The following is a 72,089-nucleotide window of genomic DNA, read 5'->3' as shown; positions in this document are numbered from 1 at the left end:
GGAGGAGCAGTACTGAGGGAGTGCTGCACTGTTGGAGGAGCAGTACTGAGGGAGTGCTGCACTCTCAGAGGTGCAGTACTGAGGGAGTGCTGCACTGTTGGAGGAGCAGTACTGAGGGAGTGCTGCACTGTCGGAGGGGCAGTACTGAGGGAGTGCTGCACTCTCGGAGGTGCAATACTGAGGGAGTGCTGCACTGTCGGAGGAGCAGTACTGAGGGAGTGCTGCACTGTCGGCGGAGCAGTACTGAGGGAGTGCTGCACTGTCGGAGGAGCATTACTGAGGGAGTGCTGCACTGTCGGAGGGGCAGTACTGAGGGAGTGCTGCACTGTCGGAGGAGCAGTACTGAGGGAGCGCTGCACTGTCGGAGGAGCAGTACTGAGGGAGTGCCGCACTGTCGGAAGAGCAGTACTGAGGGAGCGCTGCACTGTCGGAGGAGCAGTACTGAGGGAGCGCTGCACTGTCGGAGGAGCAGTACTGAGGGAGTGCTGCACTGTCGGAGGAGCAGTACTGAGGGAGTGCTGCACTATCGGAGGAGCAGTACTGAGGGAGTGCTGCACTGTCGGAGGGGCAGTACTGAGGGAGTGCTGCACTGTCGGAGGAGCATTACTGAGGGAGTGCTGCACTGTCGGAGGGGCAGTACTGAGGGAGTGCTGCACTATCGGAGGAGCAGTACTGAGGGAGTGCTGCACTGTCGGAGGGGCAGTACTGAGGGAGTGCTGCACTGTTGGAGGAGCAGTACTGAGGGAGTGCTGCACCGTTGGAGGTGCCATCTTTCAGATGAGACCTTAATAAACCAAGAGCAACAATAGGAAATGCTGGAAACACTCAGCAGGTCGGGCAGCATCGTGGAGTGAGAAACAGAGTTAACATTGTAGGTTGATGACCCTTTGTCAGAATTGGAGAAGTAACAGATTTTTAAGCAAGTGTGGGGGCAGGGAAAGGGAAAAGGGGAGGAAAGAACAAAAGGTGGAAGGCAGGAGAGATTAAAAAACAAAAGGGATGATGGTGCAAGGCAAAAGGAGATGGTAATGGGACAAGTTAAGAAACAAAAAGATGACTTTAGATGAGGTGTAAATGGCAATGGTAGAATGATCGAAAGCTGCCATGTGAGAGAAAAAAGATCGGGGCCGAGGTTATGGTCTGAAATTGTTGAACTCGATGTTGAGTCCGGAAGGCTGTAAAGTGCCTAATCGAAAGATGAGGTGCTGTTCCTCGACCTTAAACCGAGGCCCCGTCTGCTCTCTCAGGTGGACGTAAAAGATCCCTTGGCACTATTTCGAAGAAAGGCGGGGGAATTTCCACAGTGTCCTGGGGCCACTGTTTATCCCTCAACCAACATCACTAAAACAGATGGTCTGGTCATTATCACATTGCTGTTTGTGGGAGCTTTCTGTGCGTAAATTGGCTGCTGTGTTTCCCACATTACAACAGTGACCACACTTCAAAAAGTACTTCGTTGGCTGTAAAGTGCTTTGGGATGTTGTGAAAGGCGCTATAGAAATGCAAGACTTTCCCTTTTTTTTAATGTTCCCACGGTTCTATCCTGGGCTGTCGTCACCTGTGCAGCCTCCAGGAGGGAAGGGAAGAAAACGGGGAATAAAATCAATCTTGGCCCTCAGCACAAAATGGTGGAGTCTGCATATTCTTTGCAAATCGCACAGACGCCACCAGTAATCCCACAGGAACCCTATTATTGTGTGACTCCAAATAGGGAACTTTCTGTTTGACTATTTTTCTTTGGGGCTGAGGAAGTTGTTGCGATGACAAAGCAATAAATGTTGAAAGCTCTGGCCGCTGCTGCCGGTGGTGTAACGGCCCCCGGCAGCCGGCCCTCCCTCCAGGTGGCTTGGGCTCCGAGGGTTAGAGCAAGCCTCGTCAGTTTAACATTCGCCGTACTCTGCTCAAGGTTTAACCTCTTCAGCTGGCTGCTGGCTCGAATGGAGAAGGCGTCTCCAGAGTAGGGGGTGGGGAGAGGGGGGAGGGGGAGGCCCCGAGAATGGGGCGGGGGATAAACATAGAAACATAGAAGATAGGAGCAAGAGTAGGCCATTCGGCCCCTCGAGCCTGCTCTGCCATTTCATGAGATCGTGGCTGATCATTCAAATTCAGTACCCTGTCCCTGCTTTCTCCCCATATCCCTTGATCCCTTTAGCCTTAAGAAATATATCTAACTCCGTCTTGAATATATTTAAGGAATTGGCCTCCACTGCCTTCTGTGGTAGAGAATTCCACAGGTTCACCACTCTCTGGGTGAAGAAATTCCTCCTCATCTCTGTCCTAAATGGCTTGCCCCTTATCCTTCGACTGTGACCCCTGGTTCTGGACTCCCCCGCCATCGGGAACATCCTTCCTGCATCTAGTCTATCTAGTCCTGTTAGAATTTTATAAGTTTCAATGAGATCCCCCCTCATTCTTCTGAACTCCAGCGAGTATAAGCCCAATTGACCCAATCTCTCCTCATACGTCATTCCTGCCATCCCAGGTATCAGTCTGGTGAATCTTCGCTGCACTCCCTCCATGACAAGAACATCCTTCCTCAGATAAGGCGACCAAAACTGCACACAATACTCAAGGTCTGGTCTCACCAAGGCCCTGTACAACTGCAGTAAGACATCCTTGTTCCTGTACTCAAACCCTCTCGATGGGGGGGGGGGCGGGGGGCGGGGGGGGAGACCCAGAGTAGGGGGTGGGGGGGCTAGGGGGGAGGCCCCGAGCAGGGGGTGGGGTCCCCAGGAGGAGCTGGCTGCGCGAAGCCGCGAGCTCCGAGAAGCCTTTCGGAATGAAAGCCGGAGCCATGTCACGGCCAAGCCGATTGTAGAGTCACACAAAGAGGTGTAACCAGTCCCGCAGCTGAATCTCTCTTTAAGACTCTCCTTAAAACCAACCTCTTTTGACCAGGCTTTTGGTCACCCGTCCGAATATCTCCTCATGTGGCTCGGTGTCAAATTTTGACTGTTAACGCTCCTGCAAAGGGCCTCGGGAGGTTTTACTATTGTTGAAGGCACAATATAAATGTTCATTGTCGTTCACATGAGTATGTTCCTGATATTGTCTCCTGTTCTGTACTTGCAATGAAATCATAAGCCCGAGAATTATGGAGAGAGCACCGAGGGACAACACACATTGATGATGTTGGTACACAAAGGACTCTCACTCCGTAATGGTTTATTCTGGGAGGTTTCGCCCTCCGTGGGGTGAAGGATTGAGGAGATGGTGGGGGGGTGAGAGGGGTCTTCCAAGATCTACGTTGGATAGACAAACATGAGATTTTTTAAATATGTCCATTTTCACCACTTGCTGTCTTGTGCTAGTTATCAAAGATTTTTTTTAGTTCAGTTTGATTGGCCAAGCCGGCATTAAACCTTTCACATGCCGCCTTGCCCCACCCATTGTTCAATTTTTGAAGTTGAAAGTCCGTAAGGGGGGAAAGCTCAAGGTGGGGAGGGGGGAGCAATCCGCGGTCTTGGCTGCAGTGGGTGCCGGGGGTAGCGGCGGCGTACCGTGGGATTTTGGAGCTGGGAGTGGCAGAGGAGGGATCTCGGGATCGGGAGTCGGGGCCAGGGGAGGGGAAGATTTGGGGACGGGGAAGGGAGATCGGGAATATTGGGATCTCTGGGTGGGGTGGGGGTGGGAAGGGAGATTCGGGGCCTGGGGGAGGGAGATTCGGGGCCTGGGTGGGAGCGAGATTCGGGGCCTGGGGGTGAGAGAGAGGGAGATTCGGGGCCTGGGGGTGAGAGAGAGGGAGATTCGGGGCCTGGGGGTGAGAGAGAGGGAGATTCGGGGCCTGGGGAGGAGGGTGATTCGGGGCCTGGGGGTGAGAGAGAGGGAGATTCGGGGCCTGGGGAGGAGGGTGATTCGGGGCCTGGGGGTGAGAGAGAGGGAGATTCGGGGCCTGGGGGTGAGAGAGAGGGAGATTCGGGGCCTGGGGGTGAGAGAGAGGGAGATTCGGGGCCTGGGGAGGAGGGTGATTCGGGGCCTGGGGGTGAGAGAGAGGGAGATTCGGGGCCTGGGGAGGAGGGTGATTCGGGGCCTGGGGGTGAGAGAGAGGGTGATTCGGGGCCTGGGGGTGAGAGAGAGGGAGATTCGGGGCCTGGGGGGGTGAGAAAGAGAGATTCAGGGCCTGGGGGTGAGAGAAAGGGAGATTCGGGGCCTGGGGGTGAGAGAGAGGGTGATTCGGGGCCTGGGGATGAGGGAGATTCGGAGCCTGGGGGTGAGAAAGAGGGAGATTCGGGGCCTGGTGATGAGGGAGATTCGGGGCCTAGGGGTGAGGGAGAGGGAGATTCAGGGCCTGGGGGTGAGGGAGAGGGAGATTCGGGCCCTGGGGAGGAGGGAGATTCGGAGCCTGGGGGTGAGGGAGAGGGAGATTCGGGGCCGGGGGTGGGGAGGGAGATCGGGGATCTCTGGGCCATTGAGGCAGGGGCTGGGAGTGGTGGCGATCGGGAGGTTGGCTAACTGTGTGGTGGGGAGCAGCTCTCGCGCTCCTCCTGGCTCCACGTTCAGGTAAGCAACTTACCTTCATTATAGCTGGTAATCCCGCGGCCTAGTTACCCGGAGTGTAGCTCACACTGGCGCTGGCTGCTTCAGGGCAAACCAATATTGGAGCAGGGATCTCAAGCAGGCATTTGATCACACACGACCATGACTCCAGTGGAGTGGGGGCGCAGGAGGGTGGGGTAGGGAAAGGGGATGGGGCGGTGTGGTGGGAATACTCCTGTTCTACTTGGCTCCAGAGGGTGGGTTTTCTTAACCGAAAAACTATTTGTTCAACTTACCTGGCAATGCCTGACTGGGTAGGCCCGATGCCTGACTGGGTAGGCCCGATGCCTGACTGGATAGGCCCGATGCCTGACTGGGTAGGCCCAATGACTGACTGGGTAGGCCCGATGCCTGACTGGGTAGGCCCAATGCCTGACTGGGTAGGCCCGATGCCTGACAGGATAGGCCCGATGCCTGACTGGGTAGGCCCAATGCCTGACTGGGTAGGCCCAATGCCTGACTGGGTAGGCCCGATGCCTGTCCCCGCTCATTGCTGACTGATTTCTTGATGGGGACGCTTCAACAGGTGTTGGGCTGCTAATTTACATATTTAAGGGAACTATCGCCTGATTTAAACATCTGCCGGGAGGCCTAAAAAAACAGACCACTGGTAAACTGAACTTGTTTACTCTCAAAATGGGCGCAATGCAAAACCAATTTCTCCCCCTATACTTCGGAAGCTGAAAGCCTTGTCTGACCTTCTCAGCCAGGAGAAGAAACTATCGCCAACTAAGTCCAGCTGACGCATCAACACATTCAGCAATAAATTATCCAGCCCGTATAAATAAGGTGAGTGATAAATAAACATAATCCTCTTAATAATTTACAAGGTTGGTGCCAGAACGCAAAGGTCATAACTCTCAGGAAAGACATGAACAGGCTGGGGCTCTTTCCTCTAGAAAAGAGAAGGCCGAGGGGAGACCTGATAGAGGGTCTTGAAGATTATGGAAAGGGTTTTCGATAGGGTAGACGTAGAGAAGATTTTTCCACTTGCGAGCAAAAACAGAACTAGGGGCCCTAAATATAAGATAGTTGACATGAATCTTGTCATTCACATGTGGAAATTACTTATGAAATCACAGAACTTGTGATATCCTTTAAGGACGAGCCCAGCAGCGAGGTCGAGGCCCAGGAGTGGCGCAGCGTGGACCAGCAGCGGGTTCAGGAGGACCACACTGCAGCCTATCAAACCCAGGCAGAGAGGACCTGCAGGAAGGAGGGAGGAGGACAGTAGGAGTATGTTTGTGTGTGTGTGTGCTAGGCCAATGTAGCAGAGCCTGGTCTCCAATCGTCTTGGATCTCCTTGCCATTGGACCAGGACCTTGCTCTGTCAAGCCCGTGTGGTAGCTGGTGTGCAACGGCCACCCCACGTTAAAAGAATTCACGCACGGGCATCTTCCACCCTTAAAAATGAAGTTCGAGACCTGGAACATCAGGAACCTCATGGACAACCCCAACAGCGACAGATGGAACGCCGTACTGCTCACCATCTGTCCCACCTGTGACAGAGTCTGTAGGTCCCGCATTGGACTCATCAGTCACCTGAGAACTAATTTTTAGTGTGGAAGCAAGTCATCCTCGGTTCCGAGGGACTGCCGAAGACTTATGAAATGATACTGGGCGGCCTGCTGGTGGCGCAGTCCAGGGAGAGTATAAATACTTGGTCATGGGCCCAGCTTGTTCAGGACATTCTTTAACAGGAACTAGTGAAGGGCACAACTAGACCTCCATGTTGAAAAACAGTTGATTAAAGCCTTGTTTAATACTCAGACCAAGTGATCTAGTAGTTTTCTTACGTCAATAGTCACTAATAAATCCAATAGGGAATTCAGGAGAAACTTCTTTACCCAGAGAGTGGTGAGAATGTGGGGCTCGCTACCACAGGGAGTGGTTGAGGTGAATAGCACAGACGCATTTAAGGGGAAGCTAGATAAGCGCATGAGGGAGAAAGGAATAGAAGGATATGTCGATGGGGTGAGATGAGGAGGGGGTGGGAGGAGGTTGGTGTGGGGCATAAACACCGGCACGGAGCAGTTGGGCCGAATGGCCGGTTTCGGTGCTGTAAATACTATGTAAAGCTATGCACCTGAATATGAAATATGAGCCAATCAGGTGCAAGATATTTACATATATAAATGTGTGACACCCAAATTGTTGGTGTGGGGCATAAACACCGGCAGGGAGCAGTTGGGCCGATCGGCCTGTTTCTGTGCTGTACATTCTGTGTCACTGATACTTCCAACACTGCACACAAGCACGGATGGGTAACCTTCTGTGACCGTTCATCCGACTTCTGCATTCTGGTATTCTTGGCCATTTCGCTGCATCTAAGTTTAAACTTGGGGAGGGAGGGAGGGAGGGTGGGGGGAAGCAAGAGTGCATTTAACAGAATCCTTTATTTTTATTGAGTAAAAGGAAGTGCTCAGCAGAATCATCCTGACCAGCGGCAGCTGGGCAAGATGTAAAACCCGGAGCTTGGAGTAGGCTGTGGATCGGCACCAGGTCTCTTCGCTTTAGTTTCTGTGCAGTCTGGGCCATTTCAAATCAATCCCACGTTGACAGTAAAGCTCTTGTATCCCCCCCCCCCCCCCCCCACGCTCCCTCCATCCAATTTTCTCCCCTCCTCTCACCCCTATTGGGGTACAGGACCTCCCCCCCGGGACCAGCAGCCCTCCAACCTAGACAGCAAATTTTGGCAGGCTGTTCGACCATGGGAGGAATAGAAAGACTTGCATTTGGATAGCCCCTTTCACGACCACCGGACGTCCCAAAATGCTTTACAGCCAATGAAGTACTTTTTGAAGTGTAGTCACTGTTGTAATGTAGGAAACGCGGCAGACAATTTGCGCACAGCAAGCTCCCACTAACAGCAATCTGATAATGGTCAGATAATGTGTTTTAGTGATCGAGGGATAAATATTGAATAACTCTCCTGCTCTTCTTCAAAATAGTGCAATCTTTTACATCTACCTGAGACGGCAGACGGGGCCTTGGTTTAATGTCTCGTCCGAAAGATGGCACCCCCGACAGTGCAGTGCTCCCTCAGCATTGCACTAGAGTGTCAGCCTAGATGTTTGTGTTCAAGGCTCTGCACTGGGACTTAAACCCACAACCTTCTGACTCCGAGGCGAGGGTGCTGCCCACTGAGCCACGGCTGACACAGCAAAGCCTGCACCTTTTTTTTCATTCACCTGACTAGCACTTTCCAGCAAGGGTCACTGGACTGTGACCAGCAGTAGGAACCCTGCCTTGTTTTTTTTTCTCTTTCCCCTTCCTATAACTAGGAGCACTGAGGCAAATTCTACCATTTCCCCCCCGCTGCAGCTGGCCCAGTCAGCACAGGCCAGGAATCAGATGTAGAACATACCTGTTGTGCATGGCTCCGCACCTCCCAAACCCACGACCTCTTCCACCTAGAAGGACAAGGGCAGCAGGTGCAAGGGGAACGCCACCACCTCCAAGTTCCCCGCCAAGTCACACACCATCCTGACTTGGAAATATATCGGCCGTTCCTTCATCGTCGCTGGGTCAAAATCCTGGAACTCCCTCCCTAACAGCGCTGTGGGAGCACCTTCACCACACGGGACTGCAGCGGTTCAAGAAGGCGGCTCACCACCACCTTCTCAAGGGCAATTCGGGATGGGCAATAAATGCCGGCCTCGCCAGTGACGCCCATATCCTGTGAATGAATTTTTAAAAAACTGTCCTTATATTGCAGCACTTTGATTCACAAGTTAGAACAACAAATGAGAACCACCAGCATTATGAATAGCTTGTTTCTTTATTTTTGAAACACTTCACACATATAATAAATAGAACAGTAGGTGATGGCAAGTGTGATATTGATTAAAACATATATTATATACATCCGCGGACAGAGGAAGGTTGTAGGATTCACTTGTACTTCGGCAGATGCAAGACTGTAGACAGTCGGATACACAGTATGAGATGCCATTTTTATGAATATTTTTTCTATTTCAAGGAAATTATATCAAATTGGGACTTTTTAATTCTCCATAGAAAGTTTTGGTTTGGCGTGAATGTATTGTAACATGCCTCACAAGAATACTCAGCACTGCCGCTTCGCTATAAGTTCCACCACCTCCAAGTTCCCCTCCAAGTCACACACACCATCCTGACTTGGAAATATAACGGCCGTTCCTTCATCGTCGCTGGGTCAAAATCCTAGAACTTCCTCCCTAACAGCACTGTGGGAGCACCTTCACCACACGGACTGCAGCGGTTCAAGAAGGCGGCTCACCACCACCTTCTCAAGGGCAACTAGGGACGGGCAATAAATGCCGGGCTTCGCCAGCAACGCCCACATCCCAGGAAAAAATTAAAAACTATATACAGGAAACTTTCGTTTAAACTGAGGTTAAATATCCGGAATGTTCTATCCACCGGCAAAATTCAGGAGTCGTTCATATAATTTTTTTAACTTTTCGTTGCTTTTTTTCGCCATTTGTGGCTCTGCAAGCGTTGAGCTGAAGCTGTTGCTTAGCTACAGAGACGCTTGCAAGCTGCGCCGACTGTTTTGAAGCTGTTGCTAAGCAACAGGGTTTGTTGCTTCAGACGGAGCTCTGAGCTCCGTATGTTTTAACATTAGCGCTCGTTTCTCTGGCAGTGTTGATCGACCGGCACCAGCTCGGTCCCGTCAGTGCCGGATACCAGAAAGTTTCCTGTAACCAAGTCATGATGAAATGTAGCACACCAATAAAGCCAGCTCGTTTGCCTCTTTCCTTACTTAATTTTACTTCCTACTCAAGTCATTTTATTAATTCATTCACAAGAAGTGGGCATCGCCGGCATTTATTGCCCACCCCTAATTGCCCCCGAAGGTGGTGGTGAGCTGCCTTTTTGAATAAGTGGCTTGCTGGGCCATCTCAGGGGGCCGTTAAGAGTCAATCACATTGCTGTGGGTCTGGGGTCACATATCGGCCAGACCGGGTAAGGGCAGCAGATTTCCTTCCCCTAAAGGACATTAGTGAACCAGTTGGGTTTTTATGACAATCCGGTAGTTTCATGGTCACCATTACTGAGACTAGCTTTTTATTCCAGTCAACGTTGGTAATGTCTTTCACTATAATTATGGCCCTTCACCTTAGTGAATGTTTATTAGGACATTTTGTTAAGCAAGTGGCACGGTGGCATAGTGGTTAGCACTGTTGCCTCACAGCGCCAGGGACCCGGGTTCAAATCCGGCCTCGGGTGACTGTCTGTGTGGAGTTTGCACATTCTCCCCGTGTTTGCATGGGTTTTCTTCAGGTGCTCCGGTTTCCTCCCACAGTCCAAAGATGTGCGGGTTAGGTTGATTGGCCATGATAAAAATTGACCCTTAGTGTTAGGGGGGATTAAATACGTGGGGTTACAGGGATAGGGCTTGGGTGGGATGGCTGTTGGTGTAGGGACCGGGTGCTAGGGTTTGGATGATCAGCCATGATCTCGTTGAATGGCGGAGCAGGCTCGAAGGGCCGAATGGCCTACTCCATCTTCTATGTTTCTATGTAAGTGCTAGAAACTGAATACAAAGACCACTGAGGTATGATTTACGGCCATGCCCATAACTTTGTGTGCTGACTTCACCACTCACTCGTGAACTGCCCTCCCTAAGTCTTCTTCTGTCCTCTTAAACGAGGAAAACCTTGTAACTGACAATTCACTCGTTCAATAAGGCTTAACCCTATAAGGCCTTACACACAAATACTGTGGATTTTTTTTGATGTTGCGGATAATCCTAGGTAATGGGCCTGGCCTTATAGTTGAAGACCCTCAAACAAAGAAGAGGTGAACCAAGACTTTGTAACTAGGTGATACCAAAGTCTTAAAAGCATAGAGGGTAGGAAGAGTGAGGGGAAAATGGAGTTTTCTATCCTAGAAAAGAATGAGGTAGAATGGGAGGCACTGAATTACTCTTCACTTCAGTCCAGCAAGGATGTAGAGAGGAGGAAGAGAATTTTGGATGGTATATCTGAATCTTGGGAAGGAAGAGACAATAATGGTAAAAATAAAGATCAGAAAGATTGTGATGCAGAAAGAGGTTGAAGGCTAGAGCTGAGAGAAGAATTGGTCATCAGATGACAAGATTTTCCTTGGATCTTTAAAAGGAGTGAGTGAGTTGTAATGTTCTTCAGGAATGTGATATCCATCTTATTCGACAACCTCATACTCAAATGTTATTTACACGTGACCTACTTTTGTGTGGTATAGTTAAACTTTAAAAGAAACAATTGTGGTTATCAAGGTGAGGAATGTTTTCGTTAGAAAAATGGAACACTTTCCCATTTCAGGTACCCAGTGTTGGCACCAATCACTCCCTAGTGAGGTATAGAACATCTAGATGAAGAGTGAAACTCTTTCTAATCTATGCAAGAATGACCCTAACCGCAGAAAAGCACCAAATACTCCACCAGTGTACCCTTTCTGTTTCTACACCTATGCTCTTTCAGAGATGATGGCCAACTTAGTCCTGTGGGCCAATGGCCAGTAAGAACTGGGTTGAGACTGCCCAGACAGATGTTATGTAGGAACCCTTATAGCCAACAGACAAAGGAGACTCATCATCATCGTTCTGGGCAGTATGTCATCTCACAGTTCAGAGGTAAAAGGTCGGAGTGAAAGACCAGTGCGCTAGCTCACCTATCTCCTCAGATCCCCAGCAGAAAATAAAATGAGCAAAGAGAAGATAAACTCCTAGGAGGGAGGCTTTCCTGTTGTGTTATGAACTGGTGTGTAACCAGCACCTAGCGTTTGCAGTTGTGTTGTCATCCTGACACTGTCGAAGAGCATGCAATGTGTGTACGGGCGCCAGGTTGTAAGATGTGGCTTCAGTAAGGAGGGCTCTATGGTTCAGCTGACGCAAATCTGAATGTTTTATGGGGCAGCGGTGAGGTGCTAATGAGTCACGTTTGAACTGTAGATGCTCCCGAATGGAGGGGGCTACCGTGCCGTCTCGAGCGCTGGACGCCGATTCGCTAAATTCCTTCAAGCGAAAGCTGGACCAGTTTCTGGCTGGGGTGGAGATCACCTCGTTCGAAAGGTAGGTACTGCATGACATTTAATCAGGGCCAGAGCGATGAGCTGGACCAACTTCAATCGCCCAAGAGGGTTGGAGAGGAATTTCCCAGATTTCTTTTCCCAAATTGGCCTGGGTTTGTTTTTTTTTTCAAATCTGTTTTTCCGCCTCTCCCAGGAAATCACACGTCTTTCAGGTGTGGTGCGGAGTGTATATATAGTGATGCGCAGGGCATCCCATTGGTGGAACAGGCTGGATGGACCAGCGGGTCTTTTCCTGTCTGCCCATTGTCCATATGACACACTTAGAATAAGCAACCAACAGTTTAGTTACATGCGATGGCTTGTGGGGAAAGTGCTTTAAATTCTTCATTCACTGGATGGGAGGCAAGTCCTATCCCATTTCTAATGTCTGCTTCACAAGTAAAGGCTTCTTACTTTCTTTGTTACGTATTAAAATGGTTTGTATTTGAATTGAAACACTGTCTCGCTGCTTCAGAGTGCGCGTGGAGGTGCGTCTAATGGATTTCCAGCCTTGCCTGAACTGTTGCAATAAAAGTTGTTACCCTATTGGTTCCTGCAATGTTCTGTTTATAATATTTGTGTTTTTTTGGGGGGCAGTTCTGGTGGGCTTCAGTAAGCCTGGATTACAGAGGTGACAAACGGCCTGGGGTCTCAGCCCTGCTTCTAAGCAAAACCCTGTTGCAGAGTATGGGCTGGATTTTGTCAATGGGGACGTGATGGAGGCGGGACTCCCACTTTTTGGGTTGTAGTCCCGCCTCCATTGATTTGTGGCCAACCCACGCGATTGTCCCTTGATTGACCTTGTTGAGCCCGCCCAGCGGGCTCAGCAGGCCACTTAAGGGACACCTGGTTACAGGTGACGTCAGGGATTGACATTTCATCTGTCAAGAGCTTTTGACAGATGAAATATCAGCGTTTGACAGCTCTGTGAAGCTGTCAAACACTGACAATCTGTCTTCTAACTTGAGTCCTTCTCCACAGACTCAGTTAGAAATCTCTCCAGAACAGAAAGCAGAATGCTGCAACTTTTGACAGCTCGCGGCCATTCTGCTTTCTGTGCCGGTGAGATGAGGGACTCCCGAGACCTGAAGGAAGGAAGCCTGCATTAGTAAGTAAAGGTAAGTAAAACTTATTAAAACACTTTACACACACCAAACACACTTACCTCTGCACTCATCAATCACTTGAACACCGGACATCTCGAACCCTCCAAGCCCTTCAGCACGACGGTCCGCCTCGCTAACTTGGCATGGTTCGGAGCTGTCGGGCAGCCCACACTTCAGGGCTAAAAATAGGGATTAGGCCAAAAACTGCCTGTTAACTACCTGTTAACAGGCAGTTAATTGGCACTAATCCCCCTTCCTGCCTTGGGGAGGCGGCTCCCAGCACAGGTCGGGTACCCCCCTCCTGGGAAACGGGCATGGGGGGCGGGAAGGGTTCGTGGCCCCCCCAATTCTGCAATTTCCCCCCCCACTCCCGCCTCCAAACCCACCTCCACGGGACTTGGAAATTCGAGCCCTATGTGTGTGTGTGTGTATATACATGGACATCAGGTGAGATAGCGGTCAACCAGCCTGCTGACCCTCCCTGCCCAGGCTCACACGTGAACTGTAGCCAGTCACATGAGGTGTCAGTGGGTGACGGGAGGCAGAGCAACCGGAGGGATGATTTTCTCAGTGCACATTGCGTCGTGAAATCCTAAACCCATTTATGAACGAGTGCATGATTTTGTACTCGTGGTGCGCAGAAAAATTCTCCCCCCAATGACTTCAGGGGAGATGGGCAGAGGGGAGGCAAATTAGGTCCAAGCCAGTCCACAAGTTTGCCAACAGCAAATCTTTAAGCAAGACTCCTCACACACCATCGTACAATTATGGCTTGTAATACGATATCACACTTGCGTTGACCTACTATCCTCTTCGGGTTACTAATAACAGGGCTGTTGCTACAACACCAAATGCCTCTTTGTTTAGACGCACTGGAACATCAAAACTATTTGGTCAAGTTATCCCCACAATGGTTTCACCTTCACAGAAGAGACTCAAGAGTCGACAAAACACACAGCGTATTCTAGAATTGGTCGCCTTGAAACATCTTCCCGCCCACCACCCCCCCCCAACCCGGTAAGTGTCAGCTGTGGCTCAGTGGGTGGCACCCTCGCCTCTGAGTCAGAAGGTTGTGGGTTCAAGTCTCACTCCAGGGACTTGAGCACATAAAGCTAGGCTGACACTCCCAGTGCAGTGCTGAGGGAGCGCTGCACTGTCGGAGGAGCCGTCTTTCAGATCTTATTGAATGGCGGAGCAGGCTCGAGGGGCCAAATGGCCTATATCTTATGTTCTTTCGGATGAGACGTTAAACCGAGGCCCCGTCTGCCCCCTTGGGTGGACATAAAAGATCCCACGGCCACTATTTTGGAGAAGAGTAGGGGGAGTTCTCCCCGGTGTCCTGGCCAATATTTATCCCTCAACCAACATAACAAAAACAGATTATCTGGTCGTTATCACATTGCTGTTTGTGGGAGCTTGCTGTGCGCAAATTGGCTGCCTCGTGTCCCACATTACAACAGTGACTACACTTTTAAAAAAAAAGTACTGTACTTCATTGGCTGTAAAGCGCTTTGAGGCGTCCGGTGGTCGTGAAAGGCGCTATAGAAATGCAAGTCTTTCTTTCTTTCTGTGTAACGCGTGGGGCTACCTGTACAAATTCACTTCACCCACTCTAAAAGAACGGGGCACTGGATTTACAAGGATAGGTTCCGCACAGGCTGATGCACAGACCTGTTCCGTAAGGGCAGGAATTAAAGCTATCCTCGAGTTCGCCGGCTTGACGCTATTCGTTCAATTGTGAATGCTCTGTGAATCCAGTACAAGTAAGAGTGGAGCAAAGGCGTGAATCCTGGCCTCCTGAGACTCTGCTGGCATTCTCTGGCTCACCCTAACTGTTCGTCATCGGTGAGCTGCAGCCGCTGTGGAGACCAAGGACGGTTCCCGTGTCTCTGGCTCTGTTTTGATTAAGAGCTCCTGCTCCTCCTCTTCAGTGTTTGGGCTTCCTCCGTCGCCATAGCAGCTGGACGACGGCGATGTTGTTGTGGTGACGGACGAGAGTTGCCTTCTCACGGCCATTGCTGGCATGTCCATTAACCCCAGCTTCTGCGGAAGGGTTAGCGGCGCGGCCTCTGTCCCAGTGTCCCGTGTTGGCGCGTCCGGGGCGACGGAACTGCACACCCCGTTTTTCTTGACGGCCGGGCACGGTTTCTCGTCCGGCTCCTGCTGCACCGCTGACTGGTCGTTGAGGAGCTTCACTAAGAAGTTGATGTACTTCATGGCCAGGCGCAGGATCTCGTTCTTGCTGAGCTTTTTGTCCGGAGGGTGGGTCGGGATGAGTTTGCGCAGATCCGAGAAGGCCCCGTTGACGTTTTGCTGCCTCCAGCGCTCCCGGCTGTTGGTGAACATTCGCCGCACGATCTTCTGAGGAGGGCCTGGTAAACACAGACAAGCGTTTCAGTCAGAAAACAAAACGGCATTCGAGACCGATGGGCCTCCGCAACTACCAGTACATAGAATCCTAGAATTATAGACTAGCGCAGCATGGAAGGGCATTCATAAGAACATAATAAATAGGAGCAGGAGTAGGCCATTCGGCCCCTCGAACCTGATCCTTATCTTCAATAAAATCATGGCGGATCTCCTACCTCAACTCCACTTTCCCACCCGATCCCCGTATCCCCCGACTCCCTCAGTGCCCAAAAATCTATCGATCTCCATCTTGAATATACTCAACGACTGAGCCTCCACAGCCCTCTGGGGTAGAGAATTCCAAAGATTCACCACCCTCTGAGTGAAGAAATTTCTCCTCGTCTCAATGCTAAATGGCTGACCCCTTATCCGGAGACTGTGACCCCTGAGTTCTCGACTCTCCAGCCAGGGGAAACATCCTCCCTGCATCTACCCTGCCAAGCCCTCTCACAATTTTATATGTTTCAATTCGGCCCATCGAGTCTGCGCCGGCTCTTTCGAAGAGCAATCCAGTTAGTCCCACTCCCCCGCTCTTTCCCCAAATCCCTGCAGTTTTTTCTCCTTCAAGTATTTATCAAATTCCCTTTTGAAGGCTGCTACTGAATCTGTATCCACCCCCCTGTCAGACAGCGCGTTCCAAATCCTAACCACTCGTTGCGTTAAAAAAGTTTTACCTCGGGTCGTCTCTGGTTCTTTTGCCAATCACCTTAAATCTGTGCCCTCTGGTTATCGACCCTTCAGCCATTGGAAACAGTTTCTCTTTATTTACGCTATCTAAACCCTTCATGATTTTAAACACCTCCATCAAATCTCCTCTTAGTCTTCACCCCAAACCCCAGCTCGAAGGCCGTAGATCCAAATCGGAGAAGAACACTTATGTGCTTCTGGCGGGCAAAGCTACAATCAGGGAGTTCACATTCATAAAATTCCTCTCCTCCGCCCCCCACCCCCACCCCCTTATGACACAGGTAATCGGGACTCCCTGACTGTGAAATTGGACAGCCTGTGAACTGGGCCTGAAGAGGTAGGCCCAAGGAACACTCGATATCTGGTCTCGGGCCTCTTTTAAATTGAGCTGTGGACCCTTGCTGTGTGTTCTCGGGCAACTCATCGCTGATGCGGATTTAAATATCGAGCCACTGTGGGGGGAGGGGCGGCGGGGAGACGATCGGGAGGGGGCCAAGCAGAGGCTGCCTACGGCCTTCAGGGCTGCTGTGGAGCCAGGAGGAGAGTTCCTCATTCAGGTATTTAAAAAAAAAATTTTTTTTTTTAAAGTGTACCTTTTCAGCGGCAGCCTCTAGGGGTCCTTTTTTAAGGATCGCTGCCTGGGCGCCAGCTAGGCTTGGTTATCCTGAACGCAGCCCATTTTGGGAAGGGGTCCTGGACCAGGCTTATTTGCCTACGTAAAGGGCCGAACGCCTGTATCGTGGGCGGGGCCTGTGGGCTTATACTTCAGCCTTTACCAATATGGCGGGCTGCCAACTTCCAGCGCGGAATGTGAGCACACCGCCTGCCGCATCGGACACTTGGGCGTCCGTCTTGTGCCTGTAAAACGGGCGTGGCGTCAACACTGTTTCTTGGCTGTTCCTTTTTAGTCACATCAGGCAGAACCTGAAGGAGAGTTAAAACACCTTGGTGGAATTGCTACGTATGAACATATCTGTGATAGGCAAGCTTCACCTACCCTCGTGCACCTCCATTTCGTAATGGCTTGAAGGCCTTCGCTTGATCCTGTTACCTGGGAACATGCTGAATGTACTTGTTGCTCCAATATATGCACTAGAATAGGAACAGAATAGGTTAAGAGTCTTTGCTAACCATGAACGCATAGGTCTTCAAACTGGCCAAGTTGTTCTGACCTCTTTTAAGAGCCAATTGTTTGAATGGGCTCCATTGAGGAGGAATGTCTTCACCCAGAGAGTGGTGAACCTGTGGAATTCTCTACCACACAAGGCAGTGGAGGCCAATTCATTAAATATATTCAAGAAGGAGTTAGATATATTTCTTAAGGCTAAAAGGATCAAGGGATATGGGGAGAAGGCAGGGACAGGGTACTGAATTTGGATGATCAGCCATGATCTCATTGAATGGCGGAGCAGGCTCGAGGGGCCAAATGGCCTACTCCTGATCCTATCTTCTATGTTTCTATGTTTCTCCCAGAGTCCTAAAAAAGAACTAGCATTTGTATGTCCTCAAGACCTCCTAAAATGCTTCACAGCCATTGAATTACTTTTGAAGTGCAGTCACCGCTGTTACGCAGGCAAGCACAGCAGCCAATTTATACAACGAGGTCCCACGGAAAGCCAAATGGTCAGGTAATCTCGTTATATTGGGATTGGTCGCGGGAGCAGTGTTTGGCCAGGACCGCCAGGAGAGCTTCCTGCTCTTCTTTGAATAGTGTCATCAGATCCCTAACGTTCACCTGAGCAGGAAGTTGGGGCCTCGGCTTAACGTCTCGTCCGGCAGCACTCCCTCAGCCCTGCTTTGAAATTTCAGCCAGGATTGCATGCTCAAGCCCTGGAATGGTCTTGAAACCCTCAACCTTCTGACTGGGAGGTGTGCTCCAAATCACTGGGTTACCATCTTGACCCTGAAAACACGTCATCTGATCTAATGGGACCCGTGGTCAAGAAGATCATGTGACATTTTATGCAAAACTACTCGAAGAATGTTTGAAATATAGAAAGGGCATAAAGGAACATCAAAGAACAATGGAAAACACAGTCATTTTCAAACTTTTCTCCATTCCTGGCCTCCTGAGAATATTGGTGGATTCCAGTTCCTATGTCCTAACTTCTGAAATATAGGGGGTGATTTTGCCAATACGTGATGGAGGCGGGACTGAAGCTTGTCGGGTTTTAGTCCCACCTCCATCGACGTCCGGCCAACCCACACTATTTTCCAATTAAGGGAAAGCCGGCTACTGCAAGTGACGTTTCATCTGTCAAGAGCTTTTGACAGCTGAAATGTCATCGTTTGACGGCTCTGTGAAGCTGTCAAACACTGACAATCTGTCTGCTAAGTTGAGTCTTTACTCAAGTCTTAATTAGAAAGCCTTCCTGAGCAGAAAGCAGAAGGCTGATGCATTTGAGAATGCAGCGGCCAATCTGCTTTCTCTGCCGGTGAGCTGAGGGGCTCCCGAGACCTGAAGGGATGAAGCCTAGGAGGAAGAAGCAAAGGTAAGTAAAGCTTTTAAAACACTCAACACTCACCTCACACACTTACCTCTGCACACTTGCACCCATCACTCACCTGCACACCGGACATCTCGGCCCCTCTGACCCCCGCAGACCCAGGGCTCGCCTCGCTGACCCTGACGAGGTTCGGAGACATCGGGAAGCCCACACTTTAGGTGGCAAAATAGGGATTATCCAAAAAACTGCCTGTTAACTACTTGTTAACAGGCAGTTAATTAGCACTAATCCCCTTCCCGCCTCGGGGAGGCGGCTCCCAGCGCGGGTCGGGTACCCGCCTCCTGGGAAGATGGCCCGGAGGCGGGTTGGGGGGCGGGATGGGTACCCGCCCCCAGACTCTGTCATTTTCCCAGCAGTCCCGCCTCCCCAGGGCTGGCAAAATCAGCCCCATAGTGCCAGCTAACCAAAGGAAAACAGTACAATCATTGCATAAAATGTTTTAGTAGACAGCAACAGAAATACTGGCTCTTAAGATACTTGTTATGGGGAGAATGCAGGGCAGTGGGATTATTTTTTTGGATTGTTCCAGGAGCGAGCCAGTATAGACATGGTGGGCTGAATGGCCTCCCTCTCAGCTGTGAACTCCTGCTGCTTTTGGATCTCGGGCTCGAGCAGGTTGATGGAGTCACAACCATTTGGTTAACTAAATAGTTAAATAAATGCAACAAGTTTCCGTGATGTTATTTCAGCAACTAAAGGGAAGTGTATTTTTCCCTCTTCTTCTCAAATTGGGGTTATTTTCAGACAGACGTAATTAAAGAAATCTGTAGATCTTCCCACACCACGCCCCATGTGTTAAATAGACTCCACCCCGGGGAACAGAACTCCACTCCTGACATCCGCGCTCTGGTTGTGGTTCAGTACGACAGCAGCAACGTCCCAAGACGCTTCACAGGAACGTAATCAGACATAAACTGACACTGAGCCATAGGAAGAGACGTTGGCACAGGTGAACAAGAGCTTGGTCAAAGAGGTAGGTTTGGAGGAGAGCGAGGTGGAGAGGTTTTGGGATAGGAACATGGGAACAAGAAACACAGGAACAGGATTAGGCCATTTAGCCCCTCGAGCCTGTTCCGTCATTCAATGAGATCAATTCAATTCCATTTTTATTTGTCATATATGCAGCAGACATGTGTACTGCACAATGAAATGTTGATTTTTACGAGTCCTCCCAACATTGGAATAAATATGGCATAACAATGATAAAAATACTAATAGAAATACAGTAATAATAAATAAAACAACAGTAATAAATAATAATAAATTATACATTCATGAGTCTTATGGCCTGGGGGTAGAAGCTGTTTCGAAACCTGCTGGTACGAGACCGTATGCTTCGGTATCTCTTACCGGACGGGAGCAGGGCGAAGAGGTTGTGGCTGGGGTGGCTCGCGTCTTTGATGATTCTCAGGGCCTTCCCCCCGGCACCTCTCGGGGTAGATATCCTGCACAGCAGGTAGTTTAATTCCTATAGTATGTTGTGCAGCTTTCCCCACCATCTGTAGAGCCTTGCGGTCTGTGGCGGTGCAGTTGCCATACCAGGCTTAGAATCACTTAGATGGTAAGGAGACTTACATCAGAATGCTGTTCATAGACTACAGCTCAGCATTCAACACTATCATCCCCAACAAGCTGGCCACCAAACTCCAAACTCTTGGCCTGAACACTTCCCTCTGCAACTGGACCCTGGACTTCCTAACAAACAGACCCCAGTCTGTCAAATTAGGTAACCACACCTCACCCCCCTGACCCTGAACATGGGGGCCCCACAAGGATGTGTGCTGAGCCCCCTCCTCTACTCCCTCTTCACCCATGACTGTGTGGCTGTTCATGGTTCCAACACCATCATCAAGTTTGCAGATGATACCACGGTAGTAGGCCAGATCACCAACAACGATGAGTCAGCCTACAGGGAGGAGGTCCAGCATCTCGTGAAGTGGTGCGCCGATAACAACCTGGCCCTTAACATCAAGAAAACCAAAGAAATCATTGTGGACTTCAGGAAGTCTAAAGGCGGAAGTCACACCCCCATCCACATCAATGGGGCTGTGGTGGAAAGGGTGGACAGCTTTAAGTTCCTCGGAGTCCACATCACGGAAGACCTCTCCTGGTCCCTCAATACCTCCTCTCTGGTGAAGAAGGCCCAGCAGCGCCTATATTTCCTAAGGAGGCTGAAGGGATGTAACCTGTCACCCCTGATCCTCTCTAACTTTTACCGCTGCACAATAGAGAGCATCCTGACAAACTGTATCACAGTATGGTATGGCAGCTGTAGCTACTATGACCGGAAAGCCCTGCAGCGGGTAGTCAAAACTGCCCAACGCATTACCGGCACCCGGCTACCGACCATAGAGCACATATACCAGAAACGCTGTTTACGGAGGTCACGGTCCATCATCAAAGACCCTACCCACCCCAGCCACAGTCTGTTCGCCCTCCTGCCATCTGGGAGACGCTACAGATGCATTCGCACCCGTACGACCAGATTTAGGAACAGCTTCTTTCCCAGGGCTGTCATCCTACTGAACTCCACAAATAAACTCTAAAGCATGCACATCTGCCAATGCACTTTATTATGGTTATGTTTATGTTAATGTATTACAAGCCAAATGTATGTTGAATGTTTAAATGTCTTAATCTAAATGTACACTCTCGGGAGCCGCAAGCCTACATTTCGTTGTACTGCACTTGTGCACTAACAATGACAATAAAAGTTGATTTGATTTGAGGTAGTGATGCAGCTGGACAGGATACTCTCGATGGTGCACCAGTAGAAGTTGGTGAGAATCTGGGGGGCCATTCCAAATTTCTTCCGTCTCCTGAGGAAGAACAGGCGTTGGCATGCCTTCTTGGTTACGACGTCGATGTGATGGGACCATGAGATCATGGCTGATCTGCGACCTAACTCCCTGTACCCGCTTTTGGCCCATATCCCTTAATACTTTTTGGTTAACAAAAATCTATCAATCTCAGATTTAAAATTAATAATTGGCCTAGCATCAATTACCATTTGCGGAAGAGAGTTCCAAACTTCTACCACCCTTTGTGTGTAGAAGTGTTTCCTAATTTCACTTCTGGAAGGTCTGGCTCTAATTTTTAGACTGTGCCCCCTAGTCCTAGACTCCCCAACCAGCGGAAATAGTTTCTCTCTATCTACCCTATCTGTTCCCCTTAATACCTTGAAAACTTCGATCAGATCACCCCTTAACCTTCTAAATTCCAGGGAATACAACCCTAGTTTGCGTAATCTCTCCTCATAACTTAACATTCCAGAGCTTAGGATCTAGAGGGTTACGATGGCACCTACTCCAAATCGCACTGCATAGCAATGCAAATTCACCATGTAGCCCTTCATGACCGAGCATGCAGTCCCACCCATAGGGGGAGAAATTGGGTGAGTAGCGCCACTTATTAGCGCCTAAAGAGGCAGGCAGTGGCTGTAGCGCCACTGGCTGCGCCTCCCGCGATCTTGAGTTGGGGCGATAATGGTGGCGTTAGCCTTTTGCGCTGCGCCGCCACCGATGACGTCATCGGTGTGCACAGCGCCCCATTCACGATATTTGGTTGCGAACGCTGCAGTTGTGCCGTTCGCTACCCGCGCCCGGTTCACGGGGCCTTACTGTGCCGGCAGCGGCGCAAGTTAAGGTGGAGGTGCGGGGCAGCCGCCTGCCAGCACCTCTGTCCCTGGCCTCCTGACCACCACCCCCCCCGACGGCATTGCCAGCTGTTTCCCGAGAGCCCGGCACTTCTCCTTGGTGCCGGGCTCGTTTGCCGGCATTCGCGATCGGGGATCGCGCTGTTGCAGGCCCCGCCCCCTTAACAATGGGAGGAAGGCCTGCAGTACCGCAGCGTGCCGTGCCGCAGCGTGTGGTGCTGCAGCACGTTGCGCTGTGATATTCAGTTTCAGCGCCCTAAGAGGGACGCGGAGCGCCTCGAGCCTCGCCCCGTCTCCCTCTAGGGGCAATGAAACTAAATATCGGACGATCGCTGAAGACTCGAACGCTGCGCTAAATCCTGCGCTCAGGCGAACTTGGCGCCAGTTTGGCGCCTCAACCCAATTTCTAGGCCATAGAGTCATAACGGCACAGAAGGAGGTCATTCGGCCCATCGAGTCCGTGCCGGCTCTCTGTAGAGCAATCCAGTCAGTCCCATTCCCCCGCTCTATCCCCGTAGCCCTGCAGGATTATTTCCCTCAAGTGCCTATCCAGTCTCCCCTTGAAAACACTGAGGGCTAGATTTTCAGTATAGACAGTTTTGGGGCGCTAACCTTAGCGCCCGCCCGAAGTTAGCGCCTGTTTCATTTCCTGCTTTTTTCTCAGTTCTGAAGAAGGGTTTCGACCTGAAACATTGACTCTGTTTCTCTCTCCACGGATGTTGCCTGGCTTGCTGAGTTTTTCCAGCGTTTTCTGTTGTTATTTAGCAAATAAAACGGTGTGGTCATCTAACTGGAATTGGAGTTCATTCCTCTCATTTGCTTTTTTGACGGGACAATCCCTTTAAAGGTAGTGCCACTTTGTTATTTGTCCCTCTTCCACTCCATGTTTTCCCTTATGTCCCTGAAGTGTGCTTCAACTCTGGCCAAAATGGTCAGTGGGCTGCCTCTCCCTGGTGCCCCCCGCCTCTCCCCGGTGACCCTTGCTACTCCCCCGGTGCTGCCCCTGCCAGGGTGGCTGTGCTGTTTTTTTTCATTTCAAAGCCAACACCTTGGAAAATGAGTGTCGAAATGGGGTAGAGGAGCAGAGGGATTTGCGGGTACAGAGACACAAGTTGCTAAAAAGTAGCAGGCTATTAGGGCCAGAAAAAAGAAAACAAAGCACTGGGTTCATTTCTAGAGAGATAGGGGGAGAAATTCAGTGGAGCCGCAAACGGGGCGCCCAGCTCGCCTGGGCGCCGGAATTACCGCTGCGATCGGAGCAGTTGCGCCCGCCGGAAATTCATCTTGTATGCCCCAAGAGGGACTCGGGGCGCTGCTCGAGGCGCCCTGCGTCCCTCTTAGGTCGCTGAAACTGAATATTGCAGCGCAAAGTGCCGCAGCGCCACACGCTGCGGCACGGCGCGCTGCGGTACTGCAGGCCTTCCTGCCCTTCTTAAGGGGGAGGGGCCTGCACCAGCACGATGAGTGATCGCGAGTGCCGGCAAAAGAGCCCGACACCGAGGAGAAGTGCCGGGCTCTCGGGACACAGCCGGCACTGCCCGGGGGGGGGAGATCAGGAGGCCGGGGCCAGGGACAGAGGTGCTGGCAGGCGGCAACCGAAAAAAATGGCCGCCCCGCACCTCCACCTTAATTTGCGCCACTGCCGCCACAGGTAGGCCCCGTGAACCGGGCGCGATTTGCGACCGGCGTTACAGTGGCGGGCGCTAACAAATATCGCGGTCGGGGCGGTAGCGGGGCGCTGCGCACACCGATGACGTCATCGGTGGCAGCGCAGCGCAACAGGCTAACGCCGCCATTAGCGCCCCGCTAAATATCACGGGAGGCGTGGCCAGTGGCGCTAAAGCCACTGAGTGCCCTCTTTAGGCGCTAACTGGTGGCGCAGCCCACTGAATTTCTAGGCCATAGAGTTGAAAAGCAGAGATGTGATGTTAAACTTGTATAGAACCTTGGTTAGACCGCACTTGGAGTACTGCACACAGTTCTGGCCTCCATATTATAAAAAGGATATAGAGACACTGGAGAAGGTGCAAAAAAGATTTACTAGGATGATACCAGAACTGAGAGGTTATAGCTATCAGGAAAGATTGAACAGGCTGGGGCTCTTTTCTCTAGAAAAGAAAAGACTGAGGGGTGACCCGATAGAGGTCTTTAAGACAATGAAAGGGTTTGATAGGGTAGACGTAGAGAAGATGATTTCACTTGCAGGGGAGACCAGAACTAGGGGCCATAAATATAAGATAGTCACGGATAAATCCAACAGGGAATTCAGGAGAAACTTCTTTACCCAGAGAGTGGGGAGAATGTGGAACTCAATACCACAGGGAGTAGTTGAGGCGAACAGCATAGATACATTTAAGGGGAAACTAGATAAACACATGAGGGAGAAAGGAATAGAAGGATATGCTGATGGGGTGAGATGAAGAGGGGTGGGAGGAAGCTCGTGTGGAGCATAAACACCGGCATGAACCTGTTGGGCCGAATGGCCTGTTTCTGTGCTGTAAATACTATGTAATTATTTGCATCAGATTAACTGGTGCCTTCGAGGGTGAAGTTGCTCCAAGTATGAGTCCTATTGATAGGAACTTCTACAAACGTTCTATCCCAGTTCTACGATTGGAGGCTTACAACTGACCTCAGCCTTGGTTAGGGAGGGGGGAAAAAATCAGCTGTGGTTTCTGCCCGTGTACCAAACTGGAACATGCGTGTGTGGATGTCATAGAATCACACAGCACAGAAGGAGGCTATTCGGCCCATCGTGCCTGTGCCGGCTCTTTGCTAGAGCTGTCCAATTAGTCCCACTCGCCCTGCTCTTTCCCCACAGCCCTGCAAATATTTCCTTCAAGTATTTATCCAATTCCCTTTTGAAAGTTACTATTGAATCTGCTTCCACCGCCCTTTCAGGCAGCGCATTCCCGATCATAACGACTCGCTGCGTAAAAAAATTTCTTCTCATCTCCCTCCTGGTTCTTTGGCTAGGTGTTGGGTGAGAACAGGGTTAGTCTCAGATGCGAAGGTCCCAACACAGTCAGATAGCTTGTCAACACTCACGGCTTAGGTCTGCCTGTGAGGAATAACCACTTGGACAAGGTAACTGATGGTACAAGTGCTCAGAAGCAGTACCCCAGCATGAGTCAGTGTCAGCCGTGGCTCAGTGGGCAGCACTCTTGCCTCTGAGTCAGAAGGTTGTGGGTTTAAGTCCCACTCCAGAGACTTGCGTACACTCCAGTGCAGTAATGGGGGAGAACCGCACTGTCGTAGGTGCCGTTTATCAGATGAGACGCTAAACCGAGGCCCCGTCTGCCCTCTCAGGTGGATGTAAAAGATCCCATGGCACTATTTCGAAGAAGAGCAGGGGGAGTTATCCCCAGTGTCCTGTTATCCCTCAATTAACATCTCAAAAACAGATTATCTGGTCATTATCACATTGCTGTTTGTGGGAGCTTGCTGTGCGCAAATTGGCTGCCACATTTCCTACATTACAACAGTGACTCCACTTCAAAAAGTACTTCATTGGCTGTAAAGCGCTTTAGAATGTTCTGAAGTTGCGAAAGGCGCCATAGAAATGCAAGTCTTTCTTTTAGGAGTGGTGCAGAGAAACCTCGCAGAAAGAGGTAGCGTGTCTTGAGTAGTATTTTTGCTCTAAGTTGCATGTGCAGCCTGTCAGTGAATATACGATACTGATTCTCACCAAGTCTAGATTGACGCTAAATTCAATTTGCCTTGCTCCCTGCTGTTAATATAATAGACCATGCCACACCATGTGTTTGAACCAATTAATAGCATCAAAAAATATCTACTCGGTCCTCTTAATACCACGTTTAATTCAAATCCAAGTGACATCTATTACCCTACCAGGAAAAGGCACAGTATGATTCTTCTGAATTTACATTGGGGCTCAATTTAAAACAGTAATATTTTTAGTTTAGATTAAATATTCCTTCCTTCACCGTACCTGCTTATGTTCTTTTTTTCTTCATTGTTCTGTTCTTTTCTCCCTCTGTTTCTATGTCTTTATCTTCTACCCTTCACTCTTTCATCTCTCTCCCGTTTATCTTCTTCTCTTCAACTAGCTCTTATCTGTCTTTCTCCCCCACCTGTCTTCTCCTCAGTCCTTCTTTATTTCCTGTTGTCTCCTTCATCTCTTCCCCTTTCTCTTAGCTCCCTGATTTTCTCTACAATGTCTCCATCCCTCATGCTTTTCTCTTTCTTCTCTCTCTCATCTCTTTTTCTCACCGTCTCTCGCTTGCTCACATTTATTTCCTCCTTGTTGCTCTCATCTACTCTCACCCTTTTCGACCTCTCTCCTTTGTCTCTTCCCTTACCTCTAGCTATCTAGCTCTACATAGAAACATAGAAGATAGGAGCAGGAGTAGGCCATTCGGCCCCTCGAGCCTGCTCTGCCATTCAATGAGATCATGGCTGATCATCCAAACTCAGTACCCTGTCCCTGCTTTCTCCCCATATCCTTTGATCCCTTTAGCCTTAAGACAGCACCTCTGACAGTGCAGCACTCCCTCAGCACTGTACTGCAGTGTCAGTCTAGACTTTTGTGCTCAAGTCTCTAGAGGGGCAGTGGCTGAGAATGCCACCTTTAACCAAGAGGGATCGGAGGAAGGACAGGGTGAGGTCACGGCTTGACCTCTGCCTTTACTGGTGCCGAAAATTCATCGACAAACTCAAAAAACAATAACGCCTCACACCATCAGATACAGACAGAAGCGGAGGAAAATGGACTTGTACTGACAAATGCTATTTTTCTAGTGCCATTTAACAAATTAAATGGAGGACCAAATGGCAAACCAGATACTGGCTGCCCTGCTTGTGGTTAGGTAAGAGAACATAGGAACAGGAGTAGGCCGTTCAGCCCCTTGAGTCTGCTCCGCCATTCAATGAGATCATGGCTGATCATCCAAACTCAGTACCCTGTCCCTGCTTTCTTCCCATATCCCTTGATCCCCTTTAGCCTTAAGGAATATATCCAACTCCTTCTCTGACCTCCCTCACTCCTGCATCGCTCTCTGACCACTCTCACTCCTCTGACTCTCTCTCTCTCTCTCTCTCTCTTTTTCCTGATCTATACTTCTGCCAGTAGTCTCCTCCATTTCGCTGCAGTCTGTTGCCATCAGCACTTCTCCCTTTCGCTTCCCTCCAGCCTGCTTCTGTTCTGCGTCCTGGCTCGCGTCTCCTCATCTATCATTCCACCCCCCCCCCCACATCGCCCCGCTCTCCTCAGCTGTCCGCCGTCCTCGCCAACAGACAGCTGAAAAACAAAATTAAAAAAAAAAAAAACCAACAAAAAAAAACACAGGAGTTTGTGCTGAGCAGATGCGTTCTGTGTATCGATTCCAGCCTGGCATCTTGCAATCCTGTGCCTAACAGATGTCCTCAGCTCGCTGCGGCACCATCAGCGCCTCTCTGCCATCTTCTGATGAGAAAGGAAACAACAAGAGCTGCTGCTCGCTGCTCTTGGCTGCAGGTCGAGCAGCTTGTTTACTCAGTAGACGGAAGGCTGCCCGATGTCCACTGAGGTCTTCCAGCAAACAGCATTCGCCCCCCCACTCCCCCCCCGCCCCAACCGAATGAACGAGTAGCGCCAGCCCTGCTTTATTAAAAATTTCAAGCCACATAAACGTGGGCAGAAGAGATTTTCAAACTCTTCCGCAGCTTTCAGTCTGAGCAGCGATCAGTTTTTACCCTCACTTCCTCGCCTCTGTTGTAGTTTCTACATTACTGACGACCATCTGCCCACCTCAGTGTGGCAGCTGAGGTGCCCGGGCAATTGCCTGAAAAAAATATGGTTTCTATATTTGTGGTTGAAAATATAATGGGCTGTCCACATCATGGAAGGATATTGCACTCAATCCAAGAAAGACTACTAATTAAAGCAGGTGATTCAATTATGGTTGAGAAAAGTACCTCAGCGAGGGTCTTTGTAAATGATAATTTATGTTGCCATGGTAACTGTGCATCTCCATTAGTCCAGGGCACAGAATAGACTTCCAATACATGCCCCTCATTAAATCCCTCCGTGAACGCAAACTTTTATGAAGAGCTGAACAAAATACTAACGGAATTCTCAGTGTTCCTGTGATTTTTTTTTATTTTGAGGGAGGGCTCAGTGCAGCTTTGGGTAAATTCCGCGCTCCCACCGGGACCTGCGCTCATCAAGGGATGAGTCGGAGGTGGGGCTGCAGTGCTGTGCCCTGTTGCCCTCCTCCCCCCCCCCCCCCACCCCCATCATCTTCAACCCATGCTTCCTTCAAGTGTGGCTTTCCCTTCTGGGACTGTCTGAACTTGCCCTCCTACTCCGTCCCCGACTGGGTCGACAGGCCATGCCTTCCAAACTTCGCCCTCATTTTAGAGCGGTCACCTGCGTTATTATTTTAAAGGTGATTGGCAAAAGAACCAGAGGCGACGTGAGGTAAAGCTTTTTACGCAGCGAGTGGTTAGGATTTGGAACGCGCTGCCTGATTGGGCGGTGGATACAGATTCAATAGCAGCATTCAAAAGGGAATTGGATAAATACTTGAAGTAGAAAAAAATTGCAGGGATATGGGGAAAGAGCGGGGGAGTGGGACTAACTGGATTGCTCTTCGAAAGAGCCGGCGCAAACTCGATGGGCCGAATGGCTTCCTTCTATGCTGTATGATTCTATGATTCTATATGTATATATGGCTAAATATTGTCTCAGCCAGAATAGAGATGATTGGGTAATTCCCCTGTCAATCATATCTGAAGCCCACACTGCTGCAAATGACTGGGATCGATTTTACCCACCTAACCATGTAACTATCCTCCACTCAATGTATTTTGCTGGAGAAATAATCCTGCTTTTATCACCGGGAGACTTTTCTGTAGTCTGGTGCAGGTTTTAGAGATTCTTTTTAAATAGACTGTTTGTTGTGAGTCCTGCCCTCAGTCCCGCCCCGCCTCCCCAACGCGTTGACTGGCACAGTAGTGTCAATACGCACATACATTTACCTCATCCCTTCGTTTACTGGTATGTTTTCTATCTAACAGAATAAATGTGAAGGGTTTGTGGCAACACAAATATCCTGGGGTCCTAAAGCATAGAAACATAGAAGATAGGAGCAGGAGTCGGCCATTCGGCCTCTCGAGCCTGCTCCGCCATTCAATGAGATCATGGCTGATCATCCAAATTCAGTACCCTGTCCCTGCCTTCTCCCCATATCCCTTGATCCCTTTAGCCTTAAGAAATATATCCAACTCCTTCTTGAATATATTTAATGAACTGGCCTCCACCGCCCTCTGTGGCAGAGAATTCCACAGGTTCGCCACTCTCTGGGTGAAGAAATTCCTCCTCATTTCAGTCCTAAATGGCTTACCCCTCATCCTTAGACTGTGACCCCTGGTTCTGGACTCCCCCGCCATCGGGAACATCCTTCCTGCATCTAGTCTGTCCAGTCCTGTTAGAATTTTATAGGTTTCGATGTGATCCCCTCTCAATCTTCTAAACTCCAGCGAGTATAAGCCCAATCGACACAATCTCTCCTCATAAGTCATTCCTGCCATCCCAGGTATCAGCCTGGTGAATCTTCGCTGCACTCTCTCCATGGCAAGAACATCCTTCCTCAGATAAGGTCCCTGAATAATCCGTTACAATGCAGCCTGAGATACTTGGCTGAGTTTCCACCCTCATAAATCTCTCGCGTTGGAAGATCTGCCTGCAGGCTGCACCACACAGTAGGCCTCTGTTGTCACCCTTGCGATTTTTGTTGGGTTTCAAGGGATAGGGGTCAAATGCGGGAAAATGGAATTGAGGCGCGGAACGGCCATGATCTCACTGAAAGGCGGAGCAGGCCCGAATGGCCTCCTTCTGTTCCTTTTTATGTTCCTGTGAAACCAGCAGCAAAGGAGCTGATTGAGAGTGGCCTGGAGTGTGACTGTCCCTTCCTCCTTCCATGGAATCCCTATGCCTCCTTTTGAGAGTGGCCCAGAGTGACTCTGTCCCTTCCTTCTTCCATGGAATCCCTATGCCTCCTTTTTGTCATCTCCCTAGAATGACACAGCTCAGATGAGGAACTTGGCTTGAGGTCAATCTTGGGTACAGACTCCAAAACACAGGCACAATGTCGATCAGGTAAGCTTCCAGAGGGTTCTCTACCTTCTATTGCCTTGGAAAGTCTGAACCTGTGCACATACATAAGCACCAATGCTTTAATCCACTCGCCTACAATTGAACAGCTTATGCTCAGTCGAGGCCTCCGATCGTATCATTTTGTTTCAATAAAGTTATGAACTTAGCAGAGAAACCACTTCCCTAAAATCTGAATTAGACAGGATCCCGCCACATGTACTGCGCCCGAGCAACTTTCTCTGTTACCATTGAAGGAAGTTAATACTTTGTTGGAAACAAACGAGCAGAGCGTTTATCACAGAAACAGTACATAAGTATGGGATTTTAAAAGGCCATTCAGCCCATCAGGCCCGTTCTTTCCACAGACAGTGTGCCACTTCACAGGATGAAGCTTCACTGCCACTTTCCCACCGGCAAAGTGTTTTCAGGTGACGTGAAGATTAGCAGTAAATTTTGCCATCTTCGCGAGCTGGCCACAACAGCTCACGCTTGTCGATGTTGCACAGCTTCCGGCTGCTCTTCAATAGGACCAGCCCCCAACTCACAGCTGACCCAGAGGATCCGATTTTAACACTGTTTCACCCCCCACCCACCTCACCGTCCCCATCCCCTCCCCCCCACTGCCTGGTGGAAACCAGACCGGCAGGGAACCAACACTTAAAAATGAGGTCAGTCATTTACCTCCTCTGATCCCGCTGCCTTCCCGCCATGTCCCCCCAATCTTAACCTGCTCCTTTGTGCAGGCGAGCGGGACACCCGCAACAAGGCTGTGGGATCCTTCTTTAAAGTCGAGATGATGTCCCGATGATATTAGTCGGAGACCTGAGCGGGGGAGGGGAGCAGTAACAGGCCTTCCCCGCCAGGCCAGACTGCGAGGGGAGATCGTGGACCAGGAGGAGCAAGAATGCACCTTCAAGCCTCACAAATTAGCCTTGGGCCTCCCTTTGCCCCGGGTCTCCCCCCACCAACCTCCTCCCTCCCTCCAATCACGGCCAGAACACTCCTCCCCTCAACTGATATCTCCTTTGCTGCTCATCCTTATCCCTTCTCCAAGTTACAGGCAACGGTAATATAGTGGTTATGTTACTGGACTAATGATCCAGAGACGTGAGTTCAAATCCCACCACAGCAGCCAGGGGAATTTCAATTCAGTTAATTAAATAAATCTGGAATCAAAAGCTAGCATCAGTAATGGTGACCAGTATCGGCTTGTCGTAAAAACCCATCTGGTTCACTAATGTCCTTTAGGGAAGGAAATCTACCGTCCTTACCCGGTCTGGCCGATATGTGACTCCAGACCCACGGCAATGTGGTTGACCCTTAACTGCCCCTTTGACATGACCTAGCAGGCAACTAGGGATGGGCAATAAATGCTGGCCTTGCCAGTGATGCCCACATCCCATGAATGAATAAAAAAAAAAGTCAGGTTTCCAAGTTAGTGCCAATTAGCGTTGTGCTATGGTCCGTGCTCACTTGGAGCAACATTGAGATTGCCCCAAGCTCAGGCAGTAGAGAGAAGAGACTGTCAACCCAACAGTCTGAGTTGAATTTGAACCCAGGTTCACAGAGGTCAAAGGGCAATGTTATAAAATCACTGCACCTTCCAACCCATTGACATTGCCGCTCGGTAATAAATCATCTCTATTTGTGGGGCTATAATGACAAACCCTAAGCTTCAGCCGGTGAACAAGATCGTCTTGTGGTTTATATCTTCCCCGAAACTTCCAATTGCACCATTCTCTTGCGGCCACTTGTACCTTCAATCTAATTCACTGTGGTACATCCAGCATGGTTTGCCTTCTATACATTACAATGGAGGATAGTGAATAGCAGCAGTTATTACAAAGCAACAATGCAATACTCTCTTTGTGCCAAATGCTTCAATCTCCCTTATCATATGTTAGGTCTCAGCCGCGGCTCAGTGGGTGAGAACCTCTCGCCTCTCAGTCAGAAGGTTGTGGGTTCAAGTCCCATTCCAGAGCACAAAAATTTAGGCTGACACTCCAGTGCAGTGCTGAGGGAGCGCTATTTTGAAGAAGAGATGGGGAGTTCTCATAAGAACATAAGAAATAGGAGCAGGAGTAGGCCAATCGGCCCCTCGAGCCTGCTCCGCCATTCAATAAGATCATGGCTGATCTGATCCTAACCGCCAATCTACTATCACAGAACCATCTCCTGAATCTAACAGAATTAGACACACAAAATAGGATCAGGATCAGGCTATACGGCCCCTGGGCCCGCTCCGCTACCCACAGGGCCATGACCGATCCGAACCTAGACTCATGTCCAAATTCCTGCCCGCTCCCCGTAACCCTTAATTCCCTTTACTTCTAGGAAACTGTCTATTTCTGTTTTAAATTTATGTAATGATGTAGCTTCTACAGCTTTTTGGGGCAGCATATTCCATGGACCTACCACCCTCTGAGTGAAGTAGTTCCTCCTCATCTCAGTTTTGAAAGAGCAGCCCCTTATTCTAAGACTATGCCCCCTAGTTCTAGTTTCACCCATCATCGGGAACATCCTCCCCGCATCCACCCGATCCAACCCCTTCACAATCTTATATGTTTCAATAAGATCGCCTCTCATTCTTCTGAACTCCAATGAATAGAGTCCCAATCTACTCAACCTCTCCTCATATGTCCATCCCCTCCCCAGTGTCCTGGGGCCAATATTTATCCCTCAATCAACATCACTAAAACAGATTATCTGGTCATTATCACATGGCTGTTTGTGGGAGCTTGCTGTGCGCAAATTGGCTGCCGCGTTTCCCACATTACAACAGTGACTACACTTCAAAAATGTACTTCATTGGCTGTAAAGTGCTTTGGGATATCCTGAGGTTGTGAAAGGTGCTGTATTTTTCTTTAACTCTTCGCAAAGCTGTAACCAGTCCAAGAATTGAATCTTGCATCCAACTCCAAGAAGACTATTCTGGAACCCCTCTCACAACCCTGGAGAGGATACAAGAAAAAGCTGGTTGTCTGATAAATTATCCTTCTTTCCCCTTTAGCCTTTCTCCCTCTCTCTCTTGAAACCTTTCTTGTCAGTCTGTTCGCCCTCCTGCCATCTGGGAGACGCTACAGATGCATTCGCACCCGTACGACCAGATTCAGGAACAGCTTCTTTCCCAGGGCTGTCATCCTACTGAACTCCACAAATAAACTCTAAAGCCTGCACATCTGCCAATGCACTTTATTACGGTTATGTTTATGTTAATGTATTACAAGCCAAATGTATGTTGAATGTTTAAATGTCTTAATCTAAATGTACACTCTCGGGAGCCGCAAGCCTACATTTCGTTGTACTGCACTTGTGCACTAACAATGACAATAAAAGTTGATTTGATTTGATTTAATCGATGCTACTGTGATCATTGGTCTTCCAAACTTCATCGTTCCTCTTAAACTCCAAACATACTGCCCGACACGTTCCTCTTCCCTGAACCCTCTCTTTATTGGAATCGCGACTTACTGAACGCTCTCCGATTCTAAAAAGGACCTCAGTTCCTTGCTTCCCTTCAGTTTTCCCTTCCTCCTACAATCTACAGGCTTCTAAAACCCAAGCGTAGTGTCCACGAATCAATCCGTCTGGATTTGCCTGACCAGCCATGAAATGATTTGAGTGGCGGAGCAGGCTCGAGGGGCTGAATGGCCTTCTCCAGTTCCAATGTTCCTATGTCTCATCCTCTGCCCTGCTCTTTGCAGCCTTGGCAATTTCCTGCACTATGAGCCTTTAGCACAGCAACGAAAATACAGCGCACAGCTCCGATTAGTTGGGTTTCCATTCAGTATTGTCATGGATACCAGTAAATCTCCTCCAAGCCAAGAATAAGGAGATGAAGATATTTCCAATTACATTTTAAGTTTCTCAAAGAAGAAAAGCAATGAAGAGATACTATGAACATAAAAGTATTTTATAAGAGTTATCTACAGCCTTAGATTAGATTACAACCTTCTACCACTCCCTGTTCTAAGTTGTAATATAAACTGTTGTGTGTATGTGTTGGATGGGTTAATGCCAATGGTGCGAGTTAGTTTTGATACCAACTTGGCGCTATGCTGTCAATATGTTCACCCTGAAGGATCAATGATTTTGGCATCATTACACTAGATTTCTTGAGAAATAATCTGTGGTAATTAAGGAAAATTCTAGAACTGGTTTTGCAATTACTGTGGAAAAAATATACTGCTACACTAATATATACTGACTATACCACCTCTCGAGAACCGACCTACATACAGTACTGTTAATGGCTGTCGACACTGAACTCCTCCCTCATAATATTGACAGTATATATACAGATGAATTCAAGGCAGTCACACTCAACTATCCTCATGGTTCAGATGATAGTTGTAAATCCCTTGAGTAGACTCCCTTGGTGGCCCCCTGGCGCTATACACTGCCCGCTGATCCATACAGAGAGGATGCAGAATGATAACAGGGCTAAAAGGGTTAAATTACGAGGACAGGTTGCAGACTGGGCTTGTATTCCCTGAGTATAGATTAAGGGGTGATCTAATTGAAGTGTTTACGATGATTAAAGGATTCAATAGGGTAGATGGAGAGAAACTATTTCCTCTGGTGGGGGGGCGGGGGGAGTCCAGAACAAGGGGACATAACCTCAAAATTAGAGCCAGGCCGTTCAGGGGCGATGTCAGGAAGCACTTCTTCACACAAAGGGTGGTGGAAATCTGGAACTCTCTCCCCCAAAAAGCTATTGAGGCTGGGGGGGGTCAATTGAAAAATGTCAGAACTGAGATTGATAGATTTTTGTTAGGCAAGGGTGTTAAGGGTTACAGAACCAAGGTGGGTAGATGGAGTTAAGATAGGGATCAGCCATGATGTAATTGAATGGTAGAACAGGCTCAAGGGGTTGAATGGCCTCCTCCTGTTCCAATGAAGGGCCCCCACTTGTTTTCTGCTCTCCGTGATGAGTTAGTTGATCACGGACAGGGAGCTGGTGACTGGGTAGATACAACAAGCCTCAGTACCTCTAGTCAAGGCTTTGGAAGAATCAGCCAGGTCTTGATCCCAATCTAGTGCCTCTATTGGAAAAGGAGCATGAGTAGACGATGGAGCTCGAGGTCAGTCTTGACCGAGAGGCCCCTGCTCTCCAGGGATGATAGTTTGCTGATACTGACTGACCCTTGGCCAATTGGGTGTGGTGGTGTAATGGTTGTGGTGCTGGACTAGTAACCCAAATGTCGAGAGTCCAAGTCCCGTGGCTAGTGGTGGAATCGAAGGCACTAAATCCTGTGGGCTTGTACCAGGGGGGGAAAATGGCCATGGTGTTAAAAACCCAACTGATGACTCGCACCCTACCTGGTTAGTCCCGTACATGACCACACTCCCATGCTATGTAGCTGACGTTTAACGCCCTCTAGCAAGCCAGTTATAACAATGATTACCCTCAGCCACCTTCTCGGGGAAATTGGGGATGGACAATAAACGTAGTAACATGAATCAGTCATTTATGAAAGAAAGACTATGAAATAATGCTGAGCGGCCTACGGGTGGCGCTGTCCAGGGAGAGTATAAATACTCGGGCACGGGCCCAGCTTGCGCAGGACATTCTTAACAGGAACTAGTGAAGAACACAACTAGACCACCATGTTGTAAAACAGTTGATTAAAGCTTTGTTTAACGCTTAGACCAAGTGCCTAGTAGTTTTCTTACGTCATGTAGCATTTCCAATGAAGCAACAATTTCAAAAAAAAATTGATAGCGTCGGAAGGCATGAGTTAGGAACATAAGAATTAGGAGTAGGAGTCGGCCATTCGGCCCCTCGAACCTGCTCCGCCATTCAATAAGATCATGGCTGATCTTTGACCTCAACTCCACTTTCCCGCCCGATCCCCATATCCCTTGATTCCCCATGAGTCCAAAAATCTATCGATCTCAGCCTTGAATGTACTCAAAGACTGAGCATCCACAGCCCTCTGAGGTAGAGAATTCCAAAGATTCACAACCCTCTGAGTGAAGAAATTCCTCCTCATCTCGGTCTTAAATGGCCGACCCCTTATCCTGAGACTGTGCCCCCTGGTTCTAGACTCTCCAGCTAGGGGGAAACAACCTCTCAGCATCTACCCTGTCAATCCCCCTCAGAATCTCATATGTTTCACCTTAGTCCCTTCAGGAGGGGGAAGGGAGGAAACTTAGGGGAGGGGGTGGAAACAATTGCTGCAACTTTGATCTCATCCGCTGCCCCTGGATCAAGTTCCTGCATTGAAAACACTCCCAGGTACCCGATGCATTACTTAACAAGCACATTTTCGTACAGGAGACTTAAAACACATGCTGACTGAGACGTAGAGGATTGCACTGACTGCAACCAATTTAGAAAAGGGCAGGCAGGCACCGGAAGGGTTAAAGGAACACTCGTTCATCCACAAATAGAAGGATTAATAAAGAAACAACTGACCTGTTGATGAGGGGGTGAGGGTGGTACTGGGAGGCGAGGAGCGGGCTCTGAATTGGCAGCGATGTAACCGGGTGGTTTGGGAGCTGCACCATCCTGCTGTCGGAGCACTGGATGAGGGACGGGATGGGGTGCAGGGCTGTCAGCTCGGTGATCTGAACGGCCCTGCCCCCTCCGTTGATCAGGTGGCCGTCAGTCACTGCGTGGAGCTTGCTGTGTCCCAAGCTGATCACCGGCACGGCCAGCGGTAGGTTTTCCGAAGAGCTCAAAGGGGTTTCTATGGAAACCGGTTCAGATGTGTCTTGTTTGCTTGACTGTGTGGCATCCCTGGGGGTAGAGTCAGGAGCTCGGGTCGTGATTTCCGCTCCGTCTCCCTCGTTAGTCGGGGACTCACTAATTTGCCCTGGCTCAGTCTTCACAGGGCTCTGAATGTCTCCAGTGCTGGGGGAAGAATGGGGCTCGACTTTCTCCATCATCTTTCTCCTTTAGCCGGTGTACCTTTCATCGAATTGAAGTGCACCGCACGGGCAGTCTGATGCTCTGGCAATCCACTGTGGTCTAGCTGCGGAGAAGAGAGACAGGTATGAAATGATACAGTAAAAAAGAGGGGAAAATAACATGGAAGAAAACACTTTAACCGTTTGAAGACCATACTTGTTTTATTGCCCGAGACCAAGGTTACTGGATGACAAAGCACAGAAACAGGGAGGAGGCCATTCAGCCCCTCGAGCCTGCCCTGCCATTCAGTTGGATCATGGCTGATCTGTACTTCAACCCCATTTACACGCCTTTGCTCCTTATCCCTTGCTACTCTTACCCAACAAAAATCTATCTACAGGAAACTTTCGATTTACCGGCACCTAAATAACCGGAAATCTCGGTTAACCGGCAAAATTCAGGAGTAGGTTCAGGTAACTTTTATTACTTGCCTTCCTCCATTTGTTGCTGTGCAAGGGTGTGGCTGCAGCTGTTGCTAAGCTACAGAGACGCTTGCAACTTGTGGTCATTGTTCTGAAGCTGTGGGTTTGTTGCTTTATACGGAGCTCTCAGTTCTGTATCTTTTACTATAGCGTTCGGTTATCCGGAATTTTTGATGAACCAGCACCACGTCGGTCCCGGATAAAATAAAGTTTCCTGTAACTCAGTCTGGAAAGCTCCAATTATCCACAACAATTTGGAGGAGAGAGTTACAGATTTCTACTACCCTTTTGAGTGAAAAATGCTTCCTGATTTCTCTCCCAAAAAGGCCCAGCTCTAAATTTTTTGATCCTTTTCTTTTGAATTTGTGTTTATACAGCACCTTTCATGACCACAGGACGTCCCAAAGCACTTTGCAGCCAATGAAGTACTTTTGAAGTTTAGTCACTGTTGTAATGTAGCAAACGAGCCAGTCAGTTTGCGCACAGCAAGGTCCCACAAACCTATCTACCTCAGCCTTGAATATACTCAACGACTGAGCCTCCACAGCCCTCTGGGGTAGAGAATTCCAAAGATTCGCCACCCTCTGAGTGAAGAAATTCCTCCTCATCTCAGTCTTAAATGGCCGACCCCTTATCCTGAGGCTATGCCCCCGAGTTCTAGACTCACCAGCCAGGGGGAAACAACCTCTCAGCATCTACCCTGTCAATCCCCCTCAGAATCTTATATGTTTCAATGAGATTTCCTCTCATTCTTCTAAAGTCCAGAGAATATGGGCCCAATCTACTCAATCTTGATCTCCAGGCACTGCTTCAAGCAATCCAGAAGAAAAATAATCAGGACGTTTTAAAGAAAATAGCGTGTGCATTTAAAAATTTTCTTTGAACACTTTTCCTCATTGGTTACAAAAAAGCATTGGAGATGGGAAATAGGGCTGTTTCACCGAAGCTGAGACTCATCCAATCCGGTAATGAAAAGTCTGTTCGCTTCTCAATTGGTCGTGGGAAGGCGATGCGTTGCGGGGATGGACGGGTTGGTCGACCAATGGTGGAGGCGGGACAGAGGGAGGCAGAAGGTCATGTGACAAAACCTCCAGGGATACGTCCAACCAGAGTTGGCAACCCTAATTCCCGAACGTGGGAGGCTCCACGATGGGAGTACCATGTCAGGCCTGGACAGACTAGATGCAGGAAGGATGTTCCCGATGGTCGGGGAGTCCAGATCCAGGGGTCACAGTCTAAGGATAAGGGGTAAGCCATTTAGGACAGAGATGAGGAGGAATTTCTTCACCCAGAGAGTGGTGAACCTGTGGAATTCTCTACCACAGAAGGTAGTGGAGGCCAATTCATTAAATATATTCAAGAAGGAGTTAGATATATTTCTTAAGGCTAAAGGGATCAAGGGATATGGGGAGAAAGCAGGGACAGGGTACTGAATTTGGATGATCAGCCATGATCTCATTGAATGGCGGAGCAGGCTCGAGGGGCCAAATGGCCTACTCCTGCTCCTATCTTCTATGTTTCTATGTTTGTAAAAGAATCCTGGTGTTCTCGACGATTGTGCTGGAAATACTGAACACAGACAATCTTCACCAACACAAGTACCCTGCCTCGGCACACAGCCCGCACCCCCACCTTGCTGCAGCAACTCGCCAAGGCTTCTTCGGCAGCACCTCCCAAACCCGCGGCCTCCGCCACCTAGAAGGACAAGGGCAGCATGCGCATGGGAACACTACCACCTCCAAGTCACACATCATCCTGACTTGGAAATATACCGCCGTTCCTTCATCGTCACTGGGTCAAAATCCTGGAAGTCCCTCCCGAACAGCACTGTGGGAGTACCTTCACCACACGGACTGCAGCGGTTCAAGAAGGCGGCTCACCACCACCTTCTCAAGGGCGACTAGGGATGGGCAATAAATGCCGGCCTTGCCAGCGACGCCCAAAACCCAGGAAATAATTTTTTTTTTAAAGTCACCACAGGATACATTTTCCCTTATTCCCCAAAGCCAGTGAAAACAAAAATGGAGCCTGGTCTCTACTCAAAATCATGAAGGGTTTTGACAGAGGCAATAAGGAGAAACTGTTTCCAGTGGCAGGAGGGTCGGTAACCAGAAGGCCCAGATTTAAGGTCATTGACAAAAGAAGCAAAGGAGACAAGAGGAAGAAGATTTGTACGCAGCGAGCTGTTATGATCTGAAAGGGCGGTGGAAGCAGATTCAATAGTAACTTTCAAAAAGGAATTAGATAAGGGAAAACACTTGTGGGGCTATGGGAAAGGGTTGGGGAGTGGGGCTAATGGGAGAGCTCTTTGACACGATAGGCCGACTGGCCTCCTTCTGTACTGTATCATTCTATGACTACTCTTGTTGTTATTTGTGTGACTGTGGTCCTGAAACAATGTTTTTTTTTTATTTTGAAAAGGTGCCTAGCCCTGGTTTTCACTGGTCTCTTGTTATGCTCTGCAAACCTTTGCAAAGGGCTTTCCTTGAAAAGGTTAACTGCTGACTCACCCTCGAACGTAACAATGCGTAAAAAGACATGCGAGAGGAGTAAGATAGGGCTATCTCTGCGTGTGGTGGCATTGTCTATCAAACAGCACTGTGTGGCTGACACCTTGGTGGCTTTTGACCACAGCAGTATGAAACCATCATTCCACACTAAAGGTTTCTCTCTCATCCCGGGGCAGATATCATAACCGCGATGACAGGGTACTCTTTTATTTGGACCCAAAAAAAAAACCAATTCGACTGTAAATAAACAAAAGTTCAACTAAAGCTTAACAAATCAAATTAAAATTTGGTTTTCCGTGTTGATGATGCACTCCAGTCCCCGCGGCGCCCACCGGTCGCGGAAATACTCAAGCGCACCGGCGGACACCGCGTGCTCCATCTCCAGGGCCACCCGGGCGCGAACATGGCCGCGGAAGAGATGCAGGCAATCCGGCTGGACGACCCCCTCGACCGCCCGCTGCCTGGACCAATTGATGGCTCTTTTAGCCAGGCCCAGGAGCAGGCCCACAAGGAGGTCCTCGCGATGACAGGGTAATGCTATACAAATAACACTGAGGTACTTGACAGTCAGTAATCATAGAATCATAGAAATTTACAGCACAGAAAGAGGCCATTTGGCCCATCTTGTCTGTGCCGGCCGACAAAGAGCGATCCCAGCCTAATCCCACTTTCCAGCTCTTGGTCCGTAGCCCTGTAGGTTACGGCACTTCAAGTGCATATCCAAGTACTTTTTAAATGTGATGAGGGTTTCTGCCTCTACCACCCTTTCAGGCAGTGAGTTCCAGACCCCCACCACCCTCTGGGTGAAAACATCACGGAAGACCTCTCCTGGTCCCTCAACACCTCCTCTCTGGTGAAGAAGGCCCAGCAGCGCCTATATTTCTTGAGGAGGCTGAAGGGATGTAATCTGTCACCCCCGATCCTCTCTAACTTCTACCGCTGCACTATAGAGAGCATCCTGACAAACTGTATCACGGTATGGTACGGCGGCTGTAGCTCCCATGACCGGAAAGCCCTGCAGCGGGTAGTCAAAACTGCCCAACGCATCACCGGCACCCGGCTACCGACCATAGAACATATATATCAGAAACGCTGCCTACGGAGGGCACAGACCATCATCAAAGACCCTACCCACCTCAGCCACAGTCTGTTCGCCCTCCTACCATCTGGAAGACGCTACAGATGCATTTGCACCCGTACGACCAGATTTAGGAACAGCTTCTTTCCCAGGGCTGTCATCCTACTGAACTCCACAAATAAACACTAAAGCCTGCACATCTGCCGATGCACTTTATTCACTTTATTATGGTCATATTTATGCTAATATATATGTACAAATGTATGTTGAAATGTTTAAGTGTCCTAATCCAAATTGTACACTCTCGGGAGCCGCAAGCCTACATTTCGTTGTACTGCACTTGTGCACTAACAATGACAATAAAAGTTGATTTGATTTGATTTGATTTGATTTGATTTCTCCTCAAATCCTCTCTAGTCCTCCTACTATACTTTGAATCTATGCCCCCTGGTTACTGACCTCTCTGGTAAGGGAAATAGGTCCTTCCTATCCACTCTATCCAGGCCCCTCATAATTTTACACACCTCAATTAGGTCTCCCCTCAGCCTCCTCTTTTCTAAAGAAAACAAACCCAGCCTATCCAATCTTTCCTCATAGCTAAAATTCCCCAGCGCAGGCAACATCCTCGTAAACCTCCTCTGCACCCTCTCTAGTGCAATCACATCCTTCCTGTAATGTGGTGACCAGAACTGCACGCAGTATTCTAGCTGTGGCCTAACTAGTGTTTTATACAGTTCAAGCATAACCTCCCTGCTCTTATATTCAATGCATCGGCTAATAAAGGCAAGTATCCCGTATGATTTCTTAACCACCTTACCTCCCTGTCCTGCTACCTTCAGGGATCTGAGGACATGCACTCCAAGGTCCCTCTGATCTTCTGCACTTCTCAGTGTCCTACCCTTTATAGTGTATTCTCTTGCCTTGTTAGCCCTCCCCAAATGCATTACCTCAAATGCATACTATAGCTCTAGGAGGCCTTGAGCCACACGAATGAAGGTTGGGTAGCTTAAGGACGTCCTAAAAAATATTGCGATTTAAATTGCAGCTTTAGGTAGCAGACTAGGTTTGAGGTTCGACCCTTGACCTGTGCTGATCTCTGCTGAGTAGGGTGACCAACCCTCCAGGCTTGCCCTCGAGTCTCTAGGAATTAAAGATTCATCTCCCGGACTCCGCTGCGAACAAAACTCGTGAGAAAAATCATAGAGGAATTAAAAATAAAATTGTGGTTGTATTTTTCTTTGAAAAGTTTCACTTATTAGTTATCCAGGAATATGTCCAACCAAAGTTGGAAACCCTGACACCGACAGATAGGTCGAAGCGGGCAAGTGCACTGTGATACTCAGCCACACACACCAGCAATAGCCCAGATTAGATTCCTGGTGTGTGCTGAGCTAACTGATCGGAACTAGAGTGGCATCAGAAGAGCTACAATAGGCCCCAGGGTTGTGGGGTGGTGGGGGGGGGGGGGGCGTGAAAGCAGCCCAGGGTCCTGTTCCTAATTTGCTAGCCAGTGACCCCTTCCCCTCCCCACCGCTGCTAAAGAATGAATCTGCGGTGCCCCCATGGTGGAATAGCCCGCCACCATTTACTATCTAGGCTCTCGCACGAAGAGCGATCACTCGGTTGGGGTACCAGAAGGTGACTGGCGCCCGTCACAAGGCAGGAGGGGGAGAAAATGGGGAAGTGAACAAACACAGAAACATATGTAAACACATTATAAATAAAGATGTGAGAGCACTTGCATTTCTATAGCGCCTTTCACGACCTCAGGACGCTTTACTGCCAATGAAGTACTTTTGAAGTCTAGTCACTGTTGCAATGTGGGAAACACATACTAACATGTGTCTAACATGCACGTAAATGAGGATATTCAGGTGTACATGTGTTGCATACAAACATACTAATATGCATACACAGACATAAATATATCATATCAAGATAACTAATATGATACATATGCTACCCTCTCCTTCAACTGTTTATCTAAATTCCCTTCTAATTTAATCTGACTGTCAATGTGGTACCAAATGCAGTCTGTTGCGAGCAGGCTACCTTTGGCTGGTTCAGAGTCTGAGCCAATCAAGAAGCTCTCCCTGCAAGTGATGATGTAGAAAAATGTAATGGGCCGACAATATTCCGTGGCTGAATTCCCTCTGCCAGTGCACTGGCTGATGCGTTCGTGCGAAATTCCACTGTGGGGCCTGGTCCGGCAACCCCTCGATTTTAAAATTCTCATTCTGGTTTTCAAATCACGCCACAGCCTCAACCCCTCCCTATCTCTGTAACCGCCTCCAGCCCTCCAACCCTCTGAGATCTCTGCGCTCCTCCAATTCTGACCTCCTGCGCATCTAATTCTGGCCTCTTCTCTTGCCGGCACAGGCACGATGGGCCGAATGGCCTCCTTCTGGGCCGTAAATTTCTGGATTCTATGATTCTACCCCTCGATTTTAATCGCTCCACCATTGGCAGCTGCGCCTTCAGCTACCTGGGCCCAAAGCTCTGGAATTCCCTCCCTAAACCACTCCGCCTCTCTACCTCTCTTTCCTCCTTTAAGACGCTCCTTAAAACCTACCTCTTTGACCAAGCTTTTGACTCGACTGTGACTGAGTAGGTTTTGCTCTCGGCCCTTCAGTGAGCTCTCTCCTCATCATGTCTCCACAGCTGGAAAACATCTGCCTGCATTTCCCACTACCAACATTTCATATTACCGATATAATCTCAAAACACTTGGGAGTATTCATTTCAGAAAACATTGACTAGTATCAGTACTAATACTAATAAGTAAAGACCTTTTAAAGTCACTTTTTATTGCCTATTTAAAAATCCCAGGGTTTTTGGGGTGTTTTTTTTCAGTTTTTATTTTTAGCTTCACAAACATCAGAGGGGAAAATTCAGAATTCAGAAAATGGTAAATTCGGAGATGATCAGTTTTTATTTTGAAAGCCACTAAGCCAGTACAAAAACAGGCAAGGGCCTAACAAGACACAGTTGAGCTAACTGAGAACCCACAATTATTTACACAGTTTACAGTCGCCACTTGCTCGGAGCCTCGCGAGCAGTTCCAAAAGTAACCAAAGTTTCTATGACCACTGTTGAGCTATTTTCACAGTGATATGCATCTGCAGTACAGTATTAGTGTGCCAGCTGTGGCCCAGTGGGCAGCACCCTCACCTCTGAGTCAGAAGGTCGTGGGTTCAAGTCCCACTCCAGAGACTTGAGCACATAATCTATGCTGACACTCCCAGTGCAGTGCTGAGGGAGTGCTGCACTGTCGGAGGTGCCGTCTTTCGGCTGATACGTTAAACCGAGGCCCCGTCTGCCCTCTCGGGTGGACGTAACGGATCCCATGGCAGCATTTCGAAGAAGAGCAGGGGGGAGCTCTCCCTGGTGTCCTGGGGCCAATCTTTATCCCTCAACCAACATAACAAAAACAGATTATCTGGCCATTATCACATTGCTGTTTGTGGGAGCTTGCTGTGCACAAATTGGCTGCCGCGTTTCCCACATTACAACAGTGACCGCACTTCAAAAGGCACTTCATTGGCTGTAAAGCGCTTTGAGACGTCCGGTGGTCGTGAAAGGCGCTATAATAATGCATGTCTTTCTTTTTATTTGTGAATGTACTGTGCACTGCCAAATGTCGCCCAGTAAAAGTGATGTTTAACGTACCATTGTATTGTGAAACACACATTTTTTAAAGTCTGACGGAAATATGAAATAGTTGAAACCAAACTTTAATTTTGCAGTGTCTGCTCCGAATGGTTTATGTGGCCGGTGAATGCCGTGTATCCATTTTGCTAATTATGTAACAGGAGTCTGTATCCAGGCTCTCCAATGTGTACCAGACATTGCGGATATGATGCTCACGCATCTCTAGACCAGATTTTGAGTAATAATATAATGGGACATTCTAGGGTTTTCCCTCAACATCAGGAGGAAATCAGCTTCAACTGAAACAAACCCCGAAATTAAATCGGCAGAAAGGTCCCTACTCGTACAACATTGCTCAAAGGTGACCTGTTGAGAAGAGTTGTATTGCTGGCATCCCTTGCCTCAGCTCATCCGCTGCCGAAACCCTCATCCATGCCTTTGTTACCTCGAGACTTGACTATTCCAACGCACTCCTGGCCGGCCTCCCACGTTCTACCCTCTGTAAACTTGAGGTCATCCAAAATGCTCCTGCCCGTGTCCTAACTCGCACCAAGTCCCGTTCGCCCATCACCCCCTGTGCTCGCTGACCTACACTGGCTCCCGGTTAAGCCCCACAACCCTCCGAGATCTCTGCGCTCCTCTAATTCTGGCTTCTTGAGCATCCCTGATTTTAATCGCTCCACCATTGGTGGCCGTGCCTTCAGCTGCCGAGGCCCTAAGTTCTGGAATTCCCTCCCTAAACCTCTCTACCGCTCTCTCCTCCTTTAAGACGCTCCTTAAAACCTACCTCTTTGACCTGCCCTAATTTCTCCTTATGGGGCTCGGTGTCAAATGTTATTTGATAACGCTCCTGTGAAGCGCCCTGGGACATTTCACTACGTTAAAAGGCGCTATATAAATGCAAATTGTTGTTGTTGTTGATTTTGGCCAGGAGTTTTTGCAATTAAACAGAGGTTTACTGGGCATGTTTGGGTGAGATTCCTGGGTGTGTTTGGCCAGATAAGAATTATAGATTACAAAAATACTAAATAACCTCGAGATTATCTGCAGTTTATTAGCTTATGTACGCAATGCTTTATATGAACTAATATTCTGGCTAATTTTAGTACAGCCATCCCTCCATTTATTTTAATAATTTCTGACCTAATCACCACCTCCATAACCGGACCACCACAAGCACAAATTACTTCATCATCGAAAGTGCTTTTTAAAAAAAATCCCGGCTGGGCAAGATACAATTTTAAAATATCACCTCAGCACTTCCCTCCCCCTCCCTGAGACTGAACTGGCCTGTGTTGTATTCTGAACGATTCCTCCTCTTCGCTGCTCAGGCAGGACATCTCTGTCCTCGGACCAGACCACCGCATTGTCCCGGAGAGATCAGACCGGCTCATTTGGAAACCTGAGCCTTGGAGTCCTTTTGCAAAGTGCAATGTGTTAAAAGTTGCAACATGTTGCAGAGAGAGCACGTTACAATCGGCGTTCTGTTTGTGCAAAGACTCCCAATTCCTCTTTTGCAATGTATCACTTCACAGCGTATTATTTAAAAAAAACACAATTAAAGTGTGACAAAGTTTCTCTCCCTCAGTCTGAGGAGCCAAGTGACGGATTTCCCCTCTTTGAAATAACACCTATTTTATTTGCTTAATAATCTATTTGTTGCAATGTCGGCCCTAAATATTATTCTAAGTATCAGAGAAACAACTTGCTGCAGGATTTTCCAATTACCATCCACAAGCTATTCAGAAAAAAACCTGAGAAATTGATCCAATTTGGCTTAAACACATTCTAATAGGTTTCAAATAATACTGCCTCCAAACCACAGAGATTCTGATTGCTACGGAAGCACATTATACATATATTTAGACCCGATAAATGTTATCTTTCTTAAAATAACGGGCCGTTATGCACCGTTAGCTCATAGCTGTCACCAACTGAACAGCGTCCCATTAAAACAATCGCCTCGATTTTTCAAAACATGAATACAGAGCAACCTGTGAATAACAAAACTGCTATAAATATGTATTTATTAATCTAACCGTTTAGTGCTGGGAGTCTGCAATTAAGCGAATATAACAAATTGGGACTTCTTAAACTGTTGCCTCGCACTACCTCAAACCTGCAATTTACTATGTGCAAAAATATATATTTTTAAATTGTTCTGCACATATATTGCAATATCCTTTCTCTTAAATGTGTTAACTGGTTTATTACACGCTGTTTTTAAGTCCTAGAACATGTCCCTCGTAAAAATGAATTGAAAATGATATTGAAACAAGCGAGAGAGAAATAGTTTCAAACAGGCTTGCATGCATTTAACCTCAGATACATAACCATTACATTTCAACTCTTATTATTTTTTAAAGTTGAATTCCCTTTTATGTGTTTTAACCTAATGTTTGGTAGATTTTACTCTCGCAGTCACAATCAACCCGAACCTGCAGCCCAAAGGGACTCTTTTAAATTGTGTGTGTGTGTTTTTTTTTAAAAAAAACCTCACTGGTTATTGAAAGGTAAAAATCGAGCTTACCCTCTCTGCGCTGAGGGGATCTGGACGGAGCCATTTTCTCCAGCCTCCATTTGTGTCTGTTGTGCTATAAAGTTTTTTTTTCTCTCGCAGTGCCTGGTCTGTACAGATTTCCTATTTAAGACGAGGAGAGGATGCTCTCCTGCAAGGTGCAGCTCCGGATAAGAGCCCGGAGCAGCCTGTGGCGCCCAGATAAGGAAGCCACACGTTTAGCTCCAGCCAACCCTGCCGATTTGGCCGTTCTATTGAACATGAGAGGAAACGATTACATAGGAATAGATTTGCAGCCCAAAGCTTTTTTTTTTGCTCCCTCTCTCTCTCTCTCTTTAAAAATCCATTTGAGACATGGGATCTGCGCACTGTAGGGCCCCAAGTTTCCATTTTTAAAATATTTATAAACTGTTATTGTTTAATAACAGGAGCTTAATCGACCATTGGAACTGGGAAAGTGAAAGACCCCTTTTTTCTTAAAAATGAACTTATCGACGTTTTAAGATAAATGTCTAATTTTAAGCTCCATCAATTTGCAAAATGTTTTCTTTCTGTAATAACAGACGCACGCGAAATACATTCTGATAACTTGTACTTATTGAATCGTTTCAAATATTTGTGTAATTTTTTTTTCTTGTGCACAATTTGCAAAGCGACACAGCCCGCGTTATTAATGCTTTATTAATAATTGGTGCATTTCCCACGTTGTCGCTTATGGCGAGGCAAACTCTCATTCTAAGCCAGTTATACAGCCGCTGAAAGGATTGGGAGCGCAGTTTGAGAGAGATTTGTACAGAAGTAAGTGTTACAAGTGTTTGCCTCAAATATTAATGATGATATTTTGTGACTGGCAACACACTAGATGCAGCAATAATTAAGATGCACTAGGTAATGTCTTTTGCAATTTGAGCACACCCAAAAAAAATACAGAACAAATATTTGCAATTATTCCATGTAAAGTTATCAACATCTGTGGTCATCTCTTAGTGACTTTTTGCTCATGGCGAGTCTGTTGCAATGGGGAAGATTTCCGAGGGCTGGAAGTGAGGGTCGCAGATCTCCAGTACAAGAATTAGAAAATAAATTTGTATGGAAGCGAGAGACCTGCATTTCTATAGCGCCTTTCACAACCCCAGGACGCCCCAAAACGCTTTACAACCAATTAAGTACTTTTTGAAGTGTTGTAATGGAAGGAACACGGCAGCCAAATTGCGCACAGCAAGATCCCATAAACAGCATTGTGATAATGACCGGCTAACCTGATTTTCAGTGATGTTGGGTTGAGGGATAAATATTGGCCCCAGGACACCTGGGGATAACTTCCCCTGCTGTTCATCGAAATAGCGCCATGGGATCTTTTATATCCGCCTGAGAGAGCAGACGGGGCCTCGGTTTAACGTCGCATCCGAAAGACGGCACCTCCGACAGTGCGGCGCTCCCTCAGCACTGCACTGGGAGTGTCAGCCTGGACTATGTGCTCAAGTCGCTGGAGTGGGATTTGAACCCACAACCTTCTGACCCCGAGGCTGAACCACAGCTGACACCTTACAGAGCTTCCCAGATATAATGAAGTCAGTGGGTCTTTTTTAAAAATTAGATGGTAGAAAACAAATAACAGTATTTCCTCACCACTGCAGGTATTCCTGCATTAATAATTCTCGATGTAATATGCGGAGCGGCTCGTTACCGCTATGGTCACCTGTTTAGGGTGTGAGTTTTTCTTGTAAACACCAATACATGCCGAAAACCTAGGAAAAGACGAAACTCGCTTCCAGCTTTAACAACTATCTCTGTAACAATACTTGGAGTTACCAAAAGAATTCAGGACTTTTATTCAGAACCTCCCACCAAACTTGAACCAAATGCTGTATTTCCAGGAGTTGCCACTGTTTATGTAAACCATGTTTGATTTTGAGCCCTGAATATAAATATAAATATAATGGCTAGTGTTACCATTTAGAATATGTATTTCATAACGCTTCAAGTCATTTGGACAGGTTGGGTGATTGGGCAGATGCATGGCAGATGCAGTATAATGTGGATAAATGCGAGGTTATCCACTTTGGTGGCAAAAACAGGAAGGCAGATTATTATCTGAATGGCAATAGATTGGGAGAAGGGGAGGTGCAACGAGACCTGGGTGTCCTTGTGCACCAGTCACTGAAGGTAAGCATGCAGGTGCAGCAGGCGGTTAAGAAGGCAAATGGTATGTTGGCCTTCGTAGCGAGAGGATTCGAGTACAGGAACAAGGATGTCTTGCTGCAGTTGTACAGGGCCTTGGTGAGACCACACCTTGAGTATTGTGTGCAGTTTTGGTCACCTTATCTGAGGAAGGATGTTCTTGCCATGGAGGGAGTGCAGCGAAGATTCACCAGACTGATACCTGGGATGGCAGGAATGACGTATGAGGAGAGATTGGGTCGATTGGGCTTATATTCGCTGGAGTTTAGAAGAATGAGAGGGGATCTCATTGAAACTTATAAAATTCTAACAGGACTAGACAGACTAGATGCAGGAAGGATGTTCCCGATGGCGGGGGAGTCCAGAACCAGGGGTCACAGTCTAAGGATAAGGGGTAAGCCAATTAGGACTGAGATGAGGAGGAATTTCTTCACCCAGAGAGTGGTGAACCTGTGGAATTCTCTACCACAGAAGGCAGTAGAGGCCAATTCATTAAATATATTCAAGAAGGAGTTAGATATATTTCTTAAGGCTAAAGGGATCAAGGGATATGGAGAGAAAGCAGGGACAGGGTACTGAATTTGGATGATCAGCCATGATCTCATTAAATGGCGGAGCAGACTCGAGGGGCCGAATGGCCTACTCCTGCTCCTATCTTCTATGTTTCTATTGCATCCTCAGTCTGTCCTTTATTCCTAGTTTTCCCTTTAGCTTTAAAAAAAGAAAGACTTGCATTTCCATACCGCCTTTCATGACCACTGTACATCCCAAAGCGCTTTACAGCCAATGAAGTACTTTCTGAAGTGTTGTCACTGTTGTCATGTAGCTGTCAATTTGCACACAGCAAGCTCCCGCAAACAGCAATGTGATAACGACCAGATAATCTGTTTTTTAGTGATGCTGATTGAGGGATAAATATTGGCCAGCACACCGGGGAGAACGCGCCTGCTCTTCTTCGAAATAGTGCCGCGGGATCATTAACGTCCACCTGAGAGAGCAGACGGGGCCTCGGTTTAACGTCTCGCTGCACTGGGAGTGTCAGCCTAGATTTTTGTCCTCAAGTCTTTGGAGTGGGACTTGAACCCACAACCTTCTGACTTCAAGGCGAGAGTGCTACCCACTGAGCCACACATGTCATATTATTATAAAATATGTATTTGACTGTCTTGCAATACTTAGCAACTGTAGTTGCTGCAAGCAGCAATATATAATAATAGAAACATAGAAACATAGAAGATAGGAGCAGGAGTAGGCCATTCGGCCCCTCGAGCCTGCTCCGCCATTCAATGAGATCATGGCTGATCATCCAAATTCAGTACCCTGTCCCTGCTTTCTCCCCATATCCCTTGATCCCTTTAGCCTTAAGAAATATATCTAACTCCTTCTTGAATATATTTAGTGAATTGGCCTCTACTGCCTTCTGTGGTAGAGAATGCCACAGGTTCACCACTCTCTGGGTGAAGAAATTCCTCCTCATCTCAGTCCTAAAAATCTTTTTGCTTTCACAGTTATTGCAGAAAAAAATCATACTTTACCTTGTCGATCAATGCAAAAACACCAATTGTGGTAAATTCTAATTGTTTCCTTGACTGTTTTTGTTCTTAGTGATTTTCCAGTGGAGGGGCGGGGCAAGTCCTGTCATACTCTGTGAATAGCCAGTTTGGCTGTCAATCATTAACATCTCTAGAGGTTGCAGGCAGCCCCGCGCAGGCTGGGAGCTATCACCTGCTACTTTTGGACAAGCTCTTAAACTGATGGTAATGTGCCTTGGAATTTGCAAGCACTCTAGCATCAGACTTCACCTATTGGTACTCGCACTCAACATCAAACTGGTTCAGATATTTCAAAGCACGGAAAATGCTATTGTGCAGGAATGTTTAATAATTATCTTGTAAATTTAGCATTTTTAAATGTCTTTATTATGTTACAAACTTTACTCGCAGTAAATGAGTGTTTGGCGTAATGGAGAAACCAAGACAGCAGCTGAAAGTGGAATGATTTGCTTAATGTCATTTTGTTAATGGGTAGATGTTGTTGATTGCTTATGCTTGATCTATCATTGTCCGTACTATATACCAGTATAGATTGCTCATGGTAACTCAGGTGATAAGCTATTTTACAATATCATACCATGTAAACCAGAATGTATTAATCTGTTGTCTAATTCTAATGATGTCCCTTTGAGGCCATAGGGTCTAATTACTGTTAAGTAAACCGTCAATGAGATTAGAATTTAATTGCTTTTCATGTTGCTGTTCAACATCCAGGATTTCTCTTTTTTTAATTGCTCAGATTAATCAGGTATTCTGACTCCTGTGTCAATTAAAGTGCTTTCAATTGCTGTACAGCGTTGTTTATGAGAATTCGGAGCCGAGTTGCAGGGTGATGGCTGGTGGTGAGAGAGGTTTGTGGATTGTAAATTTCTAGCTCCAGATCAGAATAAACCAGCACAACATGACGAGCTCTCTTTTCTCTTCCCGTTTGAAGTGCGACAGATGGTCTCAAAACATTATGTATCTGTAATATCATAAAAATAGTTTGAGTGCATGGATTTCATGACTGCCGCAATTCTTATCTTGTACGTCGCTGTTGCACTTAATTATAGGGAAATTTATTTCACCTCTGTCATATTTAACTATAGGCAAATTGATTCTAAGCAAAGCTCTCTTAGTTGACTGACTCATGAAATTTCATCCGATAATCTTGAGAAAGAAAGTCCTTGATTCTAACCTAAATCCTGAAGAGTAATTAAATTGTTGCTTCCTGACATTGGTTCCCAGATCGGCTATGCTTCAATTAAACATCCTTGTTTTCAAATCCCTCCATGACCTCGCCCGTCCCTATCTCTGTAACCTCCTCCAGCCCTACAACCTCCGACATCTCTGCGCTCCTCCAATTCTGGCCTCTTGCGCATCCCCCGATTTTTCATCTCGCCACCATTGGCGGCCGCGCCTTCAGCTGTCGAGGCCCTGAGCTCTGGAATTCCCTCCCTAAACCTCCCCGCCTCTCTACCTGGCTCTCCTCCTTTAAGATGCTCCTTAAAACCTACCTCTTTGACCGAGCTGTTCTAATACCTCCTTGTGTGGCTTGGTGTCAAATTTTATTTGATAATGTTCCTGTGAAGTGCCTTGGGATGTTTTGCCATGTTAAAGGCACTACATAAATGCAAATTATTGGTGTAGGACTCAACATCTCTTCAGTAATTACACACAAAAGACGGATAAACCCTGTGCATTTACTCTGGGTTGAATGCAAATTAATTTTGCTTGTCGTTAGTTGTTTGGACTACCTACACGTCAGTGTTAGAAGTCCAAGACATAATCTTCGGAGCAAAGCATTGGAAGCCTTTTTAAAAAAAAAAATCCTTGAATCTAATCAAAACTAGCCTGTTAATGTCTGATTTTAATTATGTGGAAACCAGTGTAGCATTAGATGACCTCACTGGTCCCCCCTGCATGTTGCCAATGCACTAAAGGCTTCCTCATGTCAAAAAATAAAAAGAGGAAGCCAACAAGGTTACTGATCCAAATTCAGTAGCCTGACTGATAGAAGATCAAACTATCTCGGATTGCGAATAGATGTCAATGCTGTTGCTTGGACACAGACAGGTAGATGTCGTCTGATTGCCTGGTGGAGCAAGGCATTTCCCCACTGTGACCCCAAGGTATCCAGTGCAGAATGGCCCTGGTTCAATCTCTATCACACGATCACATTGCTGTTTGTGGGAGCTTGCTGTGCGCAAAGTGGCTGCCGCGTTTCCTACGTTACAACAGTGACTCCACTTCCAAAAGGGCTTCATTGCACTCCTCGCAAACCGGACTCTTTTTCCCGGCACCCCGCTCCCCGGTGGTCCGGCAGGGCCCAGGTGTGCGAGCGCTAGGCCCCTCCCCTTTAATCAGAGAAGGAGGCCGGCAATGACGTAGCGCTACCTGCCGCCATGTGTGGCGCTGTTGCATGTAGTGCCGCGGACTTCAGTAATGGCGCCTCAAGCAGGAGATGGATAGCTTCCAGCAGCGCTCCACCTCCTGCGTGGGGGCGCTATGACTGAAACATAGAAACATAGAAGGTAGGAGCAGGAGTAGGCCATTCGGCCCCTTGAGCCTGCTCCGCCATTCAATGTGATCATGGCTGATCATCCAAATTCAGTACCCTGTCCCTGCTTTCTCTCCATATCCCTTGATCCCTTTAGCCTTAAGAAATATATCCAACTCCTTCTTGAATATATTTAATGAATTGGCCTCAACTGCCTTGTGTGGTAGAGAATTCCACAGGTTCACCACTCTCTGGGTGAAGAAATTCCTCCTCATCTCTGTCCTAAATGGCTCCTTAGACTGTGACCCCTGGTTCTGAACTCCCCGACCATCGGGAACATCCTTCCTGCATCTAGTCTGTCCAGTCCTGTCAGAATTTTATAAGTTTCAATGAGATCCCCTCTCATTCATCTAAACTCTAGCGAGTACAAGCCCAATCGACCCAATCTCTCCTCATACGTCATTCCTGCCATCCCAGGTATCAGCCTGGTGAATCTTCGCTGCACTCCTTCCATGGCAAGAACATCCTTCCTCAGATAAGGCGACCAAAATTGCACACAATACTCAAGATGTGGTCTCACCAAGGCCCTGTACAACTGCAGCAAGACATCCCTGTTCCTGTACTCGAATCCTCTCGCTACGAAGGCCAACATACCATTTGCCGCCTTAACCGCCTGCTGCACCTGCATGCTTACCTTCAGCGACTGGTGCACAAGGACACCCAGGTCTCGTTGCACTTCCCCTTCTCCCAATCTATTGCCATTCAGATAATAATCAGATAATTTCCGGTAAAGGGGGCGCTAACCTTTTTGGGGCGCTAAATTTAGCGCCCTGGCGACGTTAGTACCCCAAAAGGGGCGCCACCCAACTTTTCCCCCCCATTTGTTTAAGCGATATTGTTTGAGGGATAAATATTGACCACAGGACACCGGGGAGAACGCCCCTGCTCCTCTTCAAATAGTGTTATAGGCTATTTTACGTCCACCTGAGCGAGCAGACGTGGCCTCGGTTTAACGTCTCATCTGAAAGATGGAAGAAGATGGAACATTGTGGGGAGGGGGGAAGCATAAGAAAATACTGACGCAGTCCGTGTCCATATGCAGCAATACCTGGACAACATTCAGACTTGGGCTGACAAGTGGCAAGTAACATTCGCACCACGCAAGTGCCAGGCAATGACCATCTCCAACAAGCGAGACTCTAACCATCTCCCCTTGACATTCAATGGCATTACCATCGCTGAATCCCCCACTATCAACATCCTGGAGGTACCATTGATCAGAAACTGAACTGGACCAGCCATATAAATACTGTGGCTACAAGAGCAGGCCAGAGGCTGGGAATTCTGCGGCGAGTGTCTCACCTCCTGACTCCCCAAAGCCTTTCCACCATCTACAAGGCACAAGTCGGGAGTGTGATGGAATACTCTCCACGTGCCTGGATGAATGCAGCTCCAACAACACTCAAGAAGCTCGACACCATTCAGGATAAAGCAGCCCGCTTGATTGGCACTCCATCCACCACCTTCAACATTCACTCCCTCCACCACCGGCGCACTGTGGCTGCAGTGTGTACCATCTACAAGATGCACTGCAGCAACTCGCCAAAGCTCCTTCAACAGCACCTTCCAAACCCGCGACCTCTACCACTTAGAAGGACAAGGGCAGCAGGCGCATGGGAACACCACCACCGACAAGTTCCCCTCCAAGCCACACACCATCCTGACTTGGACCTGTATCGCCGTTCCTTCACTGTCGCTGGGCCAAAATCCTGGAACTCCCTTCCTAACAGCATTGTGGGTGTTCCTACACCATATGGACTGCAGCGGTTCAAGAAGGCGGCTCACCACCATCTTCTCAAGGGCAATTAGGGATGGGCACTAAATGCAGGCCTAGCCAGCGACGCCCACATCCCATCAATGAATAAAAAAAAAAGAAAAGGTTGCTTAACCCATCTTTGATCGGTGGCTTCATGGAACTTCCTGCTTTCTATTGCAGCTTTGGTGTCATTCACAGACTCAGATGTTCCCTTGTTTTGATGAAGTAATATTTCTAAGAATACATTCTTTTCTTTTATAGAATAGTTCAAAACCTTATGTAATATTCTCTAAATATATATTGCAGCTGGAGAATGAAGATTCAAACGTTCTTAAGCAACTCATGGATTTTACAGTCTTCTCCTGCTCTAAGTTGTATTTTCCTGCCTTAAGGTTCCTTCCCCCCCGGCACCCCCTAACCCTCACCCACGACATGCACATTGTCCAGTGGCAAGACGGCTACCTACTCCCTCGTCTCTGTTGATGTGACTCCTTAACTGGGTGTGTAAATTGCGTGGGGGGGGGGCATAACTCACCAACCATGCTAATTCTCTCTCGCCCATGGGAACCACTTCGGTGGTGCACCGCTCCTGGCTGACTAGCCAAGAATGGGAACTTGCAATTTAGGGAACTGTTGGCATTTTCTACCACCTCTTGGCACTGTGCCCATAAATCACCACTTCTATTATTGTTACTTTCTTCCTTTGGCAGTTGCCCGTGACTTCAAACCCTGCCTTCTCCTCCGAAGACAGCTGGAAGTCCCAAGATGGATTACTCTTCCGGGGAGGGGACAGTTACAACAGTGACTACACTTCAAAAGTACTTTGTTGGCTGTAAAGTGCTTTAGGACGTCCTGAGGTCATGAAAGGCGCTATATAAATGCAAGTCTTCTAGTCTCATTTGCGATTTGTTTATCTTAAAAACCTATGTCTTCTTTCTGTGCTCACAGGCCAAGTCAATCTGCCTGCCTATTTCTACATCGTCCAATTTTCACAGCCATCATAGAGTAGAATCATAGCACTTTTACATAGAAACATAGAAGAGGAGCAGGAGTAGGCCATTCGGCCCTTCGAGCCTGCTCCGCCATTCAATGAGATCATGGCTGATCATCCAAATTCAGTACCCTGTCCCTGCCTTCTCCCCATATCCCTTGATCCCTTTTAGCCTTAAGAAATATATCCAACTCTTTCTTGAATATACTCAATGAACTGGCCTCCACCGCACTCTGTGGCAGAGAATTCCACAGGTTCACCACTCTCTGGGTGAAGAAATTCCTCCTCATTTCAGTCCTAAATGGCTTACCCCTTATCCTTAGACTATGACCCCTGGTTCTGGACTCCCCGGCCATCAGAAACATCCTTCCTGCATCTAGACTGTCCAGGCCTGACAGAATTTTATAGGTTTCGATGAGATCCCCTCTCAATCTTCTAAACTCCAGTGAGTATAAGCCTAATCGACACAATCTCTCCTCATACATCATTCCTGCCATCCCAGGTATCAGCCTGGTGAATCTTCGCTGCACTCCTTCCATGGCAAGAACGTCCTTCCTCAGGTAAGGCGACCAAAACTGCACACAATACTCAAGGTGTGGTCTCACCAAGGCCCTGTACAACTGCAGCAAGACATCCTTGTTCTTGTACTCGAACCCTCTTGCTACGAAGGCCAACATACCATTTGCCTTCTTAACCGCCTGCTGCACCTGCGTGCTTACCTTCAGCGACTGGTGCACAAGAACACCCAGGTCTCTTTGCACTTCCCCTTCTCCCAATCTATTGCCATTCAAATAATAATCTGCCTTCCTGTTTTTGCCACCAAACTGGATAACCTCACATTTATCCACATTATAGTGCATTTGCCATGTTTCTGCCCAATCTCCCAACCTGTCCAAATCGTACTGGAGTTTCACGACATCCTCCTCACAGCATACCCTTCCACACAGCACACAAGGTGGCCATTCAACCTATCACACCTGTACTGGTTCTGTGAAGGAGCTAGCCACTTAGTCTTAATCCCCTGCCCTACCCAATACCTTTTTAAAATGGTTCCTTTTCAAATATCACACTTTCTTTTTAAAAGCTATGATGGACTCTGTGTCCACTGTCGTTTCTGGTCAACATTTCATGTCTTAACAACCCTCTGTATTAAAAAAAAATCTTCTTGCCTCTCCCTTCGTTATCTTGATAATTATCTTAAATTCATGACCTCTAGTTACTCACTCACCGACCAGTGGAAATAGTTTATCCTGGTTTTATCTCATCAAAACCCCTCGTAACTTTGAACGGCTCGATCACATCTCCTTGAATCTTTGCTGCTTGAATTTTCATGTAGTCCACTGTTTAGGTGCTGGGATTTCAATCAGAGTCATTGCCTCTGATTCCCTTACTACTGTAAAGTCCTATACAAGTTATCCCCTTAATCAAGTGATGCCCCTTCAATGGCATCCAGTCCATCCAACTGCTAATTGGGTATCATCATCGCTGGGAGGTCAACAGGAGTCCTGTCCAAAGACACTGGCCATTTTCATAAGAATTGCACACTGGTAGTCCTTAGAATTGGGTAATGAAGGGGAGATGTGCCATCTCTCCTTCATAGAGTCATAGAGTTATACAGCACAGAAAGAGGCCCTTCGGCCCATCGTGTCCACACCGCCCATCAAGCCCTGTCTATTCTAATCCCATTTTCCAGCACTTGGTCCGTAGCCTTGTATGCTATGGCGTTTCAAGTGCTCATCTAAATGCTTCTTGAATGTTGTGAGGGTTCCTGCCTCTACCACCCTTTCAGGCAGTGAGTTCCAGATTCCAACCACCCTCTGGGTGAAAAAGCTTTTCCTCAAATCCCCTCTAAACCTCCTGCCCCTTACCTTGAAACTATTATCAAATAAAGCTGTTGGACTATAACCTGGTGTTGTGTGACTTCTTACATAGGGTTATTGACCCCTCTACTAAGGGGAAAAGTTCCTTTCTATCTACCCTATCTATGCCCCTCATAATTTTGTACACCTCAATCAGCATCTGCAATATTTGACCCCTTGTGACCCCACCTCATTGTTCTTTGATGTAATGTTTTCCTGACTGACCTGTTTGGACACCATTCACACCTTTGATTGCTGTGATTATCTCTCTGCCGAGGTGTGATAAATGGCAGTTGGAAACATTACCTGTAAACATCTGACATGATTCTCTGACTATATAAGCTGTGTCTTTATGCATTTCTCCACTTCACCTGACGAAGGAGCAGCGCTCCGAAAGCTTGTGATTTCAAATAAAGCTGTTGGACTATAACCTGGTGTTGTGTGACTTCTTACATAGGTTCTCCCTCAGCCTTCTCTGCTCTAAGGAAAACAACCCCAGCCTGTCCCACCTTTGGTTAAGGGTTAGCTGAAAGCAACTTTGCAAACAAGTACATTTTTTGTGAAGCCATTGCACATTATAATTGGAGGTTTCTTCTGTTGGAAGTATTATTGGTGCTTATGTATTTCCAATGGGAGATTGAATGAATTGGGAGCAATGCAAATTGGCCCAATAGAAGGAGGGGATTGATATAAATGGCTCATTCGATTTCATTCTTTTTTTAAAATTTATTTTAAAATTTGAACATTTTACAGTAAATCACATTTCCAGAGCTCAAGTCTCAGCTCTTTGTACAGTCACAAGCCCTCATGCCTACAAGGCAGGGGTCCCAGTCTCTACAAGCTTCTTGATCGTCTTCACTTGTTCATCCGGATAGCGGGTCTCCAGGAATTCACACAGATGAGGGTCGGCGCTCCCAGTGGAGAGTTTGTGCAGATCCGGCAGACTCTGGTTGACATTCTTCTCCATCTGCAGGGCTCTCTGCATCGCCGAGCGGAGCCTCCCGCTCTCCTGACCGAACAAGTGGACTGTAAAAAAAGCTTAAAAACCCTAGATTAATATTTAAAACTTATCAAATTTAATTAAAATCACCCCGGCCGGGGTGATGATGCACTCCAGTCCCCGCGGCGCCCACCGGTCTCGGGAGGCCTCGAGTATGCCGGCGCCAATTTCATTCTTTCTCGTATCTGAGTTATCTATCCTAACAGAGACTGGAAGATTGAGGTGTCTGGTTCTGTACATGTGGAAATCCCAGCTGATGCTAGGACTTGGACCTGGGACCACAGAGGTATGAAGCTATAGTCTTATCCACACCAAGGGTGAAAGGAATAGAAGGATATATTGATGAACTAGGGTGGGAGGAGGCTCGTGTGGAGCATAAACACCGGCACGGACCAATTGGGCCGAATGGCCTGTTTCTGTGCTGTCCATTCGACGTAATTCTCTAATTGCCAGCTGCCTTTAATTTAGACTTCTGCATTAGCAAAGGATTGAACCTGTGTTAACCGTTTCCATATTCTAATAATCTGTCCCTCCTTATCCTTTTTTCCACGCATGAACAGAACTTCAGAGCGGCTCCTCCAGATAACAAAGTGCCTGAATGGGTCTGAGCCACCACAGATAATGGGCAGAAGAGAACAGATGTCATTACAGGCAGGAGATCAAGAGGCCCAAACAAATACAGAATGATGGATTTGTGGAAGCGAGATATAAGGCTGTAGTCCAGTTGGAGGGCTTAGGAGGTACCATAGACCCAGTGCTGGAAGGAGCGCTTCATAAGTACTTACTATGCGTTGAGCCGAATTAAAAGCAGGGTCGTGTGCTTATTGTCCCTGACCGTGCTGATTGGTCTGGACCGGTGTGGGGGCGTTGGGGTGGACCCTTCATCTAATCCTGGGAGTGGTAGAGTTCAGTGCGTTTCCTGGCAGTACAATGCAGGAATACGGCTGTGTTCTCAAGGCTGTTTATGGAGCTTTGCTGGCCGTCGCAATGGCCTCTTCCAATTCAGCTTTGCAGATTTCCAAATTCTGAATCTCCGAGTCAAACCCCTGAAGGAATCATTTTCTCACAGTTACAGCTGCTGCTGGAGTGAATCCTGCAAACTACAGATCGCATGGGTGCTCGGATTGGCACTGTATTCAATTGGTTTTCGACAATTTTCTCCCCCCCTCGCTCTGTCTTGTCTCCTTTGCTGGGTTCCATGGCATCAGCACGCTCTAATACCAGTTGGGATTGGGAAACCTTGGGAGATTTTTCCTCTTTCCCCCCCCCAAACCAGGGATGCTGAGGCCAGTTGCGTTGCCTTGACATTGCATCAATTCCCAATCATCCATCGCTCTGGCGCTGGCTGACCTGTACTGGCTCCCAGTCCGGCAACACAATTTAACATTCTCACCCTTGTGTTCAAATATTTCCATGGCCTCGCCCCTTCCTATCTCTGTAACCTCCTCCAGCCCTACAAATCTCCCAGATCTCTGCACTCCTCCAATTCTGGCCTCTTGCGCATCCCCCCATTTTCATCTCTCCACCGTTGGCAGCCGTGCCTTCAGCTGCCTGGTCCTTAAACTCTAGGATTCCATCTCTAAACCTCTCCGCCTCTCTTTCCTCCTTGAAGGTGCCCCTTATATACTGCAATTATATTCTTACTGCAATTATACAGGGCCCTGGTGAGACCACACCCGGAGTACTGTGTACAGTTTTGGTCTCCTTACCTAAGGAAGGATATACCTGCCACAGAGGGAGTGCAACGAAGGTTCACCAGACTGGGTCCTGGGATTGGGGGGATTGTCCTATGAGGGGAGATTGAGTAGACTAGATTTATATTCCCTAGAGTTTAGAAGAATGAGAGGTGATCTCATTGAAACATACAAAATTCTTACAGGGCTTGACAGGGTAGATGCAGGGAGGATGTTTCCCCCTGGCTGGGGAGTCTAGAGCCAGGGGTCTCAGTCTCAGAATAAGGGGTCGGCCTTTTAGGACTGAGATGAGGAGAAATTTCTTCACTCAGAGGGCGGTGAGTCTTTGGAATTCTCTACCCCAGAGGGCTGTGGAGGCTCAGTCGTTGAGTATATTCAAGACAGAGATCGATAGATTTTTGAATATTAAGAGAATCAAGGGATATGGAGATAGTGCAGGAAAGTGGAGTTGAGGTAGAAGATCAGCCATGATCTCATTGAATGGTGGAGCAGGCTCGAGGGGCCGAATGGCCGACTCCTGCTCCTATTTCTTATGTTCCTACGTTCTGAAAACCTACCTCTTTGACCAAGCTTTTGGTCACCTGCCCTAATATCTTGTTAAGTGGCTCGGTGTGAAATGTTGTTTGCTGACGCTCTTGTGAAGAGCCGTGGCACATTTTAAATGTTAAAGGCACTATATAAATGCAAGTTGTTGTTGTAATTTTTGCTGGCTGTACAAGAAGTAGCAACAGGTTCGACTGGGAGACCCAGTGGAGAGAATGGGGGGGAGGAGAAGAGTGTTGGGAGTTTGCCGGGATTCTCCTGAGGAAGTTTGCAGGAAGCAGGGGCCATCAGAGATGTTTCTCGGACTGTGTTTGTCACTGGTCCAAATTGATCTTCTTTCAAATTGAAAGTTGGAGCTGAGCCGAGTTTTTGAGTACCTCTGACTTGAATAAGCGAATCGAAACTTTACCAGTTTAGGTTTGACTCAGAGTTGCGCTGGTTTTGACAGTGAGTCAATTGTTCTGCTCTACATTTTAAATACTTTTATGTAAATTGTGACTTATAGAGGGCGGGGAAAACTCGCGAAGGACACTGACTCTCGCACAGTGAGTCAACCGAGAGCAGTTTCCATTAACGTACATCCTCAAGGATCAATGACTTAGAGCAGGAGCAAGCATGTTATCACTTGTTAACCAACAACCTTAGCCTCTCTTCCCCACTCCCCAGCCTACTCCAAAATCCAAAGACACTTTCAGCTCGATTCTCAAGACTTATTTTTTTTCCAAGTCTTTTTCAGTGGAGCATGAGTGGAGGCTTCGTGATGTCTGTTTTCAATCTAATGTGCTTTCCCCCCGCCCGCCATTTTCTCCCCTTCCATGAAGCGATTGACTTACGCTGTGGAGGTATCTATGGGTGCTCCTCATATCTGTGAGAGATATCTGCGCTCCTCTAATTCTGGCCTCTTGTGCATCCCCGATTTTAATCGCTCCACCATTGGTGGCCGTGCCTTCAGCTGCCTGGGCCCTAAGCTCTGAAATTCCCTCCCTAAACCTCTCCTCCTCTCTACCTCTCCTCCTTTAAGATGCTCCTTAAAACCCGCCTCTTTGACCAAACCTGTCCTAACATTGATTTATGTGGCTCGGTGTCAAATTGTGTTTGATAACCGCTGCTGTGAAGCGCCTTGGGATGTTTCACTACATTAAAGGCGCTATATAAATGCAAGGTGGCGGCAGCTAGTACAATTGTAGACGTTGCTTTTCCAAACTTAGGTTCTGTCAGTAGAGAGCATGGTGAGCTGAATAACACCATGGTAAAATACTGGTGGTTCCAGGCCTAGTAATTGTGGGCCATTTTGAGGTGATAAATTAAGACTATCAGACAAGAAGTGAAACCACACAACATTAAATTGTATTGGCTTTATAGCTTATTGGTGCCAATATATTAAATATGGCTGGTGACATCATTGGTATGTATAATAATTAAGAGTTAGTATGTACTCAATAATCCAAATTGCTTTTATATAGCGCCATTCACAACCTCAGGACGTCCCAAAGTGCTTTACCGCCAATGAAGCACTTTTGAAGTGTAGTCACTGTTGTAATGTAGGAAACGCAGCAGCCAGTTTGTGCACAGCAAGCTCTCTCAAACAGCAATGTGCTAATGACCAGAAAATCCTGTTTTTTTTTAGTGATGTTGATTGAGGGATAAATATTGGCCAGGACACTGGGGATAACTCCCCTGCTCTTTTTCAAAATAGTGACATGGGATCTTTTAGTTCCATCTGAGAGAGAGCAGATGGGGTGTTGGTTTAATGTCTCATCTGAAAGACAGCACATCTGACCGTGCAGCATTCCCTCAGCACCGCATTGGAGTGTCAGCCTAGATTTTGTGCTCAAGTCTCAGAGGCAAGAGTTTGGGTAGTGGGAGAAATTTGACTGGGACACATAAATGTATTTCTATGGCATTTTCAAGTCATGCATTCTGCCCTTATTTTTATGCATTTCTATTGTAAATTCCTATATCTACATTTAAAATGGAAACTGCCTCGGTCAACTTGTCAGACTGTAATTACACCCTCCCACCAGTGATGGCACTGCAGCCCCTCCACTGGCTGTAAGCTGTAATTGCAATGTGACAGGTTTACATGGGCAATCTCCATTCTAAATAACAACAGAAAACGCTGGAAAAACTCAGCAGGCCTGGCAGCATCGGTGGAGAGAGAAACAGGGTTAACGTTTCAGGTCAATGACCCTTCGTCAGAACTGGAAAAAAGCAGGAAATGGAAAGCAGGTTTAGGGGCTGGGAAAAGGGGGAGGGGATGAAAGAACAGAAGGGAAGGGAAATGTTAGGATAGAAAGCAGGAGAGATTGAGAGACATTAAGAAATATTCAAGGCGAGAGGAGGTGATAATGGGACAGGTTAAGGAATAAAGGATGGTTCTAGATGGGGTGTGAATTGTGCTGGCAGAATGAAGGACAGCTGCCACGTGGGAGGGAAGAAGAAGAAAATATATATATATATATGTGATAGGGGCTGAGGTTATGATCTGAAATTGTTGAACTCTATGTTGAGTCCAGAGGGCTGTAAAGTGCCTAATCGGAAGATGAGGTGCTGTTCCTCGAGCTTACGCTGAGCTTCCGTGGAACAATGCAAGAGGCCAAGGACGGTGAGGTCCGAGTGGGAATGACGCTTGGGGGTCCCCCTTACGGACTGAACGGAGGTGTTCCGCAAAGCGGTCACCCAATCTGCGTTTGGTCTCCCCAGTGTAGAGGAGACCACATCGTGAGCACCATTCTAAATGTGGACGTGGGAATTTTCTAATGGAAAAAGGTTGACGGGAAGTGATAGCGGATGTAACAGTTTCAATATAGATCGATAATATATATTATAAAATTCTAACAGGACTAGACAGACTAGATGCAGGAAGGATGTTCCCGATGGCGGGGGAGTCCAGAACCAGGGGTCACAGTCTAAGGATAAGGGGTCGGCCATTTAGGACTGAGATGAGGAGGAATTTCTTCACCCAGAGAGTGGTGAACCTGTGGAATTCTCTGCCACACAAGGCAGTTGAGGCCAATTCATTAAATATATTCAAGAAGGAGTTAGTAATATTTCTTAAGGCTAAGGGGATCAAGGGATATGGGGAGAAAGCAGGGACAGGGTACTGAATTTGGATGATCAGCCATGATCTCATTGAATGGCGGAACAGGCTCGAGGGGCCGAATGGCCTACTCCTGCTCCTATCTTCTATGTTTCTATGTAATAGCACTTGGCATATTACATAAGAAGTCAGTAATTGTGTGTATTATTTAATAACCTGGGGGAAGATTCCCTCTTTGTATAATGAAATTGTTAACCTATTTGTAAAAAAATTACATGTTTTTTTTAAACAGAGCAGAGCGGAGATCTCCCCACAGTTGGTATATAACTCGGTATGGGAATACCATATAATATATTCAGTATATCTATCTATCTATATTAAAAGGATCTGTCCGCCTGTATGTCTGTCTGTATGTCTGTCTGTATGTCTGTCTGTCTGCTATACACTCAAAAGTTATAGAGCGTACCTACACATATGTTATATCAAAAGAAAAGTTATGATTAGTGGAGTGTCATAGGCATATTTACTTTTTGGTCAGACAAAAATTGTTCGGACAGTATACAAAAAACGTTCAAAAATCCGCTCATTAGCGGTTGACCAATCCTACCGCTCATTAGCGTTGAGTGACGTGATGGTTGACCAATCCTACAGTTCAGTGACCTGATGGTTGACCAATCGGTGTGTCACGGGCGGGACCTAATCCTGCAGCCTCCCAAAACGTCGCCGCCATTTTTTCCCCTGCTTTTCCTCAACAGCGAGCGGGGCAGCTGCGTCAGCCCGCCGGAGTGGGAGGTGAGTTGGGGTCACTCGGGCCGGGCCTCACAACCGCTTGGCCTGAGACACAGAGCGGGGGAGCGGCAGCGGGCGGCCGTGAACCGCGCTGCCCTGTAAACTGCCCTGGCAACGCCGGGCCCCCCCAGCTAGTAATTCATAAATCAATCCCTGGCACTTTTCTCGGATGTCCATTTTCTTAGTATCTGGCAGAATGTGAACAATCAGACAGGAAACTATAAAGCAGTTGTGCTGAGACTGGTTCTGATATAGGGACGTTGTTAATGGACTCCGATACAACCAGGCACCATTTCCTTTAGAAAACTCCCAAGTATTCCTCTTTTCTCCCATCGGATCCTTTCTGCCCTTTGATCTGTTCTTGGGCTGGAACCTGAATCAACAATATGAAAATGTTAATGGCCTTGAGCAGCCCCTTCGCTGATTAACTTAACACCCAGCAGCGGGCTTAAAGTTATGGCATTCCGGCTCTGGGGCCAAAGTTTAAAAGGATATCACCTCTTCTGGAGTGAATATGGGGAAATGAATGGTCTCAATCCAGAAATGACTTTGCAGGTATTTACAGTAATTACTGTCGTTGGCTGGGCCGGTTAGGACCATTCATAATCATGTGATTGGTGAAAGAATGATAATGTAGCATTGCATGTCAGTGGGAGCATAGCCTCATAGTCAGCAGATCTTGGAGTCGATCCCTATTCGGCGCCTCATCTAAGCTGACCCTTCAGCGCAGTACTGAAGGAGTACTGCATTGCCGACGCAACCATGGAATCCTGCAGCACAGAAGGAGGCCACTCGGCCCATCGCGCCTGGGAACGGTAGTACAGTGGTTATGTTACTGGACTAGAAATCCAGAGACCTGGAATAATGATCTGGTGGATGTGAGTTCAGATCCCACCAGGGCAATTTAAATTCAGTTAATTAAATAAATCTGGAATAAAAATTTAGTTTTCAGAAATGGTGACCATGAAACTACTGGATTGTCGTATAAAACCCATTTGGTTCACTAATGTCGTTTAGGGAAGGAAATCTGCCGTCTCCTTTTGCCTTGCACCATCATCCCTTTTCGGGGGAGTCCAGAACCAGGGGTCACAGTCTAAGGATAAGGGGTAAGCCATTTAGGACAGAGATGAGGAGGAATTTCTTCACCCAGAGAGTGGTGAACCTGTGGAATTCTCTACCACACAAGGCAGTTGAGGCCAATTCATTAAATATATTCAAGAAGGAGTTGGATATATTTCTTAAGGCTAAAGGGATCAAGGGATATGGGGAGAAAGCAGGGACAGGGTACTGGATTTGGATGATCAGCCATGATCTCATTAAATGGCGGAGCAGGCTCGAGGGGCCGAATGGCCTACTCCTGCTCCTATCTTCTCTGTTTCTATGTGCCGGCTCTTTGAGGAAGAGCGATCCAATTAGTCTCACTCCGCGCCCCCCCCCCCCCCCCCGCTCTTTCCCCATAACCCTGTAAATTTTCCTTTTTAAACAGAGAGCCAGTTTCCTATTGAAAGTTACTATTGAATCTGCTTCCACCACCCTTTCAGGCAGTGCATTCCAGATCACAGCAACTCGCTGTGTAAAGATTATGAAGATTGTTTCTGTTCCTGCTCATCTCCCTCTGGCTTTTCTGCCAATTATTTTAAATCTGTGTCCTTTGCTCACTGATTCTCCTGCCAGTGGAGACAGTTTCTCCCTATTTACTCTTATCAAAACCTCTCTATTAAATCTTCCCTTAATCTTCTCTGCTCTAAGGAGAACAATCCAAGCTTATCTAGACTCTCCACATACCTGATAACTCTCATCCCTGGTACCATCCTTGGGAACAGATGTTCCAGTGGTTCGAGGGTTGTTAATGGTCCCTTGGCATTATTTGAAGGCAGAACAGGGCCAACATGTCCTCCCTCAACCAAAAACAGATTGACGGGCAAGGTAAGTGGGTGTGAGGAGTGATGTGGTGGTGTAGGCTTGAGAAGGCAGAGCGAGGGGTTGGGGCTGATGCGCACAGCAGGATGTAGTTGAATGCAACTGTACTCGCCTTTCTTGACCTGGTTAGGTCATTAAAGCGCTTCCTGCACTAAATCCATGAGCGTGGCAGTACGCTCCTGCTGTTCACCTCCTGGGCCACCTCCAGCCACGCCTTCTTGGTGTCAGCTGCAGGTTTCTTCCTCCCATTGCTGGGGAAGAGTATCTCTTTCCGACTCCTCGCTCTCCCCAGCAGCACATCAAGGGAGGCATCGCTGAACCATGGCACAGCCTTTGCCCGTCTGGCATCCATTCTTAAACTTCTTAATTCGGGTTGAGGGATCTTGCTGTGTGCAAAATGGCTGCCACCTTTACCAACATAGCTACACAATGTAATTAATTCTGTGGAACACACTTTTAGACGTGTGAGTGATGGTAGGTGCCACAAAGGCTCACTAGATTGATCCCTGGGATGAGAGCGGGCTGTCCTATGAGAAGAGATTGAGTAAAATGGGCCGATATTCTCTGGAGTTTAGAAGCATGAGAGGTGATCTCATTGAAACATATAAGATTCTGAGGGGCATTGACAGGGTAGATGTGGAGAGGTTGTTTCCCCCTGGCTGGAGAATCTAGAAGTAGGGGGCATAGTCTCAGGATAAGAGGTCAGCTGAGATGAGGAGGAATTTCTTCACTCAGAGGGTTGTGAATCTTTGGAATTCTCTACCTCAAAGGGCTGTGGATGTTGAGTCATTGAGTATATTCAAGGCTGAGATCGATAGACTTTTGGACTCTAGGGGAATCAAGGGATATGGGGATCGGGCGGGAAAGTGGAGTTGAGGCCGAAGATCAGCCATGATCTTATTGGATGGTGGAGCAGGCTCGAGGGGCCGAATGGCCGACTCCTGCTCCTATTTCTTATGTTCTTATGTAAGGTACAATACAACAGCTAGCTCTTCCTGCTTTTCACTGCCGCTGTTTACTGAGGCTCCTTCATGTTTCTCTTGTCCTGGGACATGGTTCCTCCAGCTCCACTCTTTATTGGCTGGCAGGGTACTTTGCTGCAGAGAGCATCATTGCTGAGCCCCCTCCTGTCCCCCCATAGATATCCCCCTCCCACACACGCACTTTGCAGCAACCAGTGGGAGTCCCAGCTTATCTTCCCCGAGATTTATACGGTCTCTGGGGCCGAGTTGCGCACTGGGCTGTAAATGTATGAATTCTGTTCATGCCATTGCCTGAATCCCTTGATTTGATCCCACCATCATGATCACACTCTGGTTAAAACTATTTTAATGATGCTGCATTAATGGGATTCCCAACTACAGGCCAGCTAGTGCTAGTGCTGGGGAAGTGGATGGTTTGGGGTGAAGCTCGGAGGCAGAGCGCTGGATAACCGCTGGGAATGCGACCAGGGGCAGTGAGTGGAATAACAGCTTGGGATCGGGGCAGGACTAGTGAGTGAGCTGACAGCTTGGGATGGAACCAGGAGCTGGTAGTGGGATGATGGCTTGGGATAGACTGGGGGATGAGTGTGAGATAGCAGCGTGGAATAGGGCTAGAGCTGGGGAATGAGGTGGGCTTGAGGTAGGGCCGAAAGCTGGGGGTGAGATAATGGCTTGGCATAGACTAGGGTAGGAATGTGGGACAGCAGCACGGGATAGGGCTATGGCCGGAGGATAGGAGTGGATTAACAGCTTGGGATTGGGCCAGGAGTTGGGGGTGGGATCAGTCAGCGGTTGAACTAATAGCTTTGGGATAGGGTCGGGGAGGTGAGTGAGATAACGGACATGGGATAGAGCGAGGGTCAGGGTTAGAGTAACAGCTTTGAGTTCAGATGCTTACTTTCCTGTTGCTGAAAATTCTTGATAAACTTTCATTACAAATTCATCTCCATGATGAGGCACAGAATTAATGGTTAAATAAATTTCTGGCATCTAGTTTATATTGAAGAAATATCTGCACAGTCCACTAGAGACCAGGCATCTAGTAACTCTTTGATAACTCATAACTTTCTGATATGAGGGTATTTGAATGGCCAAATGTGTGGTAGGAAATGTAGCAACATGCTCTTTATATTGTTTATCACAATATTTATATCCCAAACTAAACACACTGCCCGTGATTACATCGAGTCTACAGCACAGAAACAGGCCATTCGGCCCAACTGCTCCGTGCTGGTGTTTATGCTCCACACGAGCCTCCTCCCACCCTCTCTTCATCTCACCCCATCAACATATCTTTCTATTCCTTTCTCCCTCATGTGTTTATTTAACTTCCCCTTAAATGCATCTGTGCTGTTCGCTTCAACCGCTCCCTGTGGTAGCAATTTCCACATTCTCACCACTCTCTGGGTAAAGACATTTCTCCTGAATTCCCTATTGAATTTATTAGTGACTCTCTTAGATTTGTGGCCCCTAGTTTTAGTCTCCCCCCACAATTCTCTACGCCTATTCTATCAAACCCCTTTCATAATGTTAAAGACCTCAGCCTTCTCTTTTCTAGAGAAAAGAGCCCCAGCCTGTTCAGCCTTTCCCGATAAGTATATCTTCTCAGGTTGTCTGAAGAATCCCCCGTTACATGTTCGAGCGAGTCATAGAAACATAGAAACATAGAAGATAGGAGCAGGAGTAGGCCATTCGGCCCCTCGAGCCCGCTCCGCCATTTAATGAGATCATGGCTGATCATCCAAATTCAGTACCCTGTCCCTGCTTTCTCTCCATATCCCTTGATCCCTTTAGCCTTAAGAAATATATCCAACTCCTTCTTGAATATATTTAATGAATTGGCCTCAACTGCCTTCTGTGGTAGAGAATTCCACAGGTTCACCACTCTCTGGGTGAAGAAATTCCTCCTCATCTCTGTCCTTAATGGCTTACCCCTTATCCTTAGACTGTGACCCCTGGTTCTGGACTCCCCCGCCATCGGGAACATCCTTCCTGCATCTAGTCTGTCTAGTCCTGTTAGCATTTTATAAGTTTCAATGAGATCCCTTCTCATTCTTCTAAATGCTTGCGAATATAAGCCCAATCGACCCAATCTCTCCTCATACGTCATTCCTGCCATCCCAGGTATCAATCTGGTGAATCTTCGCTGCACTCTCTCCATGGCAAGAACCATCCTTTCTCAGATAAGGCGACCAAAACTGCACACAATACTCAAGGTGTGGTCTCACCAAGGCCCTGTACAACTGCAGCAAGACATCCTTGCTCCTGCACTCAAATCCTCTCGCTATGAAGGCCAGCATATAATTTGCCTTCTTAACCGCCTGCCTGCACCTGCATGCTTACCTTCAGCGACTGGTGCACAAGGACACCCAGGTCTCGTTGCACTTCCCCTTTTCCCAATCTATGGCCGTTCAGATAATAATCTGTCTTCCTGTTTTTGCCACCGAAGTGGATAACCTTGCATTTATCCACATTATACTGCATCTGCCCAATCATCCAAATCATACTGGAGTTTCTCGGCATCCTCCTCGCAGCACACACGCCCACCCAGCTTTGTGTCGTCTGCAAACTTGGATATATTACATCTAGTTCCCTCGTCTAGATCATTTATATATATTGTGACTAGCTGGGGTCGTAGCACCCATCCCTGTGGTACCCCACTAGTCACTGCCTGCCACTTGGGAAAAAGACCCGTTTATTCCAACAGTCACTCCGCTGCTGTCAGAGGGGCCATTGATTATCGGTGCACGACGCCCATGGGCAACTCGCACAAGCCGTTGCCACCTGGAGTTGCTGGGTGCAGGTGGCCAGCCAGAAATGGGCAAAAACTGGGCTTCCTGTTTTTGAAGTTAAGTTTAGCTCGAGGGTAAAATGAAACGAAGGCTGCCTATAATTTGTAAACTGCAGACCTCTAGGTTGCAGGAAGGGCTGAGAATGGAAGCCAGTGCGCTGTGCCCTCGGCTTCGGCCATTTTGTTTCTCCTTACTTTTACTGTCCAGTGTAGAGGGGGGGTGGTGGGTCGCCAACCCTCCAGGGTGGCCCTGGAGTCGCCAGGAATTAAAGGTCAATCGCCTGGGCACTGCTGCGGTCAAAAATCCCGGGAGAAAAAGTATCAGGGGAGCGTTAAACGAGATTAAAGGCTGTTCGACCAGGCAGGGCGGTCGGTCTTGTGATGAAACCTGCAGGAATACATCCACCCAGAGTTGGCGGCTCAATCCCAGAGTCGCTGACTGTTGCTGGGATGCGAATGTGAATTCATCCGAAAGAACTTGCATTTCTATAGCGCCGTTCACGACCTCAGGACGTCCCAAAGCGCTTTACAGCCAATGAAGTACTTTTTGAAGTGTTGTCACTGTTGTAATGTAGGAAACGCGGCAGCCAAATTGCGCACAGCAAGCTCCCACAAACAGCAATGTGATAATGACCCAGATATCTGTTTTTAGTGATGTTGATTGAGGGATCAATATTGGCCCCAGGACACTGGGGAGAACTGTCCTGATGAAGGGTACACAGGCACACACTGCCCTCCCATACCTCGCACAGAGGCCGTTCTTCCTGACGAAGGGTTTCGACCTGAAACTTTGACTCTATTTCTCTCTCCACGGATGTTGCCTGGCCTGCTGAGCTTTTCCAGCATTTTCTTTTGTTATTACACTGGGGAGAACTCCCCTGCTTGTAAAAATAGTGCCATGGGATCTTCTATGTCCACCTACAAGGAGACGGGGCCTCAGTTTAACATCTCAGCTGAAAGATGGCACTTCCAACAGTGCGGCACTCCCTCAGTACTGCACTGGAGCGTCAACCTAGATTTTTGTGCTCAACTCTCTTGAGTGGGGGCTTGAACCCACAGACCTTCTGACTCGACTCGGAGGCGAGAGTGCTGCCCACTGAGCCACGACCAACAGGAGAGGGCTGGGCTCTGCTGCCCTCTAGAATCTTACTGACACTCGTTGTTTGAGTTCACGCGTGAAGGATGGCCTCTGTGCGAGGTATGGGCGGGCAGTGTTTGCCCGTGTAACTTTACTACGAGGGTTAGTGCCTTCAGGAGTGCCTTCGCCACACGGGCTGCAGCCTTTCAGGGAAGTGCTCACCACCACCTTCTCGAGGGCA

At 47.9% G+C, this 72,089-nt stretch overlaps 1 protein-coding gene across 1 annotated transcript; it reads right to left on the bottom strand.

Annotated features, from left to right (window-relative positions):
* Window positions 1-13,700: 13,700 nt before the first annotated feature.
* LOC147097681 (uncharacterized) lies at window positions 13,701-47,241 on the bottom strand. Its single transcript, XM_085971440.1, has 4 exons — window positions 47,144-47,241; window positions 36,458-37,016; window positions 16,774-16,868; window positions 13,701-15,052 (listed from the first exon to the last, which is right to left on the bottom strand). The coding sequence occupies exons 2-4, from the start codon at window positions 36,928-36,930 to the stop codon at window positions 14,520-14,522; spliced, it is 1,101 nt and encodes a 366-aa protein (XP_085827566.1). The 5' UTR covers window positions 36,931-37,016; window positions 47,144-47,241; the 3' UTR covers window positions 13,701-14,519.
* Between the last annotated feature and the right edge of the window lie 24,848 nt (window positions 47,242-72,089).

This window comes from Somniosus microcephalus, chromosome 31 (genome assembly GCF_052327205.1).
Source record: "Somniosus microcephalus isolate GS21.2 chromosome 31, FLI_Smic_1.0, whole genome shotgun sequence".
Classification (NCBI taxonomy): domain Eukaryota; kingdom Metazoa; phylum Chordata; class Chondrichthyes; order Squaliformes; family Somniosidae; genus Somniosus; species Somniosus microcephalus.
Note: the sequence above shows the minus strand (reverse complement) of the source record. Positions and strands in the feature narration are given on the sequence as shown.

Coding starts and splice junctions, on each gene's coding strand:
- LOC147097681 (XM_085971440.1), bottom strand. CDS start 36,930: ATGATGGAGAAAGTCGAGCCCCATTCTTCCCCCAGCACTGGAGACATT. Junction 16,869..36,457: donor CCTCACCCCCTCATCAACAG/GTCAGTTGTTTC, acceptor TTCCTATTCTAG/TGCATATATTGGAGCAACAA. Junction 15,053..16,773: donor CGAAATGGAGGTGCACGAGG/GTAGGTGAAGCT, acceptor TGTGTTTACCAG/GCCCTCCTCAGAAGATCGTG.